Source organism: Carcharhinus amblyrhynchos, chromosome 16 (genome assembly GCF_965287045.1).
Source record: "Carcharhinus amblyrhynchos chromosome 16, sCarAmb.v2.hapA, whole genome shotgun sequence".
NCBI lineage: Eukaryota > Metazoa > Chordata > Chondrichthyes > Carcharhiniformes > Carcharhinidae > Carcharhinus > Carcharhinus amblyrhynchos.
Genome location: NC_137339.1, coordinates 4263582 through 4330358, shown reverse-complemented (window position 1 = coordinate 4330358; position 66777 = coordinate 4263582). Strand labels below are relative to the sequence as shown.

The window sequence follows — 66777 nt, the reverse complement described above, 5'->3', positions numbered from 1 at the left end:
ATGGGTTCTGTTGCAGTTTGGGTGCCAGCTCACAGCAAACAGCAACCTCTCACAGTCAGTACCTCACACACAACAACTTGAACATGGTCACAGACACAAAATGAAGACATCGTTGGACACAGTAACCATTGACATGTTTCTGATAAGTCCGCTGGGCTCTCCTGCCTGGACCTGATACCAAATGGGATAAGATAAATCCCAGCAAGGTACATACAGGTCCATGGTTAATATGGAAATAGAGCACCAATACTGTCACAAGTCAACAGTATCGCCATCAAGTGACACACCATGTCTGATTTGGACACCTATCGCAGTTCCTTCATGGTGAAATGGCTTGGTATCCAATTACTAAACAGTCTCATCAGTAGGAGGTCCAACAGATGAAGAAGGCGGCCTGCCACCAACACCAACTTCTCAGGGCAATAGGAAAAACGAACAGTAAATGCTGGCCTTGTCAGTGATGCCCATGTCCCAGGAATAAATTAAGAAAAAGCATTAGAGATGAAATGTAGAAAATGCAGTTACCTGGCACCACAATGAATTGATTATAGGAGCAGCCGCTCCTCTCTGATGATGTTTACAAAGAACAGTCCAGAACATTCTATACCCAGTAAACATAACTCACTGCACAGACAGATTTTATAGCTTGCTAATTACAATATATAGTTTGTTATGGCTGTACACAGAATCACTTCTGAACGCGTCTGAAATCGACCTGAATTTGTTCAGTGAATGAGTTCACTCTTTCATTCAAACTCTCTTCACATTTTGTTCTCTTACTCTCAATGGATTTCCTACTGAAGAATTTTATTGAAAGGATTGACGACGCAATGCTGTCTCAGCTTCTCTCCTAACTGCACTAATTCTCGCTGAATTCCATTTCCACAGGCACTCAAACTCCCTCATTATCTAAACCCCATCACTCATGGTTCAAGTGTCTGCTTAGCCAACCATGGGAGTGGTTGAAGCACAGCCTGGTCACATGATACCACTAGTCCCTCCCCCAGCCCAGTTGTGAATTGTCCATTAAGAGTCACTGGACGTTGCCCATTCTCCCACTTCCCTATCTCCAGGAACTTACACCAATTCTAATCCTGCAACAGGAATTTAGCGCGAGGTTTGAGACTGAATCCCTCCATCTGTTAAACTCGGCATGACGGTGAAAGGCGCTGGGCCACTGAATATTAGGGCAGCTTGTCTCTTGAGTATTTTCTAAAATTAAATATTTAAGGTTGATATCGGTTTGAATGATGGTTAATTTGCCAAATGTTGAGAATGCAAAATTCCATGAAAAAATCTCGATAAAAATATCGGGAAATAGATCATTACTTGTTAACGATGAAATGGGTTAAAAAATTAACCCAATGATGACATTTTCCTTCTCTGGCTGTCTGGAGCTTTAAAACAGAAAGAGGCCATTCAGCCCCTTGATCTGCTCTTTCATTCAAGTAATTCATACTCGAACTGCATTCCAACCACATATATATGCCTTCACTCACTATCATCCAAAACTGTTACCTAACCGGCAGGTCAATCTCAGTATTGAAAGCTCCAACTGCTTTCTAGAATCCACATGCCTCTTGGAGAAAAGTTTCAGATTTCCACTACTTTGGGCAGAGTTTTCCTATAGTTTGTCAGAGTTTCAGGCTTTAACTGTAAAGGGGTGCATATCTTTCCAGATGCTCAGCTCAGTTTTCAGACCAGGTCTTGAATGACAGACAAAAAATAAATTGGGGGCGTGATGTGTGCTGTCATTCTGGCAGGATGTGGCTTGATAGAGCAAGAAATGTTCACACACATCAGGGTGCCATCTTTAAAAGAGTGCCCTGATTAGAACTGATATTCAACAGTCCCCTCCCCCCTCCTCCCCTGGCCACAAAGGTATCGGGAGCTCTCGCTCCCAACTCATAGAATCCCTACAGTGAAGAAGGAGGCTATTCGGCCTATCAAGTATGCACCAACCACAATCCCACTCAGGCCCTATGCCCATAAGCCCACATATTTACCCAGCTAATCCCCCTGACACAACGGTCAATTTAGCATGGCCAATCAACCTAACCTACACATCTTTCTACTGTGGGAGGAAACTGGAGCATCTGGAGGAAACCCATGCGGACACGAGGAGAACATGCAAACTCCACACAGACAGTAGCCTAAGGCTAGAATTCAATCCATGTCCTTGGCACTCTGAGGCAGCAATGCTAATCACCGTGCCACTGTGCCGCCCAATTATCAGTGGATGTCCCCTCTGCCCCTCATTCACCATGATAGCATCACCCCCCCGCCCCCATTGCCCGCTCTCTCCCTTCAATGCAAGTTTCTTTCCTCAATGGTTGCTCTGCAGTCAATGCAAGTTCCACTTCAAAGACCTCAGCGTTTCCCCCTCCAGCACCAAACATTACAGGAACAGCCCCTTCTAAATCCCCAAGGGCCCGCCCCTGGCACCAATTTCTGGCCTAGGAAACAAGATCTCACCAGCAAGAACCCTGTTTCCCCACTCTTGTGGGATTTCCTCCCGCGCCACCATTCTTGCTGACAGTGAACAGAGGTGCAAAATTGCTCCTCTGTGTGAAAAACACCTTTCTGATTTCATTCCTAAATTACCTATTTCTAATTTTAAGATGGTACCTTCCTGTTCTTGATTCCCGCAACAAAAAGCGTAGTTTCTCTGTATTTATACCAATAAATTCTTCTAATTGTTTAAAACTCTCCTCTGTTTTATTTAATGTTTTATTGTTCTCTATCTTTTATTTATTGCCTTTCTTCATTTTTCTTCCCCCCCACTCTTTCCCCCTTTCTATCCCCTTCCCTTACCTTTCCTCCCCCACCCCACTTCCCCTTTTCTACATCTTCATCTGTCACAGCTTACAGCTTCTCTGATGTTTGGCCACTTACACCCTTTATTCTCTCTGTGAACAGCTATTAACAGCCTTTCCCCTGGATCTGATGACTATGATTCATCTTTCATTTCCTTGCCCTGCAGTATAAATATTTTGCACTTTCTATAACTTATAGTTTTCACAAAGGGTCATCTGGACTCAAAACGTTAGCTCTTTTCTCTTTTTACAGATGCTGCCAGACCTGCTGAGATTTTCCAGTATTTTGATTAGGTCCCCCTCAATTTTCACACCTCAAGGAAATGCAAGTCTAGTCTAGGCAACTTGTCCTTGGAATTTAACCCTTTAACCCCTGATTAAGAGCCCAATATGAAATGAGTTCAGCAAACCTCAATCTAACTCTGAGACCAGATGCCACTAATCCAATATTAATGACAATCTGAAGCGGAGGGAGCAAGGTGACTGTCATGGGTATTGGGATTTGGATCCGAGGCATATTGTTGCAAGGTATCCAATCTTCTTTTGAGGGCAGGTTGGCAAATTTATCCCAACAACTAAACCCCAAACTGAGTGTCAGAAACACAAAAATGATCTTTTTCCACTTCTAGTGAAGAATGCGCCTCACCTCAAACCGTGCAAAAAAAGTCACAACTATAAAACTTAATAAATAAATAACCAGCTTGATACTACATAAATTGGGAAGGGTTGAACAAGCTGTATATTCTATTTACTGCAATTTTCCAGCAATTCTTACAGACACTTGGATTAGGGCCACAGTTAGAAGCAATTGTTGAACCTTGCTAAGTTCAGGGTGAACTGAACTGAGGCAACCTCTGCTAACTGAAAAGTTATTATACCTAGTAAATTTTACATTACACCAGGTGGAGTGAAAGCAGCATTTTGTAACTGTGGTGCTGATGTAAATGTACAAAAATGGTTCAATACTTTGTCTTGAAATTACGATAACACCAACACAGATCTTTGAAGTGCAGTGGAGATGGTCCAAGGTGTCTCTGATACATGAGATGTTTCTCAGCCATGCAATGCAGAATAAAGTCCCAGCTTTCAAATACTGGATCAACCATGTGGGTTATTTTTATACTCTATATATACTTGTGTATCGATGGTTTACTAATGGTAGTGCAAACAGCTGATTCTGTGGGGGGAACGGTACAATTCTGAGTCTCATTGTGAAGGGATGTGAGAGAGGGAGGGGTGTGTATGTGGTGGGCGATGAGGTGTGTGGGAGGGTCTGTGGGGTGTATGGCTCTGTCTGTGTACATGTGTGTGTATGTGTGGGGGAGGTAATTGTGTGTGATCTGTGTGGGGGGTGTGTGTGTGGGTATGTGTGTGTGTATATCAGAATGTGTGGGTGTAGATGTGTGTGGTATGTGTTGTGTGCATGCGTGTGTTGTGCGTGCGTGTGTGGTGCATGCATGTGGAAAGGGTTGTGTGGAGGGCTCTGCATGGGGATGAGTGTGAAAGATGTGCGAATAGAGGGTGTGCATGTGAATATGTGTGTTTGTCTGTGTATATGTGGTGAAGTGTGTAGGGGTGCGTGGATAGGGGATTGGCTGTCAAATAGGGGGCAGAGAGTGGGGATCAATGGGTGCTATTCGGATTGGCGGTTGGTGACTAGTGGAGTGCCCCAGGGGTCGGTGCTGGGGCCTCAGCTATTTACCATTTATATAGATGATCTGGAGGAGGGAACCGAGTGTATGGTGTCGAAATTTGCTGATGACACCAAGATTGGTGGAACGGCAAATTGTGCGGAGGGTGTGGAAAGTCTGCAGAAGGATCTAGATAGGCTGGGCGAATGGGCCAGGAACTGGCAAATGGAATTTAATGTTGGCAAGTGTGAGGTGGTCCACTTTGGTAGGAATAATGGTAGGAAGGACTATTACTTACATGGCGAAAAACTGCAGCATGCAACGGTGCAGAGGGACCTCGGGGTCCTTGTGCATAAGTCGCAAAAACCCAGCCTGCAGGTGCAGCAGGTGGTCAGGAATGCAAATGGGATGCTGGCCTTCATAGCGAGGGGGATTGAATATAAAAGTAGGGAGGTCTTGCTGCAACTGTACAGGGCACTGGTGAGGCCGCAGCTGGAGTGCTGTGTGCAGTTTTGGTCGCCGCACTTACGCAAGGATATTTTGGCCTTGGAGGGAGTGCAGAGGAGGTTTACTAGGCTGATACCGGAGTTGAGGGGGTTGAGCTATGAGGAGAGGCTGAATAAACTAGGCTTGTACTCGTTAGAGTTTAGAAGAATGAGAGGCGATCTCATTGAGACATATAAGATGATGAATGGGATGGATAGGATAGAGATGGAGAGGCTCTTCCCGCTCAGAAAGGACAGTAGGACTAGAGGGCACAGCCTCAAGATAAAGGGGGGGCAGTTTAGAACGGAGTTGAGGAGGAACTTCTTCACTCAAAGGGTGGTGAATCTCTGGAATTCTCTGCCCGTTGAAGTGGTGGAGGCTACCTTGCTAAATATATTCAAAACGCAGGTTGATGGGTTTTTGATAGGCAAGGGGATTAAGGGTTATGGGGAGAGGGCGGGAAAGTGGAACTGAGCCAGGACAGATCAGCCATGATCTTATTGAATGGCGGGGCAGGCTCGAAGGGCTAGATGGCTTACTCCTGCTCCTATTTCTTATGTTCTTATGTTCTTATGTGTGTGTGGGGGGGATAATGGTGAGTGTTGGGGGTGGAGATGCATATGTGTTTGTGTGTGTACTGAGGGTGTGTGGGTGTGTGTGATGCGTGTCTATCAGGGGTGAGATTGGTAGTTGAGTTAAGAGGTGGCGTACGTCGGGGGGGGGTGGGAATGAGTGTGGGACAGTTTGTGGGGAGTTTAGGTGAGGGGTATGGTGTATGTAGTGCATCTATAGTGTGTGTGTGTAGGTGTGTGTGTATGAGTGAAGGTATGTAAGTGGGGGTGCGTACAGGGTGTATGAGGATGTGTGGGAGTGTATGGGTATATGTGCGTGTGGGAATGAGTGTATTTTTGTGTGTGTCTGTCTGTCTGTGGTAGAGTGTGTGGATGTGTGTGTGGGGTGTGTGCGCGTGGGTGTATGTTTGGGGTGTGTGTATGTGAGATTGGATTTATGGGGGGGTGTGGGTGTGTGTGTATGTGTGGGTATGTATGTGGGTGTGTGTGTGGGTATGTGTGTGGGGGGGGATGTGTGTGTGTGTGTGTGGGTATGTGTGTGGGTGTGTGTGGGTATGTGTGTGGGGTGTGTGTTTGGGGGGGGAGTGTGGGTGTGTGTGTATGGGGGGGTGTGTGTGGGTATGTGCATGGGTGTGTGGGGTATGTGTGTGGGTGTGTGGGGGGTGTGTGTGGGGGTATGTGCGTGTGTGTGTGTGTGGGGGGTGTGTGTGGGGTGTGTGTGCGTGGGTATGTGTGTGGGTGTGTGGGGTGTGTGGGTGTGTGGGGTGTGTGTGTGTGTGGGTATGTGTGTGGGTGTGTGGGGGGTGTGTGTGTGTGGGGGGTGTGTGTGGGGTATGTGTGTGGGTGTGTGGGGGGTGTGTGGGGGGTGTGTGTGGGGGTGTGTGTGGGTATGTGTGTGGGTATGTGTGGGGGGTGTGTGGGTATGTGTGGGGGGTGTGTGGGTATGTGTGTGGGTGTGTGGGGGTGTGTGTGTGGGGGGGTGTGTGGGTATGTGTGTGGGTATGTGTGTGGGGGTGTGTGTGTGTGGGTGTGTGTGGGGGGGTGGTGTGGTGTGGAGAGGAGGGAGGCAGTGGTTGGGGCTAGGACGGTGGCTGATTTGAGGAAGATGCATTGGCACTGAACCGTCGCAGGGATTGCAGCGCAATAACACAGCAGCTACGCAGCAGCACACCGATATTGTAAAGAGGCTGCGAGCTGCCTCGTTGAGTGCTGACAATCCAGGCTACAGTGGGAACTGCTGGCACTGTCACTGCTAGCAGGTCTACAATATAATAGCGGCTCCAGTGGCCCACCTGGGTGGGCACCTCGTCTGACCCAGGCTGCACGGGTGCCTGTGGCACCTCATCTCCAGGGGCCTCGGCCACCGCTCCTGCAGGAGCTGTGTGGGAGTCAACTGGCTGCACATTGGGGGTTCCATCGAGGCTCTGAAGTGTCTGGTAGTCAGGGGGTGGTCTCGGGGGTTCTGTCCCCACGGCAAGGCCGTCAGGGTCGAAGGTGCTGGACCTCAGGACCTTCTCTGCTATCGCTTCCAGGTCAGGATCACGGGGGGAGAAGTCTGTCTGAATGCCCTGCTCCCGGACAGTACTGAGCTGGATCCCAGCCAAATGGCCCCTTCCCTCGGGCATGCCGCTTGCACGCAGTAAGGACCTTGCGGTGATGGCTGCAGCCTCAGCCGCACGATCAATCCCAGAGGCGAGGGAGCCACGGTGCGGCAGATCAGTGATATCAATGGCCTGGAGATCACATCCCTGCTCACTCAGCTTGGTGTAAGTGGAGCTGCGAGTCAGAGACTTGGCAGGGGAGCCAGCAGCAGACTGGGACGCACCATCCTGGGCCAACTCCATACTGTGCAACAGGCTCTCCAGCTTCTTGTTCTGAATGTTGATGTCAATGAAATACTTCTGGATGCCTTTATCCTTCTCCACCAGGTTATTCTTCACTGTGTCAATCACCTGCTTCAGCTGCTTGATCTCCTTCCTGGCCTCCTTCAGTGAGAGCTGAGCCTCCACACGGTGACATTCTTCCTCAATCCAATCTTCCTGCATCCTGGACAACTGCAACTTCAGGTCCTCCACCTCCCCACCTCTGTGAAAACCACAAGGACAACCCATTATCAATCACTACATTTCACAGGGAGAGGAGAAGGCCATTCAGCCCCTCGAGCCTGTTCTACATCACTCAAATACCTCTGATCTATACTTGATTTATTAATCTTTGCTTTATATCTCTCAGTGCCCATAACCAACAAAAACCTATCTCACTCATCAAAACTACAACTGGCCCCTCTGGATCCCCAGTCTTTTAGAGCAGAGGGTGCTGCCTTTTGTGTTAAAAAAAATCCAGATTCTTTCCCTGAAGGAGCCTGCTCAGATTTGCAAATCGTGACCCCTTTACTCTGAATTCATCCCCAGGTATAATCTGTTTCTCTATATCTGCTCTCTGTTGAATCTTTTCTTCATTTTGAACACCTCAATTAGATCACCCCCTCATCCTTCAAACTCAAGCAAACACAAACCACGTTTCCGCAATTTATTACTTAACTCTTGGCCTCATTTAACCTCATGCTGCAATCTCTCCAAGTGCGAGAGTCCTTCCTGAAGTTCAGTGTCCAGAACTGAGTACAGGACCCTGGCTTAGACATAATCAAAACTCTGGACGTGCAAAACTTCCTCCTCACTCGAATCAACTCCGATGAAATAAAAACCCAGTATTCAATTAGTTATTCCATCTGTGGAATTCCCTGCCCAGTGAAACAGTTGAGGCTACCTCGTTGAATGTTTTTAAGGCAAAGATAAATTTTTTGAAATTAGAGGAATTTGAGGGTTATGGTGAGCGGTAAGTGGGTCTGAGTCCATGAAAAGATCAGCCTTGATCTTATTGAATGGTGGAGCAGGCTCAAGGGGCCAATGGCCTACTTTTGCTCCTAGTTCGTATGTTCTTATCATTGTTTGTAAAAATTCATTAGCTTTTTGTCATTTGCATACTCAGATACCCATCTTTGCTCCTCCACAGTTCTTAACCCATCTCACACTTGGCTATTGTAACTCCAACAGAAAACCCACTTAATCAGTCAGTATTCAGCCTGTATTATCAGTCAGTATTCTGCCTGTATTATCAGTCAGTATTCAGCCTGTGGTATCAGTCAGTATTCAGCCTGTGGTATCAGTCAGTATTCAGCCTGTGGTTTCAGTCAGTGTTCAGCCTGTGGTTTCAGTCAGTATTCAGCCTGTATTATCAGTCAGTATTCTGCCTGTATTATCAGTCAGTATTCTGCCTGTGGTATCAGTCAGTATTCAACCTGTGGTATCAGTCAGTATTCAGCCTGTGGTATCAGTCAGTGTTCAGCCTGTGGTATCAGTCAGTGTTCAGCCTGTGGTATCAGTCAGTGTTCAGCCTGTGGTATCAGTCAGTGTTCAGCCTGTGGTTTCAGTCAGTATTCAGCCTGTAGTATCAGTCAGTTAGCACTACTGCCCACTGGGCCAAGGACCTGGGTTTGATTCCTTGCTTGGGTCACTGCCTGTGCAGAGTCTGCATGTTCTCCCTGTGTCTGCATGGGTTTCCTTGGGTGATCCGGTTTCCTCCCACAGTCTGAAAGATGTGCTGTTTAGGTGCATTAGTCATGCTAAATTTTCCCTCTGCGTACCCCAACAGGCGCAGGAGTGTGGTGACTAGGAGATTTTCACAGTAACTTCATTGCAGTATTAATGTAAGTCTACTTGTGACTAATAAATAAAACTTAATTTTTTTTTAAACTCCAACCTATACAGAAAGTTACTGTGAAGTCAACTGAGAGTAGGAATGGGTTATTGCCAGACTGTTTGGGATTAATGAGCTGGGCCATGATACACTGTCAGTGCTGGGCCAAGTGTACTGACCAGTGCTGGACCAAGCTGTACTGACCATCATGGGCCAAGCTGTACTGACCATCATGGGCCAAGCTGTACTGACCATCATGGGCCAAACTGTACTGACCATCATGGGCCAAACTGTACTGACCATCATGGGCCAAACTGTACTGACCATCATGGGCCAAACTGTACTGACCATCATGGGCCAAGCTGTACTGACCATCATGGGCCAAACTGTACTGACCATCATGGGCCAAGCTGTACTAGCCATTGCCTCACCAAGCTGTACTGACGAGAGAGGGCCATTTTGTACTGACAATCTCTGGGCCAACCTGTACTGATCAGAACTGGGCCAAACTATCCTGTCCAACGCAGGGTCAAGCTGTACAAACCATCGCTTTGCCAAGCTGTACTGACCAGTGCTGGGCCGTGCTGTACTGACTAGCAGTAGGCTATGCTGTACTGACCAGTGGTAGGAGATGGTGCAATGACCAGCAGTAGGCCATGACGTACTGACCAGCAGTAGGCCATGCCGCAGTGGCACCCACCCTCCCTCCCCACTGCCAGACTGGGCCATGTCTGTGAAGGTTGAACCTGACATATTCCTGTCTCCTCACACAATCAGAAAGCAGCAATACCTCTCATCCAGTTTCTCCTCTGTCTCCTTTAGCTTGGCCCTCAGGTGTCTGATGCAGACTTCTTTCTGCTGCAGGGGAGTCAGATACTGCTCCGGTGTTGGCGGTTTAATCCCATGATTTTCACTGCAGGATGAATATTTGCTGGAACGTCTGCAAAACAAGTTTGAGAAACAGAAATATGAGAAGGGGAGGCAAGGCTTGTGACTGGGTCCATCTGAACTGTAGTTAGGGTTACACACATATAGAAAGCTAATTATTAAAGAAAGACTTGCAATTTTATAATGCTTTTCACAATTTCAGAATGTCCCAGAGCGTTCCATAGACAATGAAGTAATTTTGAAGTGTAGTCATTGTTACGTAGGAAGCATAACAGTTGTGTGCGAGAAACAAAATTGTGAAAATGCTCAGATAATCTGTTTTCAATAACTTTGGTTGAAGGTTAAATATTGGCCAAGACACCAGAGAGAAAAACCCTTCAGGACTTTTCTATCACCTTGAGGGGGCAGACATGGCCCAGGTTTTCAATGTTTCATCTGAAAGATGCTAACTTCAGTGATGCAGCACTTCCTTAGTTAGCCTGGATTTTTTGTTCTATCCTCCTGAGTGAGTCTTGAATCCACCACATTCTGAATCAAGAGGTGAAGTTACTGGCCTCTGAGAAATGGCTAACACAAACATTTTTTACCCCGATATTGCTCCAATTTGTGAAACTGCAGATACCGGTTATCAGTACCAGCATAGACCTGTGAGCGATCGAGTCTTTCCTGCATTTACCTGGGAGTAGGGCTGCTGTCGCTGCCCTTGTAAGAACCCGAGTTGCTGCTGCTGCTGAGGGAAGATGTAGCACAGCTGTCCCGTAGACCAACCGGAGGCGAGCTCCGTCTGGATGGCTGGAGGAGGGGCTGAGTCTCCTGCTGTGCCGAGGTTGGGGTCAGCGCCGATTTAAACAGAGAAGAGAAACCACTTCTTCCATGGAGACCTCGACTGCAAACAGGGGAAAGCGGACAATCAGAAGTCGAATCAGAACCCAGCTTCTACTCACTGTTAGAAGATAGTGTGTAACAAATTAAACCCAGTTCAGAGGAGACCACTGAACGGAACTTTCCCCACTGCAGAGTTATGAGAATGAGACCCTTCTTCAACCCTCCCTGACATCCAACTGATCCGACATTCCCCAGTCAAACAAGTTGCTCTCTCCCCCTCCTGAGACTATTACACAGGCATTTACCTTGCACCGTTCCTAGTCAAAATTGACAAAAAACTGTTAGGGATTATCTGAACTGACTAAGAATTGTCCAGACAGAAAGTAACCAGTATTAATGGCGAAATAGAGAAGTTAAGAAATAGGCATATTTTTAAAAACCACAAAATAAATGTGAACTGGGTGCCACATGATTCTTGTGTGGCACTATCTTAGAAAAATTAAAAAGTAAAGTTTTTTTTTAGTATCACAAGTAGGCTTACATTAACACTACAATGAAGCTACTGTAAAAATCCCCTCATCGCCACACTCCGGTGCCTGTTCGGGCACACTGAGGGAGAACTTAGCATGACCAATGCACCAAACCAGCGCATCTTTCAGACTGTGGGAAGAAACCACAGTACCCAGAGGAAACCCACACAAACATGGGGAGAACATGCAGACTCTGCACAGACAGTGACCCAAGCGAGGAATCAAACCGGGGTCTCTGGTGCTGTGAAGCAGCAGTGATAACCACTGTGCCGCCCCCAAAGGCATGACATAATTAAAAAGATTTACATCAATGAGCATTCATGACATGCAAGTATATTGCAAGTATGAACCCATCATAGGCCAGCATGAGGTTTGACACACCACATACAGTGCACTGACTTTATGTCTGAGCCTCAATTTGCCATTGTGAAATCGAGTTTTCGCATCCCACCTACTTAATTACCCAGAATTCAACATTTCCCACTCTTGTTTCATGTCTAAATGACTTTTGACTGGAACTGAAGTAAATAGATATCTGGCTATTTGCTCAAACCTGCTTCTTATAGAATCACAGAATCCCTACTGTGCAGAACGAGGCCTTTTGGCTCATCCAATCTGCACTGACTCTCCGACAGAACATCTTACCCAGGCCCTTCCCAAATCACCCTTTCCCCATAACCCCACACATTTACCATGGCTAATCCACCTAAACCTACATATCTCAGGATAGTAGAGGACAATTTAACATGAACAATTCATGTGTGAAGCTGAGAGGTCTAACAGTCAGACTACAGTGAGGCTAATACCCATGTAAACAGAGTCAGGCCTTCTAACCTCTGGCGTCGCAATCTGTCCACCTCTATTGCCACCTCTGGCCTACCTCTGGCAACAGTGATCCCTTCTCCAGCCCATGTCTGTCTTCCTAACATTAAAATACCCCAATCCTTGATGAAAATCCAGCCTCCAAGTGCAGTGTGAATTGGTGACATAGTGGCAACATCACCGGCCTAGTGATCCAGGCTAATGTTCTGGGGACGTGGGTTCTAATTCCACTATGGCAACTTTTGGAATTTGAATTCAACTAATTAAATCTGGAATTGAAAACTGTGCTTTGAAATGGTGAAAACATCATCGATTGTCAGGAAAACCCATCTGGTTCACCAGTGTTCTTTAGAAAAGGAAATCTGCCATCCTTATCCCAGCCTGGGCTATATGTGACTCCAGATCCACAGCAATTTGACTGACTCTTAACTGCCCTCTGAAATGGTCTGGCAAGCCACTCAGTTCGAGGGCAATTAGGGATGGGCAACAAATGTTGGTCATGCCAATGACACCCACATCCCACCAATGAATTAAATAAATGTAAATAAATGTTGGGAATCAAGTAGATAAGGTTGTTAAGAAGGCATACGGTGTCTTGGCGTTTATTGGTAGAGGGATTGAATTTAGGAGTCGCAGCGTCATGATGCAACTGTACACAACTCTGGTGCGGCCGCACTTGGAGTATTGTGTGCAGTTCTGGTCCCCACATTACAGGAAGGATGTAGAGGCTTTGGAGAGGGTGCAGAGGAGGTTTACCAGGATGTTGCCTGGTATGGAGGGGAGATCCTATGAGGAGAGACTGAGAGTTGGGGTTGTTTTCGCTGGAAAGAAGGCGGCTAAGAGGGGACCTTATTGAAACATATAAGATGATTAGAGGTTTAGACAGGGTGGATAGTGATAGCCTTTTTCCTAGGATGGAGAAAGCTAGCACGAGGGGGCACGGCTTTAAATTAAGGGGGGGTAGTTATAGGACTGATGTCAGGGGTAGGTTCTTTACCCAGAGGGTGGTGAGGGACTGGAATGCCCTGCCTGCTGCAGTTGTAAATGCGCCTAGTTTGGGGGCGTTTAAGAGATCCGTGGATAGGTTTATGGACGAAATGGGATTGGCTTAGATTAGTGGGTTAGTGTTGTTTTCTTTTTAAAAGCTGGTCGGCGCAACATCGTGGGCCGAAGGGCCTGTTCTGCGCTGTAATGTTCTATGTTCTAAAGATGCTAATTTATTCAATTGCTCCCTGAGGTGTAGCAAGTAAAAGATTTCAGAGTAAAAAGGTATCTCCTGAATTGCTCGGTGGGTTATGTTTCTGGCCCTTAGTTTCGGACTTTCTATAAGTGGCAAGATCATCTTTGCATTCTTCCTTCGTAACCTTGAAAGACCTTTGTCATCTCTCTAATTTCTGCCACACAAAAGTCTTTATGATGTGCTGCTGTATGTACCTCCTTGGTCCTGGAGATCTTCTGCTTCCTGATCCTGACATGGGGGTCACTGTATTGAGCCAACAGGAGACCTTAGAAAACAAAAATAAGATCCACATTAAGAGGCATTCCCAAGTCCCAGTTGGAGAGCTCGAGGGTTGCCAACTTTAGTTGAATATATTCCTGGAGTTTTTATCACGTGATCTCCTTCCTCTAACTGTCCCACTCCCTTATTTCCTGCCATTGGCAATCCAACTTGTCCATCCATTACCCATCTTCCTTTGGAAAGTGAACAGACTCTTCAGTATCTGATTGGATAATTCCTGGTTCTCCATCAAACATTTTATGATGAACAGAAATGTTCGAAGAAAGGTAATAAAAATACATACAAATCTTTTTTAATTGTTCATATGATTGTTTTTGCCCTGGATGCTTCTCACTGCAATGCCCTGGACGTTAATCTTTTCCTGGATACTCCAGGACAATCCTGGAGAGTTGGCAACAATAGTGAGTATGCATCTCCAAACTCTTGGAGGAAATCCATCATCTTGCTCCATCGCTGTAATAATGGCAATGTGATACCCCAAACCCAGTCTGAATTTCCAGATTACAGAATATTTCTAACAGAATGGGGGAGTGATGGTGGTGGGGGGACAACAGTAACAGAGGTCGGTGAGCTAGGTATTTGGAATTCTTGTGTTACTAATGCTCTTGTGTGTTGCCAGTCTTAATTGTTTCAGTAATTTCCCAACCTGCTCATATTTGCCTGAAATAAGCATACAAGAGTAATGTCCTAACTCTGTTAAGGGTTGTGGGTTCTAGACAAAAACAAAGTATGTGGTTTGCACACACTCATTCAAACTAACGACAACAGATTTGTTGAAAGAGTTGTTGCCTGTACAGACTACAAACTGAAACTAAAATCAGGAGCCTCTGAAACACCCCAATGGCATCACCATCAAATCATGTGACCTGCTCTTAAAGCAATCATGTAACTACTTAAATATATAACAATGAGAAAACATGAAAATTGGGAGGTCATTGGGCCTTTTAATCTCATAGCTTCCACAGACCACTTGCACCTGTTTTGACAATGTTGGCTCCTTCAAACTTCTGGCAGCCATGCACTGTCACGTCTAGACCCTAGGCTCTGGAATTCCCTCCTTAAGTCTTAACCCCAGCCTCTCCTCTTTTAAGATACTCCTTAAGTCTCTTTGACCAAGCATTTGGTCAACCCCATTCTAAAATTTCCTTCTTATGCCCTGTGCCTTGGGATGTCCTTCTTTATGTAAGAAATGCTATATATTAGTGCAATTCAGAACAGCCTCAACAATTTGCTGAGTGCAGTCCCTACTATTTAAGTGGAAGAGATTTGGGGTACAGTAGCATTGAGGTTATGTTGCGGGTAATCACAAAACTTGGAGTAATGATCTGGAGAGATTAGTTCAAAATTCAACTAAAAAAATATGGAATTTAATAAAAGGCTAACATTTGTAATGGTGATTGTGAAACAAGCAGATTATTGGAAAAATCCATTTTGTTCTCATAAGGGAAGAAGATCTGCCTTTCTTATTCAGCCTGGCCTATAATTGACTCCAGATTCAAAGCAATGCGAATGACTCGTAACTGCCTTCTAAATGGCCTTAGCAAGGCACTAGAGAATGTGCCTCAGTACAACCTTCTCAAAGGCAATCAATACTGATTATGCCAGACATTCACATCACATCACAGAGCTTATACTTCGTCCACTCATTAATCGCCTGCATTATTTCCAAGTGGTTTGGAAAACATTGAATTAAATTTGTCTGCTTTGTAATTAGTGTTTTTATAACAGTAGGTGCAGGAGTATTTAATGAAGGGTGGCATGGTGGCACAGTGTTCAGCACTGCCGCCTTACAGCTCCAGGGACCTGGGTTCAATTCTGACCTTGGGTGATTGTCTGCGTGGAGTTTGAATGTTCTCCCCATGTCTGCGTGGGTTTTCACCCACAGTCCAAAGATGTGCAGGTTAAGTGGATTGATCATAGTAAAAATTGTCCCTTAGTGTCCCAAGATCTGTAGGTTAGATGGATTAGCCAAGGTAAATGTGTGGGGTTATGGGAAAAGATACTCTATCAGAGTTGGTGCAGACTCAATGGGCTGAATGGCCTCTTCTCCACTTGGGATTCTATGAAAAAAATTACTGTCAACTCCTTGGTACAATCACAATATTTAGAGTCAATGAATGGAATTTGATTTTGGCAATGGGGCTCTCACTCACAGATTAGAGAACTAACACTAGCCTTGCCATCAGTCACATAACCAGTTGGTCTTTCCCAAAACTTAGGAAATCCCGCCAATCAGAGACTGACAGCTATACACTGTCAGCATCATCAGGAACAGTGGCTTCTACTGCTTGTGCATCCACCGGATCCACAAGGGACCCAGGCAAAGATAAAGGTGGGATGGGCTCACAAGGAGGTGGGATGGGGGAGGGGTGGAGTGGAGGGGGGCGTTCAGTTGCTGGCAAAGCAGGATGGAGACCCAATAGGATCAGCTTGGATCAGTAAACTTATTTCCCACGTTTTACTCATTTTTCCTTTCTGCTGCCACTGTGTATTGATGGTGGAGGATGTGAAAATTTAAGATGATGGATAGAGTGCCAGACAAGCAATAATAATGCCATTGAATGTCATGGGGGGATGGTTGGATTCTCTCCTGTTGGAGATGGTCATCGCCTGGCACTTGTATGGTGTGAATGTTACTTTCCACTTGTGAGCCCAAACCTGTTCAGGTCTTGCTGCATATGGACACAGACCATTCCAATATCTGAGAATTGTGAATGATATTGAAATGTACAAGCTGCAAAGATCCGCACTTCTGACCATATTTTGGATGAAGCAGCTGAAAATGGTTGTGCCTAGAACACCACCAAGGAATTCCTACAGTGATGTCCTGGGTCTGAGATTATTGACCCCCAACAACCACAACCATCTTCCTTTGTGTCAGGTATGATTCTACCCTGTGGAGAGTTTCCCCTGTTCCCCACTGATGCAGCACTTGGTTAAATGCTGCCTTGATGATAAAGGCAGTCACTCTCACTTCACCTTTTGAGAGTTCAGTTCTTTTATTCATATTTGAGCCAGGCTTTAATGAGGTCAGGAGTTGAGTGACCCTGGCGGAACATAAAACTGAGCACCAGTGAGCAGGTTATTACTGACGACGTGCTGTTTGGTAGCACTGTCTTTGGCACCTTCCGTCATTTTGCTGATGATTGAGAGTAGACTGATAGGATGATTTTTGGCCAGGTTGGATTTGTCCTGATTTTTGAGGATGAGATGGTACCTGGGCCATTTCCCACATGGTCAGGTAGATGCCAGTGTTGTAGCTGTACTGAAACAGATTAGTTATGGCTTGGAGCGCAAACTTTCAGTACCACCAGTTTTCTACATTATAACAGTGACTACACATCCAAAGTACCTAATTGTTGTAAGCTATTGTGGGAGAACTTGAGATTGTGGAATACACTGTGCGAATGTAATTCTGGGGGAGATCCCCTGGATCCGCTAGCCCTCAGCAAGTATCGCGAGGGCCCAGAAAATTGGGAGTTGGTGAAAAAATAGATTTCATGCTGATCGTCAAACCCATTACAACCCTCCCAAGCTGTGTGGTTGGCCCCAATCAGGTTCCTGTCAACGTTACATGTAATCAGCAGGCTTGAAGCCCAATTCAAATAGCTCTCACTATTCACCTGCCTCCCATGTAGACCAAGTGGGATCTGCATTGGGTGGACTTTTGTATTGGTCCTCACAAGCGAAGGCCTGGTGTGTTGGACCCAAGGGTTGAGGAAGCACTACCAACTCCTCAGCAATGAGAGGCATCCTTACCACGCCCCCCCCCCCCCCCCCCCACATCATGCAAGCTTGATTCCCCAACTCCCTTCCCTTTGACCCCAACGCATCCCCTCTTCCACTCACACCCCCTCCTCCTACTCAGCCTCCCTTCAGGCCATGCGCCTTGGCACTGCTAACAATGCAGTGTCCCCATTCACTGACACACCATGGTCTGGTGCCTTGGGCTCCAAAGGGGCTCAATGAGCTAGGTCCAGTGGCCATTTGCCCCTCTGCTGCTGTCAGGCTCCAAAGGATGAGTCCCTCAAAGATCCTGGGAGTTGGATGGGCTCGGTCTGGGGGCCAGGGATGCCCTCACCATTCTCTGCCAGGATGGGGGTGTCATGGCTGAACTGCCCCTTTTAGACCTGGCAGATCTGAAGATCACCCTTGGCATGGTGATTTCAGGCAGATCTGTGATCAGCATTCCTGCCAGTCAGCTGTGTAAATTCTGAAGTGGCCAGCTCACTTTAGCCTCCATGCCTCCTGGTCACCTGGAAGGATTTAAAATCATTGCAGGGGTTCTAATCTACTTAGCTGTACACTCAACCCTAATGTATGCACACAGCTTTGACTTGAAGCTGCTGAGGCTTTCCAGAAAGCTGAAATCATTGAATCCCTCTCCATTGCGCTCAAAGTCTTTGACCTGTAACAGATTCAATGTGCAGTGCCTTGTAAAGGATCAGCTGCCAGTTCAATGGATTTCTATCATCCTCCAGCCACCTTGTTTGTTTTTATTTCACTCCACAGTGGGGAGAAAATAAAATTCAAAGTGCCTAAAGTTTGCGAATTGGATCATGCCACCAGGCCTGGCGCCAATATTTTTGCCAAAAATGACACTTTGCCATTTTTTGGGAAAATTCCGCTCCTTGTGTGAAAGAATGCTTCCCAAGTTGTTCCTTTGTGGTCTAGCTCTAATTTTAACATAATGATCCCTTGTTTTGAATTCCACACCAAGGAAATAGTTTTTTTGTCTTCATCCTATTGAATCCCTTTATTACATACATCCCTGCTAATTTGATCTTGGAGTTATGGGAACCATGTCAGGTAATGTTCTATCAACAGATGGAGCCCAAGTCTAACAACACTTGTCCATCCTCTGGCATTTAATCCCCTTTGACCAAATCTTTGGGTACCTGTCCTTCTGGGATTTGGTATTAAATTTTGTTTGATAATGCACCAGTGAAAGGCCCTTTGAACATTTTATCAAGTTGAAGTCACTATACAAATGTAAGTTTGTGTGGCTGACCCTTCAGTTTTCAAACGTGTGCTGTGTCAAATTTCAGATTGTGGACTCCCAGAATGTGAAACGAGCAGATTTTATCGATGCAAAGCTCAAACATAATAAACAGGCTTTGTTTTGTTATATACATGTATGAATACATTCACAGCAAGCAGTCACTTTGAAGGCTTAGGCAAATAAGTTGCCTTATCACAGATAAAGGCCAGGAAATCTATACGCAGACATATTATAAATACAAACCTCAATCCTATTCTTTTGACAAATCCAATTTTAACCATGGATCCAAAGGAACTATCTTAAAACCCAAAGGTAATAACTGCACTACCTGTACTACAGTGAAAGAATCAATCAATCATTGCTTGAGAAAGTCTTGTTTTGATTTACATCCCTCATTGAGTGGCGCCACAGTGACACAATGATTAGCTCTGCTGCCTCACAGTGCCAGGACTTGGATTCAATTCTGGCCTTGGATGACTGACCATGTGGAATTTGTACATTCTTCCCAAGTCTGCCTGGGTTTTCTCCGGGTGTTCCAGTTTCCTCTCAAAGCTAGTTAGGTGAATTGGCCACGTTAAATTCTCCCTCAGTGTACCCAAACAAGTGCCAGAGTGTGGCAACCAGGGGGTTTGCACAGTAACTTCATTGCAGTGTTAATGTAAGTCTACTTGTGAGACAAATAGATAAACTTAAACCTACTGATGGGAAGGGGAAGCATTCACTTAGAAGTGGTTTTAATTAAAGACATAGGGAGAAACTGTTTTCAGTAACAGAACAATAATTGTAAGAAGTCTGACAACACCAGGTTAAAGTCCAACAAGTTTATTTGTTAGTAAACCCACTAGCTTTCAGGGTTTGCCCCTTTGTCAGGTGAGTGGAGAGTTCTGGTCACAGAGCATATAAAGGCACACACAGTTTACAGAATACTGATTAGAATGCGAATCCTTATAGCTAATCAATTCTTAAAGGTGCAGACAATGTAAGTGGAGATAGCATTAAGCCCAGGTTAAAGAGATGTGTATTGTCTCCAGACAGGACAGTAGGTGAGGTGTTGCAAGCCCAGGCAAGTCATGGTGGTTACAGATGGTGTGACACGAACCCAAGATCCCGGTTGAGGCCATCCTCATGTGTGTGGAACTTGGCTACCCGTTTCTGCTCAGTGACTCTGTGCCATCATACATCGTGAAGGCTGCCTTGGAGAATGCTTACCCAAAGATCAGAGGCTGAATGCCCGTGACTGCTGAAGTGCTCGCCAACAGGAAGGGAACAGTCTTCCCTGGTGATTGTTGAGCAGTGTTCATTCATCCATTCGTTCTGGTGTTCATTCATTGTCCACTTGACAATCACCAGACAAGACTGTTCCCTTCCTGTTGGTGAGCACTTCAGTGGTCACGGGCATTCGGCCTCTGATTTTCGGGTAAACGTTCTCCAAGGCAGCATTCAAGAAGTACAACAGTGCAGAGTCGCTGAGCAGAAACGGGTAGCCAAGTTCCGCACATGAGAGGATGGTCTCAGCCGGGATCTTGGGGTTCGTGTCACACTATCTGTAGCCCCCATGACTTGCCTGGGCTTGCAATATCTCACCTACTGTCCTGTCTGGAGACAATACACATCTCTTTAACCTGGGCTTAATGCTATCTCCATTTACATTGTCTGCACCTTTAAGAATTGATTAGCTGTAAAGACTCACATCCTAATCAGTATTCTGTAAACTGTGTGCGCCTTTATATGCTCTGTTTGTGACCAGAGCTCTCCACTCACCTGACAAAGGGGCAAACCCCGAAAGCTAGTGGGTTTACTCTCAAATAAACTTGTTGGACTTTAACCTGGTGTTGTGAGACTTCTTACTGTGTTTACCCCAGTCCAACGCCGGCATCTCCACATCAGGACAATAGTAACCAGAGGTGACAAATCTCAGATAAATCACAAGAGAACCAAGAGGGGAGACGTGGAGAATTCCTTTTAGGCAGCGAGTTGTTATGACCTGGAACACGCTGCATGATAGGTGGAAGCAAATTCAATAGTAACTTTCAAAAAGGTAATTTTTGAAAAGGAAAATTGTAATGGAAATGGAGAAAGAATAGGAGAAAAGTGGCACTCATTGGATAGCTCTTTCAAAGAGCTAGCACAGATACACTGGATCAAGTGGTCTCCTCCTGTGCTGAATCATTCTCTAATCGCCCAACTAAACTCTTCTACGCAGGGAGAAATGGGAAAATCTGATGACTGTCCATGGGGCAATACAATATTCCAGCCTTAAATCACCTTACCCAGGCTTGATTTTCTCTCCTGTTTTTATTCCCTCCTGTTGGGCTGCCAGTGAAGATCCATTGTTCTCAATTGTTATATTTGTCTTGGAATTCCATCCGGTGACAGCAGCGACACCTCCTGTGAAAAGTCAATAACAGTGACACAGTGTTTCAGTAAGCTGCTTGGTACCAACCACAGTGAGTCACTACCGGAAGCTGCCATAAATAGAGTTCATTCTCCAAAAAACACTGATGGCTCTTAGTAACAGCCAGTTAAACATATCATTACTTTGCAGCCCAATTGCAATTGGAATAGGTGAGATCTGTGTAAAGAAGCTGCTGGTGCAATCTGTTCGTAGAATGTGATCACAGCTGGTTAACGCTGACATTCTGTCACACATGACTGAAGCTTTTGTTTTTGTCACGTGCATTTTTCTCTCGCAGATAGAGAAATGGCCTCTTTGTCGAGTACGGTCAGGAATCAGTAAAGCATCAGCCCTGTGGTTCATTCAGGAGGCTGCCAGTCACAGACTATAGATCCCATGCTTTGGTCCATCATTGTTAACCTTCAAACAAAAACACTTGATTTATATGACACTTTTCATCGCCGATGGATGTTGCAAAGCTCTCTATAACCATTAGAAGTACTTTTGTGGTGTACTCCATACAGGAAACACGGCAGCCAATTTGTGTACAGCAAGCTCCCAAAAGCAAACTGTGATAATGACCAGGTAATTTATTTTGTTTTACGTTGACTGAGGGATAAGTATCGGCTAGAGATAATTCCTCTGTTCTTCTTCAACATAGGTCATGTAACCTTTTGCATCCATCAGGGTAGACAGATAACCAGCATTCCCTCAGCCCTGCAACGTCACTCTGAAATTTTGCGCTGTAAGCCATGGACTTAAACCTGGAATCTTTTGACTCTGAGGCAAGGGTGTTAGCAGCAGAGCCACAACTGCAAACATCCACCTTCAGAAATTCCTGGAATTGATGGAGGTGGAGGTTGGTGGTGTTGGGGTTCAGACCAAAACTTCTGCCTGTCCGCTGCTGTTCTCCCTGACGAAAGCACTTTGAACATTATGGTTGGACTCCAAAGCCATATCTGATAGGTGTGTCACACCAGAGTCAGCAGATTCATAGAGCTCTGGTGGGCATCTCACCATCCTGTCAGCCATGACTCAATGGATAATGCTCTTTATGCTGAGTAAGAAGGTTGTTGTTCCAAACTCCAGAGACCTAAACACAAAAGATCGAGAGTGACATCATTGTTGGTTACGTCTTTCAGACAAGTCATTAAACTACCCTTCCACTCTCTCCAGATGTAATAGGTCCTCTGGCATGATTTAAAAGAAGAGCAGGGGAATTCTGCCTGCTGTGTTGGCCAAAATGTATCCATCAATAAGCATCATAAAAACAGATTATTCAGTCATTACTACATTGATTTTTGTGGGAGCTTACTATGCACAAATTGGACACTAGTCTCCTACATTACAAGGGGCTTCAAAAGTACTTCATTGGCTAGAACCTGTTGTGAGATCACTTTAAGAGAGACTATACAAATGTCAGGATGTAAACCATGTGACTGGAGGAACTTTCAGTTCAGCTAGCAATATGTGGTGTGAAAGAATTGCTGCTGAAATTTCCTGTTCACAATAACTGTTGAATTTTTATAGTAAAAGTGTCTGCTCAGCAATCCTGTATTACACCTTTAAATATACTGAACTTACATGACACCAGTCTGGTATGAGATTAGTAGGTTTGTTTTAAGCAAACATAGAAATAGAACAGAAGGTGCTTTGAACATCTTACAGTTATGAAAAGCATATTAATAAAGTAAGTCTTTCTTTGCTCACAATGTTTTCATAAAGTTCCCCATGCCTTCTTCTGTGACCAGTTCTAGAGCCTACTATGTGCTGTTGCTATGGGCATAAATGGGAGCTTAGAACTTTTCTCACAATATGCATTTCCAACACATACAAAGCGCCCAGAAGTGGAAACTTTGAGTTTTAACCCAAGAAAAGGTTGAAGAGCAATGTGTCTACTATATCAAACCGTTTAATGTTAAGACCTTTAACATTAAACGGTTTGATATAGTAGACACAAAGAAAACGTTTCCACTTGTGGTGGAGTCCAAAACTAGGGGCCATAAATCAAAAACATAACTAATAGATAGTTACTAATTAATCCATCAGGCAAAACATGCCCTGAGAGTGTTGAGAATGTGGAATTCAGTCCTATAAAGAGTCAAGAAGTAGCTGAGGCAAATTGTATCAATACATCAATACATCGATACAGCAAATAGTATCGACAAGGGGATTAAGGGTTATGGGGAGAAAGCGGGAAAGTGGAACTGATCCACTTCAGATCAGCCATGATCTTATTGAATTGAAGGGCTAGATGGCCTACTCCTGCTCCTATTTCTTATGTCCTTATGTTCTTATTTAAAAGGAGGCTGAGGTAGAAGGGAACAGATGTATTTGGGGTGGATGAAAAGGATTTGAAGCATAAACACTGGCATGGACCAGTTGGGCTGAATGGTCTGTTTCTGTACTATAATTACTGTGTAATATCTTGAAATCATTGTTTGTTCTGTAACTTTCTGCATGTTGGATTCACTGAGAGCTGTGAGAAAGTCCATGTATATCCGGTTAAAGATGGCAGAAGAGTGGAGGGATCTAGGTTGAAATTTTATTTGGGCAGGGTTGTAAACATGGTTACAGAGGCTATATTGCCTGTTTATTCCTGCTTATTTCAAGTTTCACCCTTACACTACTCACCCCCAATCCCCTGCTCTCTTTGGTTTTTATTCCTAAAGAGCATTGTACAAAAAGAGTGTGGGGGAGGGGGGGGGTCCACAGGGAGAACAGAATTATCAAAAAGAGTCTGTCCAAACATGGAGATGGAGACCTTTATTTCTTCAAAAACATCTTGCTGGTGTTCACAATGTCTGAGACATTGATTAATTTGCACCCTGCAGCATCTCTGTCAGATCAGGGAACATAGCGTGTAGACTGTGGCCAATGTCTACTGTGTGCCCAACTTGTCACAGGCACATTCTCTATTTGTTCCTTTTCCTGACAGGTGGTGATTTATTCTGGATTGATGTAACATGTTCACTGCAAACTAACCTAACACAAACTTCCAAGATGCAATCACACAGGGAGAGTCGATCTTTACCCCAAAGGAATATGCTCAAACCCAGGTATTTTCATTTTCTACAATGCAGGGTATAATAGTATTTTAATGATGTTTTTATGGTGTTACTTAGCTTTTTATGCCAAGGCCAAAATGCATAATATGATAGTTAAATTTATCAAGCGTCAAGATGTGAATATTAAATGTGAATATTAAATATTGGGAATATAATGCCGGTGAATATAAATATTGGGCTATAACTTCCTGACTTCCTAGCATCACATTTGATGGGGTATCCTGATAATGCACTGGGGAACCCCCTTAGGAAGTCCCCTTATTTGCGAAAGGATATATTGGCCTTGGAGGGAGTACAGAGAAGGTTCACCAGGTTGATACCAGAGATGAGGGGGTTAGCTTATGAGGAGAGATTGAATAGACTGGGCCTATACTCGTAGAGGCAGAAAGATTACTTCCACTTAGAAAGGAAACAAGAACTAGAGGGCACAGCCTCAAAATAAGGGGGAGTCAATTTAGAACAGAGTTGAGGAGGAACTTCTTCTCTCAGAGGGTAGTGAATCTTTGGAATTCTCTGCCCATTGAAGCAGTGGAGGCTACCTCGTTAAATATGTTAAGTCACAGGTAGATAGATTTCTGACCAATAAGGGAATTAAGGGTTATGGAGAGCAGGCGGGTAAGTGGAACTGAACCACTATCAGATCAGCCATGATCTTATTGAATGGCGGGGCAGGCTCGAGGGGCTAGATGGCCTACTCCTGCTCCTATTTCTTATGTTCTTATGTAAGAGTTTACCCTGCAATTGTCCAGAGGAGCCAACTTCCCTCGGACAATTGTGCTGCGCTGGGAACCATCTGACAAAGCAATTTCAATCTCTAGCTTCCAATGGTTCCGTTAGTTTTATCCTCATAGTTACTCTGAAAGAGTTAGAACAGAAAAAAACATTTCTAACTTCAGAGTAACTATTTTAACCTGATCTGACACTGGGCAGCCCTGCTGGTTCAAACCAGGCTCAATTCCACTCACCCCATCCCCCTGCAGTCTGACTCTGTTCTGGTCCAATCCACCCTTGATCCATCTCCTGGTCTGAGTCCACCTGCCCCCTTCTGATATCTGAATCCCCACCCCCACTTGCCTTCTCCCTTTCAAATGTCTCTTTAAAATACCTGCTCTACAGCAGCTTGTGTTATAAAAAGGAGGCTGTGTTTTTCCTTACTGCGCTCCATTTACATCCTGCTGCTGCAGCCAGCGACACTCTTCACTGCTCCTTCTCACCTGGCCTGTAGGTTGAATGAGACAGGAGCTTTGAAATTCCAGTAAGATAAGTCCCTCTGGAGAGGTGATTATTACTCCAAGGAAATTACAGGAATAAGACCTAAAGTAGTTAAATGTTTGATAAACCTAAACATGGTCTGTGCGACACCTTATGCTGACATAGTGAAAATTTTAAAGCTTTTTTATTAGTGTCACAAGTAGGCTTACATTAACAGGGCAATGAAGTTACTGTGAAAATCCCCCCGTCGCCATACTCCGGTGCCCATTCAGGTACGCTGAGGGAGAATTTAGCACAGTCAATGCACCTAACCAGCATGTCTTGTGGACTGTGGGAGGAAACTGGAGCACCCGGAAGAAAACCCATGTATCACGAGGAGAATGTGCAGACTCTGCACTGACAGTAACCCAAGCCGGGAATTGAACCCAGGTCCCTGGCACCATGAAGCAGCAGTGCCAACCACTGTGTCACCATCTGGCCTATTTAATTACATGGTATTGTTGTTTATAATGCGTCTTGTTGTTTAAGGAGCAAGTCATGAGATGCTTCCAGCTTCCAGCATCTCATTGACCAGAAACTCAACTGGATTCACCACATAAACACAGTGGCTACAACAGCAGGTCAGAAACTAGAAATACTGCAGTGAATAACTCACTTCCTGACTCTCCAAAGTTTATCCACCATCTACAAGGCACAAGTCAGGAGTGGAATACTCCCCACATGCCTGGATAGATGCAGCTCCGACAACACTCAAGAAGCTTGACGCCATCCAGGACAAAGCAGCCCGCTTGATTGGCAGCACATCTACAAACATTCAATCCCTTCACCATCGATGCTCTGTAACAGCAGTATGTACTATCCACAAAATGCACTGCAGCAATTCATCCTTAGATAGCACCTTCCAAACCCATGACCATCTCCATCTAGAAAGACAAGCAGGTAAATGGGAACTCCACCACCTGCAAGATCCTCTCAAAGCCATGCACCATCCCGACATGGAAATATATCGCTGTTCTTTCGCAGTCACCGGATCAAGATCCTGGAATTCCTTCCCTAATGGCATTGTGGGTTAACTCACTGAACATGGACTGCAGTGATTCAAGAAGGCCATTCACACCACCTTCTCAAGGGTAACTAGAGATGGGCAATAAATGTTGGCCATGTCCCATGAATGAATAAAAAAAGTTACATTTTTCTCCAAATCATTTATATATATTACAAACAGCAAAGGTCATAGCACTGATTCCTCAGGAACAATACTTGTCACTGCCCTCCATTCAGAAATGCACACTGCCACTGCTACCCTCTGTCCTCTATGACTGAGCCAGTTCTGTATCCACCTTGCCAGCTCACCTCTGATCCTATGCGACTTCACCTTCGGTACCAGTCTGCCATGAGGGGCCTTGTCAAAGGCCTTACTGAAATCCATGTAGTGACTTCGCTGGTGCATTTTGGGAGAGATTGGCCCAGCAATGTCTGCTAGGAAGTGGGAAGCAGAAGATCTGGTGTCAAGGAGCAATAAGCCCGAAACACTACATTAGTGTTTCCCTCCCTCCCTCCTTCTCTAACCAAAAGAAAAAGCCACTGTGAGAAGGTGAAAGTGAAGGTAAGAGTTTTATAAATTCTGTTAAATAATTTAATTGGTACTCGAAATGTCGGTTAGTGGAGTTAAGTGCTGCACTTGTGAGATGTGGGAGATCTGTGACGCTTCCAGCTTCTTAGACAACTACATCTGCAGTAAGTGCACCCAATTGCAGCTCCTCACAGGCCGCATGGATAGGTTGGAGCCGTTTGGGAACAGTGATCACAATTCAGTAAGCTTTAAGGTACTGATGGATAAAGATAAGTAGTCCTCAAGTTAAGGTGCTAAATTAGGGTAAGGCCAATTACAAGAATATTAGACAGGAACAGAAGAATGTAGATTGGGGGCAAATGCTTGAGGACAAATCAACATCTGGCATGTAGGAGGCTTTCAAGTGTAAGTTGATCGGGACTCATGACCGGCACATTCCAAATCATGTTTGACAAATGTGCTCAAATTCATTGAGGGTGCAACAGGGAGAGTGGATTAAGGGGAACCTATAGTGTAGTGTATTTAGATTTCTAAAAGGTGCCACATAAGAAACTAGTGCATGAAATAAAAGCCCATGGAATTGGGAGGAAGCATGTTAGCATGGATTGAAAACTAGCTATAACATAGAAAACAGAGAATTGGAATAACTGGATCCTTTTCAGAGTGGAAAGATGTAACTAGAGAAATACCACAAGGATATGTTCCTGGCCTGCAATTGTTCACTATTTACATTAATGACCTAGAGGAAGGAACAGAATGTAAGGTTTCCAAATTTGTGGTCCCCTTACTTTTAAAAGGATATAGTAACATTGGAGGCTAATTCCTGGGATGAGAGGGTTGTCTTACCAAGAGAGACTAAGTAGTCTGGGCCAGTATTCCTTGCAGTTTAAAAGAGTGAGGGGTGAGCTTGTTCAAACATATAAGATCCTGAGGGGGCTTGACAGGGCAGATGGTGAGATGTTTTCACTAGAGGGAGAATTTCGAACAAGGGAACATAGATACAAGATAAAGGGCCAGTCATTTATAACTGGGATGTGTTGAAATTTCTTCTCGCAGAGGGTGGTGAATTTCTGGATTCTCTGCTCCAAAGGGTGGTGGAGGCTGGATCATTAGAAATATTTAAAGTGGAGGTGGAGAGACATTTGATTGATTGAGGAATAGAGGGATATGGGGAAATGGCACAGAAAAGGAGTTGAGGCCGGCATAGATCAGCCATGATCATATTGAATGGTGGGGCAAGTTTTAAGGGCTTGATGGCCTACTCCTGCTTCTATTTCTTGTGTTCTTGTATAAAAATTAGCCTGCTCATTTCCAAACCCCCTCACAATCTCTGCCCACCCCCCCATACCTCTCCCCCAACCCCACACATTGTTTAATTCTGTTTTTTAAAGTTGAGTTACAGCTTTTCACAGTATACATTAATGATTTGGAGGAAGGAACTGAAGACACTGTTGCCAAGTTTGCAGATGATACAGTGATATGTAGAGAGACAGGTGATATTGAGGAAGCAGGGGGGCTGCAGAAGGACTAGGACAGGTTAGGAGAGTGGGCAAAGAAGTGGCAGGTGGAATACAATGTGGAAAAGTGTGAGGTTATGCACTTTAGAAGGAGGAATGGAGGCAGAGACTATTTTTTAAATGGAAAAATGCTTAGGAAATCAGAAACACAAAGGGACTTAGGAGTCATTGTTCAAGATTCTCTTAAGGTTAACATACAGGTTCAGATGGCTGTTAGGAAGGCAAATTCAATGTTAGCATTCATGTCGAGAGGGCTTGAATACAAGAGTAGGGATGTACTTCTTGTGGCTGTATAAGGCTCTGGTCAGACCCTGTTTGGAGTATTGTGAGCAGTTTTGGGCCCCATATCTAAGGAAGGATGTGCTGACCTTGGAAAGGGTCCAGAGGAGGTTCACAAGAATGATCTCTGGAATGAAGAGCTTGTCATATGAGGAACAGTTGAGGATTCTGGTTCTGTACTCACTGGAATTTAGAAGGATGAGGGGGATCTTATTGAGACTCACAGGATACTGCAAGACCTGGATAGTGTGGATGTGGAGAGGATGTTTCTACTAGTAGGGAAAACTAGAACCAGAGGGCACAACCTCAAGCTAAAGGGATGATCCTTTAAAGCAGATATGAGGACAAATTTCTTCAGCTAGAAAGTGGTGAATCTGTGGAACATTTTGACACAGAAGGGTGTGGAGGCCATGTCATTGAATGTCTTTAAAACAGAGATAGATAGGTTCTTGATTAATAAGGGGGAGGGATCAAGGGTTATGGGGAGAAGGCAAATAATGGGGGATGAGAAAAATATCAGCTATGATTGAATAGCAAAGCAGACTTGATGGACCAAATGACCTAATTCTGCTCCTATGTCTCATAGTCATATGCTCTTAACATTAAACCTCATTTATTTTCTGATGACATTTGTTAGAGCTTCACACTCTGTGAGTCAGTATTGTACTAATGTGGGAGGATGTACAAGTGATGCTCTCATTATACTGCATGACTTTCAAAAGCTCACAAGTGCCCCATAAATTCACAAAGTGCTCTGTACTACTTTGTAAATCATGGTTACATGAAAACACTAGATTCACCACCGTAAAGGCTTGTTTTGCGGCAGTCACACAGCATTTTCAACAAGTAAGCTTCTTTAACTTTTTGAAATCAGAACAAAAATGTTGGAAATACCCTGCAAGTCAGGCAGTATCTGTGGAGAGAGAAAAAATTAACATATGAGCATGTGAATTAGGAGCAGGAGTAGGCTATTTGGCCCCTTCAGCCCGTGCTGCTACTCAATAACATCATGGCTGATCTGACTGTAATCTTCTGTCTACCCTTGACAACCTTTCATTCCCTTGTTTATCAGGAATCTATCTATCTCTGCCTTAAAACATATTCAAACACTCTGCTGCCACTGCCTTTTGAGCAAGAGAGTTCCAAAGCCTCATATGTCTCTGAGAGACAACATTTCTCCTTACCTCTGTCTTAAACAAACAACTCCTTGTTTCTAAATAGTGATCCCTAGTTTTAGATTCTCTTCTAATCTTTCAGGTCACTGATCTTTCATTCGAATTGCCTTTAACTTGCCCCAGTTCAGTTCTTTTTGTTTTATGCTGAGTGCTAAAGACACATTCAGGGGCCTGATGGTACAGGTGATGGATTTACATTGTTATGGAAGATAGCAACCGCCTGAATAGAATAATGTAAATGAAATGAAATCGGAAAATGGTGGGTAAAATTTAGTAGGTCAGGCAGCATCTGTAAAAAGAGGAAGGAAGGTTAATGCTTCAGATCCATGACCTTTCTTTGGAACTGTGAAGCCATCAGTGTTATAATCAACATTAACCCTACATTACAGCAGCGACAATACTTCGTAAGTGTTTTATTGGCTGTAAAGTGTCATGGTGTTCTGAACATGACTGAAATGCAAGTCTTTCTCCACCATGTTCATTCTACGGACATTGTCTGATCTGTTGACTGTTTCCACCAATTTTGTCTCTAACTCGGCACTTTTCATGATCTCGGTTCATCCCAAAACACCTTAAAGCTTATTAAGACCTTTTGAAGTTTAATCCTTGTTGTATGGTAGGAAACACAATGCACACAGCAAGATTCTATACTCAGCAATGTGATAAAGACCAGATAATCTGTTTTCAGTGGCACTGATTGTGAGATAAATATTGACCAGGAAACCCAGGAGAGGTTCCCTACTCTTCTTCAAAATAGTGGCATGGGATCTTTCACATCCACCTAACGGTTTAATGTCTCATCTGAAAATGGCATCACTGACACAGTAGCACATCCTTCAGTACTGCACTGAGAGTGCTAGCTAAATTCTTGCTCAAATCTCTGGACTGGGATAAACGTCTGAATCGAGGGCTGAAAATACAATTGAATATATTGAATGTTTTTTCCGTCTCAGACATACTTTGACAGTCCAGTTGTTTCTGTTTATTTGAGAATCATTTTAATGTGGAAAAACAGATATGGAGAGTTGAAAAAAAATTTTTGAACTTACCTTGGAGAACACAATGAAATATTTTCTTCAGTCTATAAAACCCTGAGAGCAGCAAGCAGCCCGAGGCATCAGCGAGTTACTCATTCTGTCATGTTGACCAATCAGCAGGAGTGTTAGCAGCTAAAATGGACATCTTTCTGGATGGGGAGATAGAAGGAAGGTGAGCTTAAAGGGAAGAATCTTCCTGCTGGTGTAATCTGACCAGTATTTTAAACAAATAATAGAGAAACATCCTCACATGTAAAGTTTATTTATTAGTCACAAGTAGGCTTACATTAACTCTGCAATGAAGTTACTGTGAAATTCCCCTATTCACCACATTCCGGTGCCTGGAATGTGACGACTAGGGATTCAAACCCCTGGTGCTGTGAGGCAGCAGTGCTAACCACCTGTGCCAATGTGCCACCTTCACATATAATTCTATCCCTTTGGAATATCCTTAATCACTCAACAATGCACTTAAAAGAAAAAGTCAGGTCTTGCTGGAGAAACAATAGTGTGTACACAACACGCATCGTTTAAATGGGCAAATTGTACAGCATGAATTGTGAGGCTCCTGAAGTTTTTAAAAATTTTTTCTTCCATGGAAGATAGGTGTCATTGGCAACGACAGCGCTCATTGCCCATCCCTAATTGTCCTCGCAGTAAGTGGCTTGCTACACCGTTTTAGGAGGCAGTTAAGAGCCAACTACACTGCTGTGGGTCTGGAGTCACGAGCAGGCCAGACCAGGTAAGGACTGCAGATTACTAACAATGGTTTCTTGGTCACTATAACTGAGACCAGCTTTTCAATTCCTGATTATTGATTGAATTTAAATTGCACCAACTGCCGTGGTGAGATTTGAACTGGTGACCACTATCTGTCTCCCCAATCCACCCCAGTTTCCTTTGCATAAACCCCACATTTCACCCTCAACCTTCCATTATTTTTAAAGTTGTCAGATTTACACATTAACTGCCCTTTCTGCAATCGTTAGCACTGCTGCCTCACAGCACCAGGGACCTGGGTTCGATTACTGGCTTGGGTCATTGTCTGTGCGGAGTCTGCACATTCTCCCCATGTCTACATGGGCTGCCTTCGGATGTTCCGGTTTCCTCCCACAGCCCGAAAGATGTGCTGGTTCGGTGCATTCTACCTATGTACCTGAACAGGTGCCAGAGTGTGGTGACTAGGAAATTTTCACAGTAACTTCATTGTATTGTTAATGTAAGCAAACTTGTGACTAATAAATAAACTAATAAATCAATAATATACTTCTTTCAGTCTCTATTTTACTCTCCCACTTCATCCAATCTTTTATATCCTCAACCCTGACTCTAATTCACTTTTTTTCCTCTTCCATCTTTCTTTTGTTTCTTTCCCTATCTTTAAATCCTGTTGGTTAAGGAGATAGACTGTTGACCCCATCATTCACGCGGTTCCCAGAACCTCCACTGTCATTACCGTTATCATACTTCCAGCTAATAATGGAACTAATGATATTCAAACTGCAGGGCAAGGTTAAACTCTGTGGATGTAGTGATGGGTGCCTTATTCCAGAAAGTTCTTTCCCCAATAAAATAATGTCAACAATTTTTTCAATTGCTGGCAATGTTTGCTCATCACAACTTCATTTTTTAAGTTCAAATATCAAGACGGAACTGGACAGGTTCCTGACTGAGTAGAGATTACATCCTATGGACGTCTATGTGATTTCCTGGATTATTTTCAATATTCTGAGGAGGTCGGAGAGGGGTTTTTCAAGAATATTTTCCCTCAGAAGCTCTGGGTTTTTCCTTGTTGTGTTTGTCTATCCCAGAAGATGACACGGTGGCCAAGACATTACATTAACCAACAAGACATTCCAGGTGTTCACAATTCTCCAGAAAAAGTAGAACTGCTTAACAACCCAATCTATTTCTGCTGTATATTATGTTACATAAAGATCAGATCCCATCCGGAATCTGCACCACACCTCAAGCACACCAACTTATATCAATAAAACACTTCCAGAATTATCAAACAAAATTTAATATTCTATCACAAAGAAATATTAAGGCAAATGACCAAACACTTGGACAAACAGGTAACTTTTGAATACCATCAGAGTCTTTGCAAGAGATATTGACCTTGGAGGAGATGCATCCTAGATTCACTAAACTTACTGTCGGGCTCAGGTTGTGAACTCCAAGTCTGGATAGGGGTCAGGAAATCTGGGCATATGTGCAGACTGGCATTTTGAAGTTCTTTGGGCCAAGGACAGACCCAGTGATCCTGTGCAAAGGGAAAAAGACAATGGTGGGAAAACCAGATCACGTGACTGGGAATGGGTACCACCATTGAGAAGAGTTCCAGGGAGAGGGGACAGGGAGAGGTTCCAAAAAAGGAGTCCTGAACTGCAGAGAGTGAGAGAGACAGTTAGAGGTCCCAGAAGAGAAGTCCCAGATTGGAGATAGGGAGAGAGAAAGGTAGAGGTCACAAAAGAGGAGTCCCAGACAAGTAACATTGAGAGGTCCCAAAAGGGGTGTCACAGACTGGGAACATAGAGAGGTCCCAATTAAGAAAAACGAAAGAGGGGAGTAAAGAAAGTGATTTGATTTGATTTATTTATTGTCGCATGTATTAGTATACAGTAAAAAGTATTATTTCTTGCAAGCCATATAGACAAAGCATACTGTTCATACAGAAGGAAACAAGGGAGTGCAGAACGTAGTATTACATTTATAGCTAGGGTGCAGAGAAAGATCAACTTAATGCAAGGTAGATCCATTCAAAAGTCTGACGGCAGCAGGGAAGAAGCTGTTCTTGAGTTGATTGGAATGTGACTTCAGACTTTTGTTTCTTTTACCCGACAGAAGATGGAAGAATGTCCGGGTTGCATATGGTCCTTAATTTTGCTGGCTCCTTTACTAAGGCAAGGGTAAGTGTAGACAGAGTCAACGGATGGGAGGCTGATTTACGTGATGGATTGGGCTATATTCACGACCTTTTGTAGTTTCTTGCAGTCTTGGGCAGAGCAGGAGCCATACCAAGCTGTGATACAGCCAGAAAGAATGTTTTCTATGGTGCATCTGTAAAAATTGGTGAGAGTCGTAGCTGACATGCAAAATTTCCTTAGTCTTCTGAGAAAGTAGAGACATGGGTGAGCTTTCTTAACTATAGTGTCAGCATGGGGGGTGGGGAACCAGGACAGGTTGTTGGTGATCTGGAAATCTTAAAAACTTGAAGCTCTCAACCCTTTCCACTTAATCCCCATTGATGTAGACAAGGGCATGTTCTCCTCTATGCTTTCTGAAGTCGATGACATTCTCCTTCATTTTGTTGACATTGAGGGAGAGATTATTGTCACCACACCAGTTCACCAGATTCTCTACTTCATTGTTTGAGATTCGACCCACTGTGGTGGTGTCATCAGCAAACTTGAAAGTCAAGTTGCAGGGGAAAAATGCTGCCAGAAGTGAAAGGGCTGTAGTTGGCAGACTTTAAGTGTTCAGCTCAGGAGAATCTCAGGAGATTGAAGAAGGCACAGAAGATAAGAACATAAGAACATAAGAAATAGGAGCAGGAGTAGGCCATCTAGCCCTTCGAGCCTGCCCCGCCATTCAATAAGATCATGGCTGATCTGTCGTGTCTCAGTTCCACATTCCCGCCCTCTCCCCATAACCTTTAATCCCCTCTCTTATCAAAAACCCATCAACCCGCGTCTTAAAAATATTTAGCGCGGCAGCCTCCACCACTTCAACGGGCAGAGAATTCCAGAGATTCACCACCCTTTGAGTGAAGAAGTTCCTCCTCAACTCCGTTCTAAACCGCCCCCCCCTTTATCTTGAGGCTGTGCCCCCTAGTCCTACTGTCCTTTCTGAGCGGGAAGAGTCTCTCCACTTCTATCCTATCCATCCCATTCATCATCTTATACGTCTCAATGAGATCTCCCCTCATTCTTATAAACTCTAACGAGTACAAGCCTAGTTTATTCAGCCTCTCCTCATAGCTCAACCCCTTCAACTCCGGCATCAGCCTAGTAAACCTCCTCTGCACTCCCTCCAAGGCCAAAATATCCTTGCGTAAGTACAGCGCCCAAAACTGCACACAGTACTCCAGCTGCGGCCTCACCAATGCCCTATACAGCCGCAGCAAGACCTCCCTACTTTTATATTCAATCCCCCTCGCTATGAAGGCCAGCATCCCATTAGCCTTCCTGACCACCTGCTGCACCTGCAGGCTGGGTGACAAGATTGGTGACTCTGTGCTGTGGGGTGTTGGGGTAAAGGACCTTCTGTATACTCCTTATCCCTTTGGATCAGGAGTACTCTGCTCACCATGGCCAAAGAACTGATGTTGTGCTTGTGAGTTAGTGCTGGAGTGCAGATTCAGGAATCTAGGGGAATGGATTCTTGGGAGCCAAGATTCAAATGCTGTGAGGTAGATCATTGTTGAGGTTTTCCTAGCAGGACAACTTTTGGAGAGAATTCTAATATGAGATCTTTGAAGGTGAATTCTGGAATCTCTTGTGAGAGAGACAGAGTTTCAATGAGATTGACTGACTCACTGTTCACTCACGTCTAAGTGGGCTGTGGTGAAATCTGTGGAATCTGTCTTGGTCACATTTACCATTTATTGTGCACTATGGTGTGCTGGGCTGCAGTTTTCTTGTTAGTTTGCAGAGATCCCATATGAACTATGAATATGCCATAATATCTAATTTAGAGCATAAGTTTTACCTTTCTGGTATTGCATAGTAAAGTTTACTTTTGTTTGTTCAAAACCCATGGAATCTTACGGCTTTATTATGGCAAATGTCATGAATCTAAAACTTTAAAGTTATTAGTCCCTAATCAGATCAAATACTTGCGTGTCTGGTAGAGAATCATAACAGATTAATACAGTGAATAAAAAGATTAAATTACATGAAGTCATGAGACAGGTGAAGTTTATGCTTCCAGGAGGGTGGGAGATTAAGAGGCAATTTAATTGTGGTGTTTAAAGATGATTAAAGAATTTCATAGGGCAGATAGTGAGAAAATATTTCCTCTGGTTGGAGGAGTCCAGAATAAAGAGGAAACCAGAGTTAGGAGGTTAAACAGAAAGCAATTCTTCCTACAAATGGCGGTACAAATCTAGAATGTTTTTCTCAATGAGCTATTCAGTCTGGGGTCAACAGAAATTTTCAAAACTGAGGCTGATTATTGCTAGGTAAAGGTGTTAAGGATTAAGGAATGAAACAGATTGATGGATTTAAGATACAAATTGATATTTGTAATTGATATTTTAAGATATAATTGATAATTGGGTGGCATGGTAGCACAGTGGTTAGCACTGCTGCCTCACAGTGCCAGGGACCCAGGTTCAATTCCCGGCTTGGGTCACTGTGTGGAGTTTGCACATTCTCCTTGTGTCTGCATGGTTTCCTTCAGGTGCACCGGCTTCCTTCCACAGTCCAAAGATATGCAGGTTAGGTGACTTGGCCATGTTAAATTCTCCATCACTGTACCTGAACAGGCTCCAGAGTGTAGCGATTAGGAGATTTTCATAGAAATTTCATTGCAATGCGAATGTAAGCCTACTTGTGGCTAATAAGTAAACTTTATAAGATTGATATCAGGAGCTCATGAAATGGACATGTGTGAACCCTCGTTATATTACTCCGTAATGCAGTAGATTGGCTTGCTACATACCAAATGTGTCAACTCAACAATATTCAACAGAGAATCCATAATATGAGAGATCCAGGACATCACTGCAAGGACTTATCAGGATAGTGTCCAAGGCCCAACCATCTTCATCTGCTTTGTCAATAATTGTCCCTCCATTATAAGGTCATATATGGGGTTATTCGCTGATGATTGTACGATGCTTAGCATCGTTCGCGACTCCTCAGATACTGAAGTAGTCTGTTTCCATGTACAGCTAGACATGGGCAAAATGGACTGAGATTGAATAATGACAAATAACATTCATGCCATACAAGTGCCAGACAATCATCGTCTCCAAAATTAGAGAATCTAACCATCTACCCTTGACACTGAATGGCATTACCATCACTGAAAACACCCACTATCAATATCTTGTGGGATAGCAATAAAAAAAACTGAACTGCACAAGCCATGTAAATACAAGACCAGATCAGAAGCTGAGAATTCTGCAGTGAATAATTCACATCATGATTCCCCAAAGCCTGTCCACCATCCACAAGTCACAAGTCAGGCAATGATGGAATGATTTCCATTTGCCTGGATGAACACAGCTCCAACAGCACTGAAGAATCTCGACACCATCCAGGAAAAATTAGCTCACCGAATCTGCATCACATTCACCATCTTTAACATTTACCATCTCCACCATTATAGCATAACAATAACACTGAGGACCATCTACAGGATGCACTGCAGCAACTCAACAAAGCTCCTTGCAAATTTATGACTTCTACCAGAAGGACAAGAGCAGTAGATGCTTGGCAACATCACTAAAAGTTCCCCTCCAAGTCACACACCATCCTGACTTAGAACTATATCGCTGTTTCTTCACTGTTGCTGGGTTAAAATCAGTCGTTCAAGAACAGGACCACTGCCCTGTTCATAAGAAGTCAAAAACTAATTACATCAAACCTCACTCTCTGCTTCTTTAAAAATGGACTTTGCTGGATTAAAAACAGGGCTGCTACAGGTCACATGATTTGCAAGTTGGCGACAATTCTAGAATCTTCCAATAGTAAGTACAGGACTCTGCTCAACTATCATCCTTCTGGAACCTTACATCTATCATCGTGTGGACCCATTATAATCAATAAATAATGGAGAGGCAGATGGTAGAGAGAAAGCCATTGAAACTCAATGTACCTGCTGAGGAGCTAATAGCCACCATCTATCTCCTAAGGTGAATAATGGATTTTGACCAGAGACATAGAAATTGATTGTTAATCTGATTCATCAATGTGCCACACCACATGGCCAAACTCCTTTGGATTTTGGAAAATGCATTCCTGGGCTGTTAAGATCCAGCCTTCAACCATCAAAGCAGGACTCCACACTGACAACAAATCCTGCCTTAAGTCTAAACCTCCTTAAATCCTGGTTCCCTGGAAGATTCCTGCCATTGCTTGCAGAGTAAATCAAGAATTTGTATACCAACATCATCTGGCTGCACAATCACCAACTTTAAAGGAATTCAGCAACCTCTGCTTTCAGCTAGCTGAACCCACCTGAATTTTTACTCCAGTGTGAGGGAACCCATCTGGAGTCTAACATACATTTGCATTAATATTCCTTTTTCGGTTTTTTTTGTTCTAAGTTATTCCTAATTGTAAAATTCTTTGCTTTCCTAGCTCCTTCTTGTGTGCATGTGCGTGTGTGTGTACAGTTGCGATGACTATCCCCGAGGTTTGAATGTATAAATAAACAACACTCTGATTTAACCTTAAACTCAGTTTACTGTGAGTTACTTTAAAATTGACTTCACAAACAAAGGGTTTGAGGAAACATGCCACAGCCTATTTCAAAAATGAAAACACTTCTGCTTATGGACAGAAGACGAGAAAAAAAAGTATTCAATTTGCTTATCTCCCCTGTCCAAACACCACCATCTTCCTCAGGACAATTAGGGATGGGCAAAAAATGCAGGCCCTAATTGTCAATGACATTTACATCCCAGAAATGAGAAAAAATTATCTTGGCTTGAAGGCAACAACAAAAGTTTGTCTATTTTCCATGATTGTTCATGGAATTGTCTCCTAATAAAGTTGATCAGCAGGGCATTACTTATTGACAGTGACTGGAAAAGCTGGTATAATACAATTAAACAAAACCTCTTCAGAAATGTCTTCTGTAAAAAATGTTAATATATTAAATATTAATGTTCCCTGTTCTAATAATAGAACCTGAGATAAAAATAGGCCACTTCTGATCTCTATGCACTAGTTTTTGCAGTATCTTCAAGTTTTTTTCACTTTTTTGCTTTACTGAGTTTGTATTCAAAGGCATCAGATAGAAAAGTTTCTCTTCACATTTCCAAACTTTTAACACTGGTATCCCTCAATGATCTGTCTTGCCTCCTTACCAATTCTTAATTATATGTTACTTCTCAGCACCATCATTAATAAACACAGCTGCAGCTTCCATAAATACACTGACTAAACCCAACTCTATCTTCCCAATGCCCAGGTTTACCTCCCCAACGCCTCCCTTCCACTATATGATCTGTTATTTGTTGCACTTGTCCAACACCCAGAAATTTCCTCCAGTTAGATTTGGGAAGACCAATGTTATTGTTTTTGGTTCCTCCACAAATTTCATTCCCTAATCACCAACTCCATTCCACTTCCTGGCTACTGTGAGGTTGAACCAGACTGTTCACAATCTTGCTGTGAACATTATATTTGAGCCGAAGCTAAGCATCCACTCTGAATTCTCTCAACCAACAAGATATTAGTTAAAACATAACTCTTTAGCCAAGCTCTTGATTTGCTGTCCCAATATTGTTTTGTATCAAACTGTGTCTGATTCACATTTCTGTGAATCATCGCAGAGCATTTTAAGATGTCCATTATTTCAAGTCTAAAATGTTGGCCTGAAGCGCATCCCATTGCACTGTATGCAATAATCCCTGTTCTAATCCAATAAACAGGACCCTGAGGACTTCTGCTCCTATTTGTACATGTTTGTAATCCCACATATAAGTAATTTTAATTGTCAGCAATATAACCAAACACTAGGAAAATAGGACAGTGATCTTCAAAGAAATGGAATTGGAATTAAGCATTGGAAGAACTCAAGTTACCTTTTAAAAATTGATGGATTACATTTGGTGCATGATCTCCTGTAGTGAATATACAATAAGTAAAATAGGCAAACATATGTCACCCTTATAACAACCTATTCCCACTAATAACAAATGGGGAGTTGCCACCTTCACGAATCGCTGGGGCAATGAAAGAGCTCTGGATGTTCTCACTGCCATTCTTATCAGCTAATGGAAAGGCTGAACTCTTTCCCCGCTCCTCCCACTTTCTCACACATACCAGCAGTTTCTCCAACCTATCACCCTCAATTTATAGAATTGTTCAAAACAGTTTAATGAAAAATAGAGACAGTAACTACATGTTATTTCTAATAAGAGGTTGCAATCTCAACATTAGACACACAAGGGAGGAGATTAGATGTAAGAACACAGGATGCTCTGTTGGGATCTTTTGTCAATGCAGCATTCGGAAAGATACCAAATAATAACTGAAAGCAGTTAGGAAATATTGTAAAAGGAAAGGTATGGAACAGATACATTTGAGTAAAGGAAACCAAGAATTTATTGAAGGCTGGGATTCCTTTGCTGAATAAAGAGATTGGAAGAAAATTAAAGTATTTAGTGCTTACAGGGTAGTTAATAAATGAAATAGGAACATAGGAATTGTTAAATAATGAAAAACCAAGATCCATCTAATTCACCTTCCACCATCCTGGTAGTTACATGGCAGAACAAAGATCATAGATCATAGGATAAGCTCAGAATGAGGCCATTCAGCCCACTGTACCTCGAGTGACTCAACTAGCACCCCCCACCCTGCCCTTTCCCCTTCAGGTGCTAATCTAGTCCAGTTAAAAACAATGATTTGAACCTGGATCTACACTCAGGCAGCACATTCCAGGTCCTAACTACTCGCTGTGGAAAAAGCTTCTTTCCACATGTCACCTTTGGTTTTTTTGCCAATAACTTGTATTGATGTTCTCTAGTTCTCAACCCTGCTGCCAATGGGAACAGTTTGTCTCTAGCTATTCTGTTTAGACCCCTCACAAGCAGATAAAGTGATACTGTTGCCATTGTTGACAAATCAAAGTGAAGAATCTCTAAAAATGAGTCCACAACGGACCAGATATGAGCCAAAAAACCCGATGGTGGAAAGTCATCATTTATATGGGGAGATGATGGCCTAGTGGTATTATCACTATACTATTAATCCAGAAACTCAGCTAACGTTCTGGGGACTCGGGTTTGAATCTCGCCATGGCAGATGGTGGAATTTGAATTCAATTTTAAAAAATCTGGAATTAAGAATCTACAGATGACCATGAGACCATTGTTGATTGTTGTAAAAACCCATCTGGTTCACTAATATCCTTTAGGGAAGGAAATCTGCTGTCCTTACCTGGCCTGGTCTACACATGACTCCAGAGCCACAGAATCATAGAAAGAATCATAGAAACATTATAGTGCAGAAAGAGGCCACTGGGCCCATCAAGTCTGCACCGACCACAAACCCACCCAGGCTCTACACCCATATCCCTACATATTTACCCCCAAACCCTCTAACCTACACATCTCAGGACACTAAGGGGCAACTTTTTTTTAGTATGGCCAATCAACCTAACCCGCACATCTTTGGACTGTGGGAGGAAACCGGAGCACCTGGAGGAAACCCACGCAGACACGGCGAGAACATGCAAACTCCACACAGACAGTGACCCGAGGCTGGAATTGAACGTGGGACCCTGGCGCTGTGAGGCAACAGTGCTACCTTGCTGTGAGATGTTTGTCTCAGTGCATGTCCCTGGAAGCAGTCCGTAGAGCACAGAATCCCCGTCCCTGGGGACAGCCCAGGGCACAGAGTCTTGTGTAATGGAGCTGCTCGGGATGAACCTTGACAAATACCACTGCATTCGGCTAAGTTGTATTTGCCTCTGGGGGACTAGGTTAATCCACAACTGCTGGAAGTGTACAAGAGTATGCTTCTGACCAGGAGCATGTCAGAGTTTATGAGGAAAGGCATCAGCATCCTCATCTACAAGCAGAAGGGAGAAAGGGAGGAAATTAATAATTAATGACCCATTTCATTGTTGAATGTGGACTATAAAATTCTAGCCAAGATCATCACCAGTGAGGTCAAATCTGCTCTGGAGTCAGTGATCCACCCTGACCAAACATGCAATGTTCCCATTAGGAAGATGTCGGATACCCTCCTATTACTCAGGGATATGATTGTCTGTGACAACAAGGTAGACACTTGCCTCATCAGCCTGGTCCGGGAAAAGAGTGTTTGACAGAATATAAGAAGGGCTGCAGGGAAAAGCTTGGGAACTACAGGCCAGTGAGACTCATATGTGTGGTGGGTAAATTGTTGGAAGACATTTTGACAGACAGGATCTACAGGCATTTAGAGACTCAAGTACTGATTAGGGACATGGCTTTGTGAATGGAAAATCATGTCTCACAAATTTGATTGAGTTTTTTGAAGGGTAGATGAGGGCAGTGCAGTTGATGTTGTCTACATGGACTTTAGCAAGGCCTTTGACAAGGTACTGCATGGTAGGCTGTTGCATAAGGTTAAATCTCACGGGATCCATGATGAGGTATCTAAATGGATACAATATTGGCTTCTTGACAGTTAATATTGGCTTCTTGGTGGTTGTAGAGAATTGTTTTTCAAACTGGAGGTTTGTGGCCAGCAGTGTGCCTCAGGGATCAGTGCTGGGTCCACTGTTATTTGTCATTTTTATTAATGGTTTGGATGAAAATATAGGAGGCATGGTTAGTAAGTTTGCAGATGACTCTAAGATTGGTGGCATAGTGGGCAGTGAAGAAAGTTATCTCCAATTGCAATGGGATCTTGATCAATTGGGCCAGTGGGTTGATGAGTGGCAGATTGGAGTTTAATTTAGACAAATGCAAGGTGAAGCATTTTGGGAGATTGAACCAGGGCAGGACTTAATTAATGGTAGGGCATTGGGGAGAGTTACAGAACAAAGAGATCTTGGGGTACCTGTTCATAGCTCCTTGAAAGTGGAGCCACAGGTGGACAGAGTGGGGGAAAAGGCATTCGGCATGCTTGGTTTCATCGGTCAGAACACTGAATACAGGAGTTGGAATGTCTTGTTGAAGTTGTACAAGACATTGGTAAGGCCACACTTGGAATACTGCGTGCTATTATAGAAAGGATATTATTAAACTCAAAAGAGTGCAGAAAAGATTTACCAGGATGCTACCAGGACTTGATGGATTGAGTTATAACAAGAGATTGGATAGACTGGGACTTTTTCTCTGGAGCACAGGAGGCTGAGAGGTGACCTTATAGAGGTCTATAAAATAATGAGGGGCATAGATCAGATAGATAGTCATTATCTTTTCCCAAAAGTAGGGGAATCTAAAACTAAAGGGCATAGGTTTAAGATGACAGGGGAGAGATACAAAAAGGTCCAGAGGTGCAATTTTTTCACACAGAGGGTGGTGTGTCTGGAACAAGCTGCCAGAGGTAGTAGTAGAGGCAGGTACAATTTTGTCTTTTAAAAAACATTTAGATAGTTACATGGGTACGATGGGTATAGAAGGATCTGGGCCAAACGTGGGCAATTGGGATTAGCTTAAGGGTTTTAAAAAAAAGGGCGGCATGGACAAGTTGGGCCGAAGGGCCTGTTTCCAAACTTCTATGACCCTAAGGTTCACCAGGATGTTGCTTGGTCTCGAGAGTGTTAATTATGGGGAGAGGTTGAATAAACTAGGATTGTTTTCACTGGAAAGATGGAGGCTGAAAGGAAACCTGATAGAGATCTACAAAATCAACGACATTGTGGCACAGTAGTTAGCATTGTCGCCTCACAGTGCCAGGGACCTGGATTCGATTCCCGGCTTGGGTCACTGTGTGGAGTCTGCATGTTCTCCCCGGCTTGGGTCACTGTGTGGAGTCTGCATGTTCTCCCCATGTCTGCGTAGGTTTCCTCCAGGTGCTCCGGTTTCCTCCCAGAGTCCAAAAGACGTGCTGGTTAGGTGGATTGGCCATGCTAAATTCTCCATCAGTGTCCCCAAACAGGTGCCGGAGTGTGGCGACTAGGGGAATTTCACAGTATCTTCGTGGCAGTATTAACATAAGCCTACATGTGACTAATAAATAAATAAAATTTAAATTATGAGAGGCATGGGCAGGGTGGATCGTCAGAGACTTTTTCGAAGGGTGGAAGTGTCAATTATAAGGGGGCACAGGTTCAAGGTGAGAGGGAGAAAGTTTAAGGGAGAAGTGCGGGGATGTTTTTCACGCTGAATGGTGGGTGCCTGGAATGTGCTGCCAGAGGTGGTGGCGGAAGCAAGTACATTAACAACATTTAAGAGGCATCTGGGTGGGCACATTAATATAGAGGGAACAGGGGGATATGGCTTTTTGTTTAGTTAGGATATATGATCGGCACAGACTTGGAGGGCTGAAGGGCCTGTTCCTGTGCTGTACTTTCTTTTGTTTTTTTGAATTAAAATTTGTCGTTTTCACTTTGAATGAAATACTAACCCGAGCCCAGGCCCCCGAATAATGATCTGGAGGTGGGGCGGGCTGTTAACGCGCAAATAAGTGCGGCGTGCAGGAATGGGACGGCAGTAGTTATGGGAGATTTCAATCTGCATATTGATTGGTCGACCCATGTTGGACGAGGTGGGCTCGAGGAGGAGTTCTTGGAATGCTGCCGGGATAATTTCCTTGAACAGTGTGTGTTGGAGCTGACGAGGGAGCAAGCTATCTTGGATCTGGTGCTATGTAATGAGGCGGGTAGAATTAGGGACCTTGCGGTGAAGGATCCTCTTGGAGAGAGTGATCATTGTATGGTGGAGTTTCTGGTGCAGATGGAGGAGGAGAAAGTGGGTTCCCGGACACGCGTCCTTTGTTTGAATAGAGGGGAGTATGGTAGGATGAGAGAAGAATTGGCGAATGTGGACTGGGGGAATGTGTTGGAAGGTAGGTCTGCTGAGGAGCAGTGGAGGATCTTTAAGGAGATCTTTCTTGGTGCTCAGCAGAAATTTATTCCGATGGTTAAAAAGGACAGTAGGAAGAGAGGTAATAAGCCGTGGATAACAAAGGAGGTGAAGGAAAGTGTTAAATTAAAAGCGGAGGAATTTAGAGTAGCTAAGAGCAGTGGGCGAGAAGAGGATTGGGAAAGGTTTAAATGTCAACAAAGATTGACAAAGAAGTTGATAAAGGAGGGTAGGAGAAGCTATGAGGCTGGGCTAGCACTTAATATAAAAAAGGATAGCAAGAGTTTTTATAAATATATAAAAAGGAAGAGGCTGGCTAGGGTGAACGTTGGTCCTTTAGAGGATGAGAAAGGGGAGCTAGTGGTAGGGGATGGGGATATGGCGAAGGTCTTGAATAACTTTTTTGTTTCTGTCTTCACGGAGGAGGACGTGAATAATTTGCCGGGTGTTAGCGATGGAAAGGTGGTAGGAATGGAGGGTCTTAATGACATTACTGTTACTAGAGAGGTGGTGCTCGACAGACTGGAGGGGCTGATTGTGGACAAGTCCCCAGGACCGGATGGAATGCATCCGAGGGTTCTGAAAGAAATGGCGGAGGTGATAGTGGATGCCTTGGTGGTTATTTTCCAGACGTCGCTGGATTCCGGGGAAGTGCCGGAAGATTGGAAAACGGCTAATGTTACGCCGTTGTTTAAGAAGGGTGCCAGGCAAAAGGCGGGGAATTATAGGCCGGTTAGTTTAACGTCTGTGGTAGGTAAAATGTTAGAATCCATCATTAAGCAGGAAATTGCGAGGCATCTTGAAGGGAATTGCTTGATAGGGCGGACGCAACACGGTTTCATTAAAGGGAAGTCGTGTCTGACAAATTTACTGGAGTTCTATGAGGATGTGTCTAGGGCAGTGGATAGAGGAGAGCCGGTGGATGTGGTCTTTCTGGATTTTCAGAAGGCGTTTGACAAGGTACCTCACAAGAGGTTATTGCAGAAGGTCAGGGGACATGGAGTTGGGGGTAGGGTGTTAGCGTGGATAGAGGATTGGTTGTCAAATAGGAGGCAGAGAGTGGGGGTCAATGGGTGCTATTCGGATTGGCGGATGGTGACTAGTGGGGTGCCCCAGGGGTCGGTGCTGGGGCCTCAGCTATTTACCATTTATATAGATGATCTGGAGGAGGGAACCGAGTGCAGGGTGTCGAAATTTGCTGATGACACCAAGATTGGGGGAACGGCAAATTGTGCGGAGGGTGTGGAGAGTCTGCAGAAGGATCTAGATAGGCTGGGCGAATGGGCCAGGAAATGGCAAATGGAATTTAATGTTGGCAAGTGTGAGGTGGTCCACTTTGGTAGGAAGAATGGTAGGAAGGACTATTACTTACGTGGCGAAAAACTGCAGCAGGCGACGGTGCAGAGGGACCTCGGGGTCCTTGTGCATGAATCGCAAAAACCCAGCTTGCAGGTGCAGCAGGTGGTCAGGAAGGCGAATGGGATGCTGGCCTTCATAGCGAGGGGGATTGAATATAAAAGTAGGGAGGTCTTGCTGCAGCTGTATAGGGCATTGGTGAGGCCGCAGCTGGAGTACTGTGTGCAGTTTTGGGCGCCGCACCTGCGCAAGGATATTTTGGCCCTGGAGGGAGTGCAGAGGAGGTTTACTAGGCTGATACCGGAGTTGAGGGGATTGAGCTATGAGGAGAGGCTGAATAAACTAGGCTTGTACTCGTTAGAGTTTAGAAGAATGAGGGGAGATCTCATTGAGACGTATAAGATGATGAATGGGATGGATAGGATAGAGGTGGAGAGACTCTTCCTGCTCAAAAAAGACAGTAGGACTAGGGGGCACAGCCTCAAGATAAAGGGGAGGCGGTTTAGAACGGAGTTGAGGAGGAACTTCTTCACTCAAAGGGTGGTGAATCTCTGGAATTCTCTGCCCGTTGAAGTGGTGGAGGCTGCCTCGCTAAATATTTTTAAGAAGCGGGTTGATGGGTTTTTGATAAGAGAAGGGATTAAGGGTTATGGGGAGAGGGCGGGAAAGTGGAACTGAGCCACGACAGATCAGTCATGATCTTATTGAATGGCGGGGCAGGCTCGAAGGGCTAGATGGCCTACTCCTGCTCCTATTTCTTATGTTCTTATGTTCTTATGTTCTTGTCTCTCAAATGGATGTAAAAGACCTCGGCCACTATTTCAAAGAGCAGGGGAGTTACCCCAGTTTCCTGGTCAATGTTTATCTCTCAGTCTGCATCACTAAAACAGATTATCTGGAATTACCACAGTGTTGTTTGTGGAAGTTTGCCAGACACAAATTGCTATTGTATTTCGTACGTTACTATATTGAATGCATTTCAAAAGTACTACAAATGGTTGTAAAGCACTTTAGAATATCCTGAGGCTGTGAAAAGTGTATGAATGCAAGTCTCCTCTTGAAGCATTCCTGACGCAAATTAAACATATCAGAACTTTTACATGGTGAGAAAAGCAGATGCATAGAGAAAAGAGTGGGAAGGGCATTAAGACCATATAGAACAAGACAAAAGTGTAGGTTTTAGGACATTCATAAAAATAACAAAGGGGCTGGCAAAGCAAGGAAAGTTTTGTGGAAGAACTCTAAAGGTCAAATATGGAATGATTCAAGGAATAGCCATCAATATTGGACTGGAAGAATCAGAGAATGGGTAGTAAGGTAGAGATATATCAGGGGTGTTCAATGAAGTTACAGTGGGGGTCCCCTGATTGGGTGGAGGGTGACCCTGAAAGATTTTGAAAATGAATCCAGAAGTCAACTTGCTGAAGCCAATTTGTCTAAGAGCTGAATAAGTTTGAATAAGCTTGACGTTCTGGAGATATTGATGGCATGACAAAAAAAGAGAGCTTCAGCAAGATCAATTCTCGAGTTGATTGAAACATTGTCTATTAAAAATTACTATTTCTTCCCCTGCCCATTGATTTCAGGAAAATCTCCAGATTGTCAGCCATCACCTCCCCAAAATGACCTGCCTGAATAAATTGAAAGGGGAATGTGATGTATACCCATTATAGGTGCTCAGGTGACACAGGACAAAGAGTTTATGGCTTGTTGGAGCCATTCTTGGTGCTTTCCAAGGAATCTGTGCTTACACAAAATTCTAAACTCAATATGCGTGTTTTTTCAGATTCTGCTCTTTGTGATTTACCCTGCTTCACATTTCTTATCAGAGAATAAGAAATAGGAGGAGTGAAGTAACAGTCCTCAAGTCTTCTGCGTTCGTCAATAAGAGCAGAGTTGATTTTTCATCTCAACTCTTCTTTCCTGTCCTATTCCTGAATCTGCTGATACCCTCAGCATCCAAAGATTTATCAATATCAACCTTGAGTTTAGTGTAATGACGACACAGAAGGAAGCCACTCTGCCCATCAGATTAATGCCAACCCTCTGCAGAGTAATCCAGTCAGAAACCACAACCACCACTGCAATTCACTCTATCCCCAGAACCTACAAGTTTATTTCCCACAAGCACCCGTTCAATTTCCTTTTGAAATCAATGACCTTCTCGGTTTTCACTACCCTTATCGGCACCAAGTTCCAGGTCATTACCACTCTCTGCATAAAACTGTTCTCCCTTCAATCCCCCTCTATCTCTTGCCCAAATTCTTAAATCTTGTACAATCAGTTAGTGGGAGTAGTTTTTCATTTATACCAATCTAAACCTGTCATATTCTTCTAGTACTTTAACAAACCTCTCCTCAGATCTCCTTTGGTCCAAGAAGTGACCACAGTAAAAAGTCTGACAACACCAGGTTTAAGTCCAACCGATTCGGCATATCCACACCAAGAAGTGACACCATGGGGCCTTAAATAATGTCTATAGCAAGAATTGGAAGGTTGGACTATAATAGTGTAATCGGACCTTTTTTTCATGACCCAGCAATCATTAAACGCTCTGGCAATTAGTAATACATAAAAACTTGAATTTATGAGTATTACAGAAAATGTTCTGGCTACAGCAATGCCCAGATAAGGTAATAACCTTACTAGATCTCTCCAAAGGGAATTAAGAGGCAACCAGATATACTTGAGTTAAAGATAGAAAAGACGAGCAAGTGTCAGCCTCCCTTCCATGACCGACATTAATGAACTAGTTAGTCTTCATAGCAATTTAACAATCCTGAAGGTATAATAATTTGTTATTAAAAAAGTAAAACACTGCAGATGCTGGAAAGCTGAAATAAAACCATAACAATACTGGTCACACACAGCAGGTCAGACAGCATCCGTGAAGAAACAGAGTTAACATTTCAGCTTGATGATCTTTTACTAGAACCGGAGAGGGTTTCGAGATGTAACAGATTTTAAAGAAGTGCAGAGGTGGGGGAGGGGAGGAAGAACAAACCGTAAGATCTGAGATTGAAAGGTGAGATTAATGCAATTTGCCATGTCTTCTCTCCTATGTTTCACCACATCAGATCTTCTTTTATTTGTTCTTCCCTCTTTCATTTCCCTGCCTTGGAAAATCTCTAGCCTTTTCCAAGTCAGATGAAAATTTATTGACCTGAAACATTAACAGATCTTCCAGTCTGTTTCTCGCTCCACAAATACTACCTGTCCTGTTGAGAATGCCAACCAAATTTCATAGAATCCCTACAGCACAGAAGGAGGCCATTGGGCCCTTTGAGTCTGCACCGACCACAATCCCACCCAGGCCCTTGCCCCACAACCCCACACATTTACTCTGCTATTCCCCTGACACTAGGATCAAATTACAATGACCAATCAACCTAACCCACACTCTGGACTGTGGGAGGAAAGCGGAGTACCTGGAAGAAACCCATGCAGACATGGGGAGAACGTGCAAACTCCACAGACAGTGATCCGGGGCCAGAATTGAACCCGGATCCCTGGCATTGCGAGGAAGCAGTGCTAACCACTGTGCGGCCCAAGTTTATTAAATTCAATTGCATAAATTGCCATGGTTACTGATCTAGCACCATAACCACTACACTGCCACACACCAGCTGATGCTTACTGTCCTTTGTTTTTCCAGATTTTTTTAAGTGTACAATAAAATGGTTCAGCTAATGCTTATTTTTTTTTAATTATTTGGGAGTTAACTAGCAGTTCAAAGGAATAGTACGCTGTCCAATGTGCCACTGGATCATTTGGCCTAGGATAGTCTGACATTGGTTTGTGCTTTACTCAGCATGAAGTAAGCTGAGGTCACTGAAGAATAAAGAACAGCCCAGCACAGAAACAGGCCCTTTGGCCCACTAAAATACTGGCCCCTGGGCACCAGCCTGTTCTTGGTCAGTGACCCTGGCTAAAGTTTCAGGAGATGATGCAGGTGTGTGTGTGTGTGTGTATATATACTGGATGGGGACACATCCTGGCATGATTCCCATGGCTTCTGTAGTCGAATAGCCTGACAACCCTCATTGTCACTCAGGTGAGGGGCAGGTAGCACAGGTTAAACACTACCCAAGTGTAAGAAATGACCCATTCTTTATGGCTCCTTTTGCGATCTCAGGGGGTCCCAAAGTATTTTACAACCAATGACTTGGGAACCACGGCTGACACCGCGGAGTAGACAATTTGCGCACAGCAAGATCCCACAAATAGCAATCGGATTATAAATCATCAATCTGTCATTTCAGCGATGAATGGGGTGAAAGTTTAAGTTTTAAAGATAAAAATGAAATCAAGCGCATGCTGAAGTCTTAACAGAAGGTTGTCTGGACTGACAGAAGGCAGCAGGCGCTGTGATTGAGATTCAGCAGTGGGATTCGAGAGCTCTGGGCCTCTGCAAGGCTAAGAACCGGGTGAATACTGCAGGATCAGGATGTCTGCTCTTAATGCAGCGACACTGCGGTAACATTACAGTCTGCCTCCTACAACCCCTCACACTGCCTCGACAACATCAACAACACTACCCTCTCCTCCTCCAACATCGCAACCACCCCCCCCCCCCACCTCAGCTTTCGCCAGTTATTAACATGCAGGATTTAAATACATTGAATATTTATTTACCAAGTGATGTCATGTCCTCCTCAAACCCTAATAATCTCTCCTCCACTGCCAATCATTCCCAATCTCTGGCCACCTTCACTCTAATATAACCCGTGTACATAACAGAAGGTCACTTACCCGTTCGCTCAGTGTTGTGTGAGGACAAGCTGATTCCCAATCTCCAGCTGATTGGGTTTTGCTTTGGGAGGGTCCGAGTGGAGCGGCTCCCTCCCACTCCCAGCATGGAGCCAGGGAATCTGCGTCCCCTCCGTCTTTACGTCGCTGCTTCTTGTCGGAATCCGGGGGCAGCAGAGAAGGAAAGACTCCGAGATAGAGAGAGGAAGGGAAAAGGAGTCAGACAGATAAATAGAGAGAAAGAGGAAAGACACACATAAATAGAGTGTCGAAGAGAAAGGCAGATAGAGACATACTGAGAGACATGTAAAAAGAATGACAGACAGGAGAAAAAGAGTCAGAGTGAGACACCTACACTAGTATAATACATTAGTTAGGCCTGATCCGGAGACAGCATCCAGTTTTGGGTGCCAGGAAATTCACAAAAATGATCCCAGGGATAAAGAACTGTGGCTCTGATGATAGATTAGAAAGGTTGGGTCTGTTTGCTTTGAAGAAAAGAAGGCTGAAAGGAGACTTAATGGAGGTATTTAAGATACTTACAGCTATGGACAGAGTAAATAGTGAGGAACTATTCTCATTCAAGAAAGCATCAGGAACTATAGGGCACACATTCAAAATAATTGGCAAAAGGAGTAAAAGTAATGTGAGGAAACTTTTTGATTTGATTTATTGTCACATGTATTAGCATACTGTGAAAAGTATTGTTTCTTGTGCATCATACAGACAAAGCATACAGACATAGAGAAGGAAAGGAGAGAGTGCAGAATGTAGTGTTACAATCATAGCTAGGGTGTAGAGAAAAATCAACTTAATGCAAGGTAAGTCCATTCAAAAAGCTGTTGGCAGCAGGGAAGAAACTGTTCTTGAGTTTTTTTTTCACTCAGCGGGTGGTTAGACTCGAGAACAAACTTCCTGAGAAGGGGGTGGAGATGGATTTGATGGAGGTACTCAAAAGAGAATTGGACTGGTATCTGGAAGGTTATGGGGATAAGGGAGTGGGACTAGGTAGAATGTTATTTTAAAGAGTCTAAGCACACTCAATAATCCCAATGGCCATCTTATGCTCTGTAAGATTCTGTGTGAGACAGAAACATGCAACATAGAAAATAGGAGCAAGGGAACATCATTCAGTGACCCGTGAGCTTTGTCCATGAGCAGTGGGAGAGAACACATTCATAGAACATTACAGCACAGTACAGGCCCTTTGGCCTTCGATGTTGCACCAACCAGTGGAACGAATCTAATGACCCTCTAACCTAAACTATTCCAATGTTATCCATATGCCTATCCACTGACCATTTGAACGCCCTTAAAGTTGGCGAGTCCATAACTGCTGCAGGCAGAGCATTCCACGCCCTTACTGCCTCTGAGTAAAGTAAATTCTGAGTGAGACACAGCCAGAGTGAGTGTTGGGATTTGGAGCACAGTGAGAATTGGGTATAGAGGGGAAGAGGTTTTTTTTTGCATTGACTTTTGCTTTCTAGCTTCTTAAATCATCAGGGAGTAGTCTTGCCCTGTTGCAGCAGTACAGGCTACAAAAGAGACAACTGACTGGTAATTCTTGGATAAGATCAAGTAAGTATTTACAGCTTTTATTGCTTACAGAGTGTAAGATCTTTTTGTATATTCTGTAGTAATGAGGATCAGGAAAGGAGGGCCCAGAGTAATTGTTTCAAAAGGTTTAATTTAAAGGGGTAAGTCATGGAAGGAGAGCTCAAAAATATGGCTTGCTCCTCATGCTCCATGTGGGAAGCTGGGAACATTTGCAATGACCGGGGGCTAGCAAGTTGCAGGAAGTATCTCCAGCTGCAGCTCCTGGAAGCCCAGGTTTCAGAGCTGGAGCTGCAGGGGATTTAATTGCAAGGGGAATAGTTAGGCATTTCTGTGGCCATAAGTGTGACTCTAGAATGGTATGTTGCCTCCTGGTGCTAGGATCAAGGGTGTCTCAGAGTGGCTACAGTACATTTGGAGGGGGAGGGTACACACTGGTTGTGGTACACATTGGTACCAATGGCATTGGTTAAAAAAGGGGATGAGATCCCAAATTTGGGGAGGAGGTAAGTTGAAAAGTAAGACCTCAAAGGTCATAGAATTATATGGTGCAGAAAAAGCCCTTCGACCATTTGACTCTGCACCAACAATAACTACCACTAAAGTCATGCTAATCCCATTTTCCAGCACTTGTCTCATATCCTTGAATGTTATGATGTCTCAAGTTCACATCCAATGACTGACTCCTGTCTCGCTGCTGGAAGTTTGTTTACTTTCAGTGACCTGAGTCATATCATAGAATAGAATAGAACCCCTACAGTGCAGAAGAAGGCCATTTGGTCCATTGAGCCTGCAAAAACAACAATCACACCCAGGCCCTATCCCTGTAACCACATATATTTACCCTGCTAATAATCCCCCTGACAGAAAAATGCAATTTAGCATGGCCAATCATCCTAACCTACACATCTTTGGGCTGTGGGAGAAAATCCACACTGACATGGGAAGAGCATGCAAACTCCACACGAACAGTGACCCAAGGCTGGAATTGAACCCAGGTCCCTGGTGCTGTGAAATAGCAGTGCTAACCACTGTGCCACAGTGCCACTCTCGATGGTGGTGATAATGTTGCAAAGAGATCACTTCTGTTGGTCTAAGGAATGACTGATCTTGGGTGACTATGTGGAGTTTGCACGTTCTCCCCATGTCTGCGTGGGTTTCCTACAAATGTTCCGGTTTCCTTTCTTAATTCAAAAATGTGTAGGTTAGATGGATTGGTCATGTAAATTGTCCTTTAGTATCCAAAGATATGTAAGTTAGGTGGATTAGGCATGGTCTTTCATTACATAGAAGGAGGTGGGACTCCTCAGATCCCTCTTTCAATCCGAGGAGTGTACTTGACATTCCTTCCTGATGTTCCCAAATTTGCCTTGGAGCTCCAGCAACTGAGGCATGATCAATTCCAGAAGCATGTCATCCGACTGGGCCTCAACAGATTCCTGGCCTCCAGCAATCCTCTGATAGAGGATATGGGGGAAAGCAATGATGGCTCACATTCGATCTCCATGTTAGGAAAACCATCTGGCTGGTGTTACAAGTCTTTTGGACTTGGCTGGTGGACTGCCAGGGCTTTTCCCCTTATGTGCCTGTGAGGGAAGGGGGAATTCATTAGTGCATTGCAGGATACAGGAAACATGATTCAGATCAGTTTTGTGTGATGGATAATAGTGTACTTGATCCTCAGTTGGTTTATCACTGTCCATCTCACTGTTGGCATAAGAGCAGTCAACTCCCTCCCAGGCCTGCTGGAGGGCTGTCTCCTGAAATTCAGAGAGGGCTTCCAATTTGGGCATTTTTCCACCCATCTTGTGTGCCAGCAATCCTATGTGAGAATCAAGAACATCACCTCCTCCTCCACTGCACCCAGCATACTACTGAAGAAGGCTTCCACAAACCTGGGGACGGATTTCCTACAGCCATGAGTAGCTATGGACGGAGAAGAAGTGGCTGGTGAATGAAGTTCCCCCTGAAGACAGATGGGGGGATTGCAAGGGGAGGCGATGGCCTAGTGGTACTATCGATAGACTATTAATCCAGAAACTCAACTAATGTTCTGGGGACCTAGGATCAAATCCCGCAATGGCAGATAGTGAAAATTGAATTCAATAAAAAATATCTGGAATTCAGAATCTACTGATGACCATGAAACCATTATTAATTGTTGGAAAAATACAAATGGTTCACTAATGTCCTTTAGGGAATAAAATCTGCCATCCTTATCTGATCTGGCCTACATGTAACTCCAGAGTCACAGCAATGTGATTGACTCTCAACTGCCCTCTGAATTGGCCTAGGAAACCATTCAGTTCAAGGGCAACTAGGATTGCGCAATAAATGCTGGCCAGCCAGTGATGCCCTTGTCCTATGAATGAATAAAAAAAGATGCTAAGGACGCCTGGCATATGAGGATGTTGAGTAGAGCAATGAGGTGATGGGGCTACATCCACAAGAAAGATGAAAATATGTGGGAGTGGTGGGATCCTTGAGCTGGTAGTGAGTGAGCTTGTCTGTATGTGATGGATGGGTGAGAGTTGAGAGTAATGGGAAAACTGACATACTCTGGCAGAACAAAGGAGCTCATTCATCTTTATGCAGCACTGGATATTTGTCCTCCAGCACAGGGAGTTGGCACTGTGGCCAAACAGGTCATCTAAAATGGCGATTTGTAGAGCACTCTGGGACAATTGGGCAAAAACTAAAACGACAGGCTGCAGTTTAAAGACAGAGACAAACAGACTGCAATCCTGACAAGGGAATAAACAGGATATGGGTCATCTCCAGGATGAAAGAGACTGTGGTCACACTAGGTTGTTTCATCTCCAGGATGAAAGAGACTTTCTGGTCACACTGGGTTGTGTACCAGACATAAGGGCACCCCTTATTTAGGAGGGAGGTATGTGACCCATGTGCCTCCAGCACCTACAGTCATGGCCGTTGGGGACATACCCAGAGGTCGGTGTGGTAGCACCTGATTGGACCCTTATCGATCGGGGGATCAAGTCCTGATCAATTGATTGGCAATGGCCAAAAGGGGCGTGAGACTCAACAGGGTATAAAGGGTGCTACGCAACCAGGAATCTCTCTCTCTCTGACCCCACGAACGAGCTACAACAATGGACAGCCACCACACTCGAGAAGGAAGGAAAGAAGACCAGAGCCAGAGTGCCAGACCAGACCAAAGGACCAGACTACGCAGATGACTACCAAGACCAGTGCACAGATAAAAGCCAATATCTGCTTGGGTACTTGCCAGTCACGCAAAATTAAGTCAAAGTCTTGTATTGGACTTGAATTCTAGTATTTTCTGTAAGATAACTTATTGTTGGTCGGGTGGGTGATTATTGATTGTGTGGGTTAAATAAATACTGGTTATACAAAAAGATGTCTACTCGTAGTTATTTGTCCACCGTATAAGGGTTAAAACAGACTGTGCGGCAGGCAACAGCACTGACCAATGTTGCTGGGTTGGTATCCTTGCTAGCTGGTTTCCCTCCCGCGCCACATGCAAGAGTCGAGGACATTACACAGCTCGTCCACACCACCCAGCAGTCTATCGAGGGAAGTTTCTGAGACCTCTTGCAGCCATGAGTAGCTGTGGACCAAAAAGAAGTGGCTGGGGTTGCCTTTAAAATGGAGTTCCCCATAGAATTCCATAGAATCATAAAATCTAAGGCACAGAGACAGACCCTTTGGTCCAAACTGGTCCATGCCAACCAAAATGCCCACCTAAATTAATCCCATTTGCCTGCATTTGGCCCATATCCCTCTAAACCTTTCCTATCCATGTACCTGTCCAAATGCCTTTAAACGTTGTCAATGTTCCTGCTTCAACCACTTTCTCTGGCGGATCATTCCACATATGTATCATCCTCTGTGTAAAAAAGTTGCTGTTTGGGTTCCCATTAATTCTTTCCCCTCTTAACTTAAACCTATGCCCTCTAGTTCTCGATTCCTCAACTGTGAGCAAAAGACTGAGTGCAATCACCTTATCCATGCCTCTGTAAGATCATCCCTCAGTCTGCTGTGCTCCAAAGAAAAAAAGTCTTAGCCTGTCCAATCTCTCCCGGTAACTCAGTCCCTCGAGTCCTGGCAACATCCTTGTAAATCTCTTCTGCACTCTCTCCAGTTTAATAACATCTTTCCTATAGCAAGGTGACCACAACTGAACACAATACTTTAGGTGCGGCCTCACCAACATCCTGTACAACTGCAACATAACTTCACAACTTCCATACGCAATGAAGGCCAGCATGAGAAAAGGCTTCTTCACTGCCCTATTCAACTGTGACTCCACCTTAATAGAACCATGCACCTGAACTCCCAGGTCCCTCTGTTCCACGATACTCCTTAAGGTTCTACCATTCACCGCGAAAGTCCTATCTTGATTTGACTTTCCAAAATGCAACATATCACACTATTTGTATTGCTCTCCATTTGCCATTTTTTTGGCCCACTTCCCCAGCTGATTAAGATTCTTCCTGTCTACAATACCACCTATTTTTGTATCATCTGCAAACTTACTGATCATGCCTTGTACATTCTCATCCAAATTGTTGATAGAGATAACAAACAACACTGGGCGCAACACTGACCTCAGAGGCACATCACTAGTCATAGGCCTCCAATCTGACAAGCATCCCTCCAAAATTACCCTCTGCTTCCTATCATCAAGCCAATTGTGTATCCAGTTTGCCAGCTGTCCCTGGATTGCATGTGATCTAACCTTCCAGAGCAGTCTACCACGTGGAACTCTATCAAAGGCCTTACTGAAGTCCATGTAGACTACATTTACCACCCTACCTTTATCAACTTTCCTGGTCACTTCATCAAAGAACTTTAACAAATTTGTAAGGCATTTGTAAGCCGTGCTTACTACTCCTAATCAAGCCCTGTCTTTCCAAATGCCTGTATATCATCCCTCAGAATCCTCTCTAATGACTTACCCACCACAGATGTTAGGCTTATCGGTCTATAACTCCCAGGTTTTTCTTTGCAACTCTTCTTAAATGAGGGCACAACATTTGCTACCCTCCAGTCTTCTGGTACCTCACTGTGGCTAACAATGGTGCAAATATCTCAGTCAGGGCTCCTGCAATTTCTTCTCTAGTCTCACGCAATATTCTTGGATATTTATGTCAGGGCTAGGACATTTATCCATCTTCATACATTTTAATATGTCCATCACCTCTTCTACTGTAATGCAAACTGTCCCCAGTATATCACCACTAACTTTCCCAAGTTCCCAAATCTTCATGTCTTTCTCCACGGTGAACATAGAGGAGAAATATTCGTTGAGAACCTCACCCATCTCCTGTGGTTCCATACATATGTGTCCACTTTGGTCCTTGAGGGGTCTTATTTTCTCTCGAGTTATTCTTTTTCCTTTAATATACTTAAAGAATCCCTTTGGATTCACCTTAATCCTCCCAGCCAAAGTTAGTTCATGCCCCCCTAATTTCCTTCTTGAGTATATTCCTATGTCCCCTGTACACCTCCAGGGAATCCCTTGATTCTAGCTGCTTGCACCTGAGCCACGTCTCCTTTTTCCTGGCAAAAACCTCGATATGTTTTGTCACCCAGAGTTCCCTACTCCTGCTAGCTTGCCCTTTACCCTAACAGGAACATATAGTCCCTGAACTCTAGCTATTTCACCTTTAAAGGCCTTCCACTTGCCGGAGGTCCTTTTGCTCTCAAACAAGCTACTCCAATCAACCTTTGCAAGCTCCTGTCTAATTCCATCAAAATTTGCCTTTCCCCAATTTCGAACTTCGACCTGTGGACCAGTTTTGTCCCTTTCCATAACTATTTTAAAATTAATAGAACTATAGTCACTGATCCCAAAGTAGTCCTCCACCATCGCTCAGTCACTTGCCCTGCCCCATATCCCAAGCGTACATCACGTTTTGCTCTTTTCCAAGTAGGACCCTCCACATACTGCCTGAAGAAACTTTTCTGAATACACTTAAAAAATTTTACCCCGTCTAAGCTCCTAATGCTATGGCAGTCCCACTCTATGTTAGGAAAATTAAAATCCCCCACTATGACATCCCTGTTACTCCTGCAAGTGTCCCCATTCTCCCTGCATATTTGTTCTTCTAATTCCTGTTGACTATTTGGGGGCCTGTAGAACAATCCAGTAAGGTCACCATCCCCTTCTTATTTTTTAGTTCCCCAACGCAGCCTTCAACACCATTATTCCCACAAAACTCATCTCCAAACTCCAGGGCCTGGGCCTCAGCACCTCCTTCTGTGACTCAATCCTGAACTCCCTAACTCACAGACCACAATCAGCAAGGAAAGGCAACAACACCTCCTCCACAATCATCCTCAACACCAGTGCCCCACAAGGCTGTTTTCCCATCCCCGTACTATACTCCTTACACACCTATGAGCATATGGCCAAATTCCCCTCCAATTTGATTTTCAAGTTTGCTGATGACACCACCGTAGTGATTCAAATCTCAAACAATGATGAGTCAAAATACAGGAATGAGATAGAGAATCTGATGAACTGGTGCAGCAACAATAACCTCTCCCTCAATGTCAACAAAACAAAGGAGATTGTCATCAACTTCAGGAAGCGGAAAGGAGAACATGCCCCTGTCTACATCAATAGGGACGAAGAAGAATGGGTTGAGTTTTTAGGTGTCCAGATCACCAACAACCTGTCCTGGTTCCCCCATGCTGATGCTATAATTAAGAAAGCCTATGATGCCTCTACTTTCTCAGAAGACTAAAGAATTTGGCATGTCAGCTACGAATCTCACCAACTTTTGCAGATGCACCATAGAAAACATTCTTTCTGGTTGTATCACAGCTTGGTATGGCTCCTGCTCTGCCCAAGACCACAAGGAACTACAAAAGGTCATGAATGTAGCCAAATCCATCACACAAACCAACCTCTCATCCATTAACTCTGTCTACACTTTCCACTACCTCGGCAAAGCAGTCAGCATAATTAAGGACCCCACACACAGTGAACATTCTCTCTTCACCTTCTCCGTTGAGAAAAAGATACAAAACTCTGAGATCACGTACAAACTGACTTAAGAACAGCTTCTTCCCTGCTGCTGTCAGACTTTTGAATGGACTTACATTAAGTTGATCTTTCTCTGCACCCTAGCTATGACTGTAACACTACATTCTGCATTCTCTCCTTTCCTTCTCAATGAATGGTATGTTTTGTCTGTATAGCGTGCAAGAAACAATACTTTTCACTGTATGTTCAGACATGTGACAATAATAAATCCAATCAAATCAAATCAAATCACCCACAAAGCCTCGCTGGATGATCCCTCAGTTATTTTGTCACTGACTACTGCCGTAATGCTCCCCTTTATCAAAAATGCAACTCCCCCTCCTCTCTTTAGTCCACCTCTGTCCTACTGAAATCATCTGTACCCTGGAACATTAAGCTGCCAGTCCTGTCCCTTCCTTAACCATGTTTCAGTTCTGGTAATAATATGCCAGTCCCACATACCTATCCATGCCATGAGTTAATCAACCTTACCTGTCAGCTGTCTTGCATTGAAATAGGTGCAATTTAGTCCAACGGGCTTTCCCTGCTCCCTGCTGTGGTCCTGCTTATCATGTCTACTCAGCTTGCTGTTGCTGAGTACTGCATCTCCTTTCGGCCCCTCATTTGCTTCCTTGCTGCTGAGGATCCTACCCTCCTGCATGAGTAGCAAACTGAGATGATGGTGCCACGGGGCTGGCGTGATCTCTGTGGAGAAAACCCTTTTTTCTAAGTGGCTAACGATATAGCATGAAAACCCCCCCAGCACTGCCAGTAGGCTAAACGACCCTTCCTTTGTGTGCTGTTGGACTCTGTCAAATATAGGGAAATTTCCACCCTTTGGCTTTAGTTTTCCTATATTTAATAGGACAAAATTTAAAATTAAAATCCAAGACAGTATTGGCCAGTTAGGTGGACAAAGCAGAACAAATGGAGGGATTGAGAGATAGTTCAGTGGTAGAGCCGGTTGTTGTCATGTACATGTTAAAGGCATGGTCACACAGTGGTTAGCACTGCTGCCTCACAGCACTGTGGACCCAGGTTCGATTCCCGGCTTGGGTCACTGTCTGTTTGGAGTTTGCATATTCTCCCTTTGTCTGCGTGGGTTTCCTCCTGGTACTCTGGTTTGCTCCCACAGTACAAAAATTGGCGGGTTAGGTAGATTTGCTGTGTTAAATTGTCCTTTGTGTCAGGGGGACTAGCTAAGGTAAATGCATGCGGTTACGAGTAAAGGGGCTAGATGGGATTGTACAGACTCAATGGGCCGAATAGCCTCCATCTGCACTGTAGGGTTCTGTGATTCTATGAAAGCTGACTCTGTAATTACTCATAATGTGGTCATAATTGGGGACAGTATAGTTAGGGGCATTGACACTGTTCTCTATGACCAGGATCGAGAATCCTGAAGGTTGTGTTGCCTGCCTGGTGCTCGGGTTCAGGATATCTCATCTAGGCTGCAGAGGAACTTGGAGTGGGAGGGTAAAGTTCCAGTTGTCATGGTTCACGTAGGTACCAATGACATAGGTAGAACAGAAACAAATGTTCTGCTAAGGAAGTATGAACAGATAGGAGCTAAATTAGAAAGCAGAACCAAAAAAGTAATAATCTCTGGATTACTACCTGAGCCACGAGCTAATTGGCACAGGGTCAATTTGATTAAGGAGGTAAATGTGTGGCTCAAAGATTAGTGTGGGAGGAATGGATTTGAATTCATGGGACATTGGCACAGTACTGGGGAAGAGGGGACCTGTTCCGATGGGATGGTCTTCATCTGAATCATGCTGAGACCAGAGTCCTGGTGAGTACTGTGTGCAGTTTTGGGCGCCGCACCTGCGCAAAGATATTTTGGCCTTGGAGGGAGTGCAGAGGAGGTTTACTAGGCTGATACCGGAGTTGAGGGGGTTGAACTATGAGGAGAGGCTGAATAAACTAGGCTTGTACTCATTGGAGTTTAGAAGAATGAGGGGAGATCTCATTGAGACGTATAAGATGATGAATGGGATGGATAGGATAGAGGTGGAGAGACTCTTCCCACTGAAAAAAGACAGTAGGACTAGGGGGCACAGCCTCAAGATAAAGGGGGGGCGTTTTAGAACAGAGTTGAGGAGGAACTTCTTCACTCAAAGGGTGGTGAATCTCTGGAATTCTCTACCCATTGAAGTGGTGGAGGCTGCCTCGCTAAATATTTTCAAGAAGCAGGTTGATGGGTTTTTGATAAGAGAGGGGATTAAGGGTTATGGGGAGAGGGCCGGAAAGTGGAACTGAGCCACGACAGATCAGCCATGATCTTATTAAATGGCGGGGCAGGCTCGAAGGGCCAGATGGCCTACTCCTGCTCCTGTTTCTTATGTTCTTATGAATCACATAACTTGGGCTGTAGATGGGGCTTCAAACTAAATAATTGGGGAGGGGGAGCTCAACTGTATGGAGAATTAAAAATTCAAAGTTAAAGAAGGTAGAAGTGCAGATCAATGGAGCTGAGGGCTCAGAAGAGATTAGTAAAGTTTCAAGATCATGTAATAGAAACCTTCTAAACTGAAACCTTAACTGTTTCACTCTCCACTAGATGTTGCCAGACTTGCTGATTATTCCTTAGACAAAAGGAGAAAATGCTGGAAAATCTCAGCAGATATGACAGCATCTGTGTAGAGAGAATAGAGCTAAAGTTTTGAGTCTGGATGACCCTTTGTAGAAGAGGATTCCTAACCAGCCAATAAGATTCATAGGCAGAACGCAATCTTTCAGAGGACAAGAGATCAATAAGGAGTTAAATTATTCTTAAGACCAGCTAACACAAAGTTTTACACGTATGTGAATGTAGTAGGACAATCAAAACATGTAGTTATGATTTTAAAATAGATATACTGATATTTTAAATATATACTGTTCACTTTAGCCAAGCAGGGTTACCAAAAGGCATGGTGGTAAATGTCAATAGTTCAAATCCAGAGGTCTAGGAACCAGCTAGTCAGCAATAGGGAAAGCGGGAGAATTCCTATAAGGGAATGTATATTGCAACATTAATGAATAGGTGCATTCACTGCCCAGACACAAGGATAGATATGCCCCTGGATGCAGGAACACGTCTATTCAACTTAGCAGTGAGTCAGTGGGAATGTCCATTTTGACCTTATGCTAGCATTTGCTGTTACCAGGCAACAGGGAAATAATTAAGAGCCAAGAAGGTAGACTATGTCCATATTAGCTGCACAAATGAGATATTACCATGCTATGAAATATCATATGGTTGGCTGAGGTTCTTGACAGAGATTTGTTTTGATGTATAACTACTAAATGAAATTGAGTTTATGCTAATGAAAGGCAGAATTATTGATTAGAAAAAACTATAATTGATCTATATTTGAATATGTACATCAGATCTTTCGGAGAGGTTCTGTCGCTCTATTCCCAGAGCTATTTAACCCTTTGGGAGTCTCCAGTCAGCTGTACGTTTGTTTGTTTGTTCTATTTATTTGTTAAATAAATTTTGTTACGTTTTTGCATAGAGATATTTGCCTTCAGAGTTTTGAATTGTCTAAGTTAAGACACAATTGGCCACCTTCAAATTTCCCCACAATACCCTTCATCAGAGCTCAGAGTATTTCTGAGGGGATGTTGTTTTTATTTCAGATTTCCAGCATCCACAGCATTTTGCTTTTGTTCTTAGATTTCTGTCAGCCTAAGGTGTTAAGGGGTATCAGCTTACTGAATGGTAGAATTTAACAAGACTAAATGGTGAACCCTGCTCCAAGTCTTCTGGAACTTTGGTTGGGGTGCCATGGCTGGGATGGAAGCTCGATGGGAGGTTTAAACTAGAGTTGTAGGACTTGAGATGTGTAAACACATTTAAAATTTTAAAGGTATGTTGGAGGTGAGCTCGTAGCTTCCAAGGAGAGTGGGTCAAAGATGGATTTGACTGACGAGGGTGGGATGAAGAGGGTACTTTGTAAAAAGGGGAAATAGCAACAAAGGACAGGGAACAATTTCAAATGGGAACTAGAATGGAGACCAGCAGTTTACTGGGAATTAGGTCAAGGGAGCAGGATGTGGGTCTCAAGAACAAAGGGAGCATTTCTTGCTTCCTTGCTCACCATTTGTGGCACTGGGTTTATCCATCATGGCCATATACCCAGGACTCCCGTTTCTCTCTGTATTTTCTCTTCCATGTCACCTTTAAAAATCTGCTCAAAACCCATCTCTTTGACTTGGCCTGATCCCATGATTCATTTCTGAAACATAATAGGATATCCTTTTATTTTGAAAGATTGTATTTAAATGCAAATATTCGTTGCAATGTACTCCAGTGATATTAATGGTATACGAACCAATGTGTATGCAATTTTCTTCTGTTTATGACAGTAGTCAGTGATAGATTCATTCACCCGCCCATATAAATAGGGGTTTCCAATGGTTGCTAGGATTTTTGCTATTGTCATAATTAAGTGCTATACAGGGAGTTTAAGACATTTTTCATTCTTTCTTACTTTGATTATCCACTTATAAAGGAGTGACTGCTTTCTTTTGGCATGATGATGTCACAATGGGGTTCCCAATGGCAGCTCTCATTCTGGTGTTAGTATACAATTGGTTACAATTAAATTGTCGTCAGCGAGTGTTCTTTCTCAGATATTAATCATGTTGGCATTAGAGACAGATTACAGACTTGACAGCTAAGCACATTTGTGGAGTAAATGAGAAAACTGTAGACAGGACTATAAATTCTGTAAACAGGAAAGATGGAAGGGCTAACGACAGGAAGAGAAAAATGGGGTAAAAATTGGCATGAAAGTAAAAAGAATTAAGTGTTGTTGTTTGTGAATCTTTAGAATTGTTTTATGCCAAAATCTGTGTGTCAATAATTTGACTTCCTGTGCATAAATCTGGTTTTGATTCTTTTTTGAGGGGGGATAGGAGTTTGGGTTTTCTGTGTATTGGAGCTTGGTACCGTGGCAGCTCCCAGGTTTTTACATATTGACACTCTTACAAGCACCAAAGCTCTTTGCAGCTCCAGCTAGCCTCAAGGGTAGTTGCTGGGTATGAAAAGGTATCTGATGACACCGTTCAGTCACTCAAGCACAGAGGCTGAGCAAAGATGTAATCACTGCAATACTTTCACAAGAGTGGTGGTAGAAAGGAAATTAGGTCTGCAAAAAATTAGACTCTGCTGCTTGGATTGTCCTGAGGTATTCTACCATATCCTCCAAAGTGAGTGTTGCTCTCTTCTGGGGGGGATTCAGTGGATCAGGAGGACACTGAGACAGGTGTACCTGCCACAAAGGAAGAATCAAATCATGATTCAGATGCAGTGCTCAGCAGGGGAGGTCGAGGCTGAAATGAGGAACCATCAGGGAAGCCATGATTCAATGTACCATCAGCTAGGCTGCCAAGGCTTGCCTTCTAACTGAGAACAAAGGGCACTATCTCCTTCCAAAACATTTCACACAAAACCCCATATCGGATCACTGTCTCAGTTTGTTGCCCCAAACATCTTCACCAGCATGTGAGGTCAAAACCCATCAAATACACAGGACACTCAGGGCCTGGGAGCAAAGTAGAATCATAGAATCCCTACAGTCAGAGAGGCCGTTTGGTCTATTGAGACTGCACCAACAATCCATCTAGACCCTATCCCCGTAACAACCCCATGTATTCACCCTGCTAATCCCCAACCCTAAGGAGCAATTTATCATGGCCAATCAATCTAACCTGTACATCAGTTACTAGGAGACATAAGTTTCAGGTGCGAGGGGCAAGTTTTAAAGGAGATGTATGAGGCAAGTTTTTTACACAGAGGGTGCTGGGTGCCTGGATCTCTGGGAATAGCTCCTGTTTGTACTCTATACTCTATATATGTATGTAGTTAAAAGTAGTTAATAAAGTCTTGCTATTAATCTGTTGAAGGTCTATGAAGACTGTTTCAAGAGATATGGTTCTGTAACCAATACCTTCCCAATAACAGGTTCAAAGGACATACTTTGTTGAACGCATTCATCCAGAAATCAGTTTTCTCGTGATGCAATCACCCTTATTGCTTTCTTCTGGCAGGCATTTTAGACTATTGTTCTTTCGGAAAGTTGTCTTTGAAAGACACATGGATACCTTTTCTTCACCTCATGTACCATAACTGTTCTCAGGGGGACTATATAAAAACACTTTCTGGAACTCTGCACTTTTAAAACAACTTGAAGTTATTCTTTAAACCTCCACTTTTCATTAAACACAAATTTAAAAGACACATTGATTTAAATTTCTAAACATTACCTGTTAAGGCAACTTCACAAACTTACAAATTATACACTCAAACATACTCTGCTTTTTAATATAGTGCCTTTGATGAACGTTGGCAGATATTTTATTTTTAGTGTACTTGGATTTTCCTGTAATTTATTATTGTCACAAGTAGTGGGATACAGTGAAATGTATTGTTTTTCGCGCGCTATACAGACAAAGCATACCATTTATAGAGAAGGAGAGAGTGCAGAATGTAGAGTTATAGTCATAGCTAGGGTGTACAGAAAGATCAACTTAATGCAAGGTAGGTCCATTCAAAAGTCTGACAGCAGCAGGGAAGTAGCTGTTCTTGAGTCAGTTGGTATGTGACCTCAGACTTTTATATCTTTTTCCCGAAGGAAGAAGGTGGAAGAGAGAATGTCCGGGTTGTGTGGGGTCCTTAATTATGCTAGCTGCTTTGCTGAGGCAGCAGGAAGTGTAAGCAGGGTCAATGGATGGGAGGCTGGTTAGCGTAATGGATTGGGCTACATTCATGACCTTTTGTAGTTCTCCAGCCAGAGAGTGGTGAATCTGTGGAACTTTTTACCGCAGAAAGTTGTGGAGGCCAGGTCGTTGAGTGTCTTTAAGACAGAGATAGATAGATTCTTGATTAATAAGGGGATCAGTAGGAAAAGACAGGAGAATGGGGATAAGAAAAATATCAGCCATGATTGAATGGCAGAACAGACTCGATGGGCCAAGTGACCTATGTCTTATGGTCTTATGGAAAGGGACTTGGAACATTAACTATTTGCTCATTGTTCTCCAGAGCAGTGTACCTGGTGGCCTTGGTGAGTGTTGGATTTACTTTAAAACACTTTTTGACTGCATTTCCGGTTTGCGGGGTTTCCGTAAGTGCTTTTTACTTCCGTACCGGAAGTTAGGCGAGGGGCTAGTCGGGAAGGGAGAGCGGGGGGTATAAATCTGATACTCACCCGTGGATCCACCTCATTGTTCTCCGGAGCAGTGTACCTGGTGGCCTTGGTGAGTGTTGGATTTACTTTAAAACGCTTTTTGACTGCATTTCCGGTTCGCGGGGTTTCTGTAAGTGCTATTTACTTCCGTACTGGAAGTTAGGCGAGGGG

At 43.8% G+C, this 66777-nt stretch overlaps 1 protein-coding gene across 2 annotated transcripts; it reads right to left on the bottom strand.

Moving 5' to 3' along the window:
- Positions 1-6584: 6584 nt before the first annotated feature.
- On the bottom strand, positions 6585-50930 carry LOC145353604 (syntaphilin-like). Of its 2 annotated transcripts, none has more exons than XM_080204363.1 (7): positions 50857-50930; positions 31056-31192; positions 21058-21175; positions 13701-13771; positions 10766-10975; positions 9992-10141; positions 6585-7590 (listed from the first exon to the last, which is right to left on the bottom strand). In XM_080204363.1, the coding sequence occupies exons 4-7, from the start codon at positions 13739-13741 to the stop codon at positions 6585-6587; spliced, it is 1407 nt and encodes a 468-aa protein (XP_080060489.1). In that variant the 5' UTR covers positions 13742-13771; positions 21058-21175; positions 31056-31192; positions 50857-50930. The 2 variants fall into 2 exon arrangements, with proteins under 2 accessions (XP_080060489.1, XP_080060490.1); XM_080204364.1 differs by lacking the exon at positions 50857-50930 and adding an exon at positions 50740-50799.
- Positions 50931-66777: the final 15847 nt, after the last annotated feature.

Excerpts from the sequence above, each read along its gene's own strand:
- LOC145353604 (XM_080204363.1), bottom strand. The coding sequence starts at position 13,741 with ATGTCAGGATCAGGAAGCAGAAGATCTCCAGGACCAAGGAG. Across the intron at positions 10,142-10,765 it reads GACAGCAGCCCTACTCCCAG|ACGTTCCAGCAAATATTCAT; the intron begins GTAAATGCAGGA and ends CTTGTTTTGCAG. Across the intron at positions 7,591-9,991 it reads GAGGAGAAACTGGATGAGAG|AGGTGGGGAGGTGGAGGACC; the intron begins GTATTGCTGCTT and ends TGGTTTTCACAG.